Source organism: Bos mutus, chromosome 7 (assembly GCF_027580195.1).
Source record: "Bos mutus isolate GX-2022 chromosome 7, NWIPB_WYAK_1.1, whole genome shotgun sequence".
Classification (NCBI taxonomy): domain Eukaryota; kingdom Metazoa; phylum Chordata; class Mammalia; order Artiodactyla; family Bovidae; genus Bos; species Bos mutus.
This window is the reverse complement of record NC_091623.1, coordinates 44,164,624-44,236,712: the sequence shown is the minus strand read 5'-3', so window position 1 is coordinate 44,236,712 and position 72,089 is coordinate 44,164,624. Positions and strand designations below refer to the sequence as shown.

At 41.5% G+C, this 72,089-nt stretch overlaps 4 protein-coding genes across 4 annotated transcripts; 1 reads left to right on the top strand and 3 right to left on the bottom strand.

Moving 5' to 3' along the window:
* Positions 1-4,286: 4,286 nt before the first annotated feature.
* LOC102267167 (olfactory receptor 10H3) lies at positions 4,287-9,015 on the bottom strand. Its single transcript, XM_070374698.1, has 2 exons — positions 8,979-9,015; positions 4,287-5,248 (listed from the first exon to the last, which is right to left on the bottom strand). The coding sequence occupies exons 1-2, from the start codon at positions 9,013-9,015 to the stop codon at positions 4,287-4,289; spliced, it is 999 nt and encodes a 332-aa protein (XP_070230799.1).
* A 13,186-nt stretch (positions 9,016-22,201) lies between these two features.
* Positions 22,202-23,152, bottom strand: LOC102267438 (olfactory receptor 10H2-like). Its single transcript, XM_070374788.1, has one exon. It carries the CDS (start codon positions 23,150-23,152, stop codon positions 22,202-22,204), a length of 951 nt encoding a protein of 316 aa, XP_070230889.1.
* A 19,860-nt stretch (positions 23,153-43,012) lies between these two features.
* LOC102267718 (olfactory receptor 10H3) lies at positions 43,013-45,430 on the bottom strand. Its single transcript, XM_014480935.2, has 2 exons — positions 45,397-45,430; positions 43,013-43,974 (listed from the first exon to the last, which is right to left on the bottom strand). The coding sequence occupies exons 1-2, from the start codon at positions 45,428-45,430 to the stop codon at positions 43,013-43,015; spliced, it is 996 nt and encodes a 331-aa protein (XP_014336421.2).
* Positions 45,431-45,972: 542 nt separating this feature from the next.
* On the top strand, positions 45,973-66,228 carry LOC102267997 (olfactory receptor 1f45-like). Its single transcript, XM_070374697.1, has 4 exons — positions 45,973-46,024; positions 54,540-54,622; positions 54,932-54,979; positions 65,278-66,228. Exons 1-4 carry the CDS (start codon positions 45,973-45,975, stop codon positions 66,226-66,228), a joined length of 1,134 nt encoding a protein of 377 aa, XP_070230798.1.
* The last annotated feature ends 5,861 nt before the right edge of the window (positions 66,229-72,089 follow it).

Here is a 72,089-nt window from a genome sequence, read left to right as displayed (position 1 = left end):
CAATATAAACCATAGAGTTAATGGGAGGGAGTGTATGAGAACTACTTTGTTGATCAAGCTGTGAGTGGAGAAGGACTTCCTAAACAAAACTTCTAAAGCACAAACCTAAAGGTGACATGAAAGCATCAGCATTTTGAATTTTGGTTCCACAAAAGATATCCTGAATAAAGTTAAGAAGCAGATGGAAAATTGGTACAAGATCATCTGCACTGTCTAAAACAGGTAACACTCTCAAGAAGAATAAAGAAGAAGTAGGTACTTTGATATAGGTATGAGCAAAAGATATGAAAAGAGAAATCACAGGAGTTACTCAGGCAAATGAAAAGATGCTCGAAGAAGGGACTGGGGGGAATGAATGAAAGCAATGGAATTTCACTGTGTACATATTCACATGTACATATTCAATTTCCCAAATTGGAAAATGCCATGGTGATTGGGCAATGGGAAGAGGGAAATCCTCCTGCACTGCTGGTTGGAATGTAGAATGGTGAAAATTAAAATATAACATACTCTGTACACCAGCAAATTCATACCATATCATAACAAATTTGTTAAAATGCATAGAAGTTACAACACAAAGAGAGACTTCTAAGGTAAACTATGAACTTCAGTTAATAATAATTGATCGAAAATGGTTCATCAGTTGGGACAGGAGTGCCAGACTATTACATTTGCTCAGTATGTAACAGCATCCCAGGCATCAAGACACCAGGTATCTGTAGCATCCCTCCATTCCAAGATCATGACAACCAAGCTATCTCTGAACATGTCCAATGTCAACTGTAGGACAGAACCACCCCAGGTTAAGAACTGCTGACCTAGAAGCAGCAAAGCGAACCTAGGCTGGGTGAGAACCAACGATTCAGAATGGGTAAACAGAGAAGAGCCCCAGCAGCCTCTTGGGAATGAAAGCCTCTCTTTTGGACCTTCTCCCCAGCCCTGACTCTATCCCTAGGCTGGCCAGAGCTACCCACAACTGTCTGATTCTACTTTCCTACCCTCTCCCTTCTGATTGCCCTCAGCCTGGCCTGCCTCTTCCATGAAGCAGCCAGCAGGGAAGGGTTGATGATGCTCTCCTGTCTGATGCTCTCAGTGGTGCCCACAAGCAGGGGTGGAGTCACACCTCGGGCTCCTGGAAGTGATCCTGTGTCCTTTATCCCTGCTGTAGGTTTCCAGCAGGCTGCTCTCCAGGAAGCCAACCTAGAAGCTTTGTCCTCAGGGTCTGGGGAGTCGGAGAGGGACTTCAAGGGGCCTTTGGGAGCTTGTAGCATCTACTTCTTCCTCTCATTATCCACATAGACAAAGGTCATGAGTCTCTCCTCTCCCAGAGAGGCATGAGCCCCTGCTGAGGGCTGAGGAGCTCCAAATCTTGGGGGAAGACAGGGCTGGAGACAGATGTCCTCAGTCCACTGGGGTCAAGGTAGGGTCAGAGGGAAGACAGAAGCTGGAGGAGCCAAGAGTGAGATTGTAGGACTGTGTCTTCAGGAGAGGACAGCTGGTTGGCTTTTCAGAATAAAAAGCTCATTTGGAGCTGGGTCTTGGAGAGTCATTTGCCTTGTGTAACATACGTCTTCTGGCCAAATTGGCCAAAAGTTACCTCTTATCCCAATCAAATTCTACCCTATTCCCATAGTCCTGGTAGTTCAAAACAGAGAGTGTGATATCCACATAGGTCTCCCAATGATGTCATAAAACATAACTATATGGCAGAAAGCAAAGAAGAACTAAAGAATCTCTTGATGAAAGTGAAAGAGGAGAGTGAAAAAGTTGACTTAAAACTCAACATTCAGAAAACTAAGATCATGGCATCCAGTCCCATCACTTCATGGCAAATAGATGGGGAAACAATGGAAACAGTGAGAGACTTTACTTTCTTGGGCTCCAAAATCACTGCAAACGGTGACTGCAGCCATGAGACTAAAAGACGCTTGCTTCTTGGAAGGAAAGCTATGATCAGCCTAGACAGCAAATTAAAAAGCAGAGACATTACTTTACCAGCAAAGGTCCATTTAGTCAAAGCTATGGTTTTTCCAGTAGTCATGTATGGATGTGAGAGTTGGACTATAAAGAAAGGTGAGTGCTGAGGAATTGATGCTTTTCAACTGTAGTGTTGGAGAAGACTCCTGAGTGTCTCTTGGGCAGCAAGGAGATCCAACCAGTCTATCCTAAAGGAAATCAGTCCTGAATATCCATTGGAAGGACTGATGCTGAAGTTGAAACTCCAATACTTTGGCTACCTGATGCAAAGAACTGACTCACTAGAAAAGACCCTGATGATGCGCAAGATTGAAGGCAAGAGGAGAAGGGGACGACAGAGGATGAGATGGTTGGATGGCATCATTGACTCAATGAGTTTGAGTAAACTCTGAGAGTTTGTGATGGACAGGGAAGCCTGGCGTGCTGCAGCCCATGGGATCACAAAGAATCAGACACGACTGAGGGACTAAAGTAACTGACTGACTGATTTGGTCTTTTGGTGTTGTCTTTGGTTCCTGACCCTCTGATTAGAGTGTCTTTTGTACACCAATGACATGACTGGTGGCTCTGGGTTTATCCTTTTATAAAAGGTTTATCTTTTATAAAAGATTTTCCGCCTCAACCCAAATATTTGGCCTTATCTTTGAGTTAACAATTGACATCCCACATCAGGTTCCCTTTCTTGGTCCTCAGTGATATATATTCCCAAACACCAGTGAGGGACTCAGATAGACATAAAGTGCCTCATGATTCCCTCCATTCACATTTGTGTGACTTCCACCAATATTTCCCATCTGCATACTGAAGGTACCCATCTTTGGCCTCTGACCTCTCAATATAATCTTGAGACAGCATTCTATCTTTTAACACACTTCTCAAAGAGGTGCAAGTATAATACAGTAGTAAAAATTGATGTTTTACTGAAAATTATGTGTGGGAAAGGAATATCCCCTGGAGAAGAAAATGGTAACCTGCTCCAGTATTCTTGCCTGGAGAATCCCATGGGCAGAGGATAGAGGAGCCCGGCAGGCTACAATCCATGGGGTCACAAGAGTTGGACATAATTTAGCAACTGAACCAACACACGTGTGGGAAAAATAGAGATTTCTATAAAATGTTGGATAAAAACACCTTTAATATGTCCATGTTCTTAGCTAAGCACCCATCCCTCTTCCTTTTCTCTCCCCTCTGTCTCTCCCTTGCTCCCTCCAGCCTCTTTCCTTTCTTCCCTTTCTTCATATGCAGATTGCTCTATTAGCAACCTTCTTCTGTTCCTCTCATCTTGCCCAGATTTTGCCCCATATGCTTCAATCACGGAGAAGGCAATGGCAACCCACTCCAGTACTCTTGCCTGGAAAATTCTATGGACAGAGGGGCCTGGTGGGCTGCAGTCCATGGGGTCGTGAAGAGTTGGACACGACTGAGTGACTTCACTTTCACTTTTCACTTTCATGCATTGGAGAAGGAAACGGCAATCCACTCCAGTGTTCTTGCCTGGAGAATCCCAGGGACGGGGGAGCCTGGTGGGCTGCCGTCTCTGGGGTCGCACAGAGTCAGACACGACTGAAGCGACTTAGCAGCAGCAGCAGCATGCTTTAATCAATTGAATGATCAGATCTAATGAGCTAAATACTACTCGCCTGCTTTGTCTCTCCCTCTCTCTTTGTCTCTCCCTCACTCTCACTCTCACAGTTGCTCTCTACTTGGAATTTCTTCCATAGTTCACTCAGTTCAGCTCAACAGAAAGACTTCTTTTTCTGTCTATAACTCCAAAACCAAGTGAGAAACTGTAAACAGTAAGCCATGTTCTCTGACAATTACTTTATTTTCCATTGTACATGTGTAATAATTAACATATGTCAATAATAATAAAGCACTAGGCACAGTACTTTATGCATAATTATAAGGACTCAATTCTGATGGCATTTATGACTATCTTTAGGTTATTTTGTTTACTACTATCTTTGAAGACGGGGGAATAAAATCTCCTCCTTGCTGTCTATTCAAGAAGAATCACATATGTCAGGGTCCTCACTCATTCTTCTGGGGGTCCCCACCTGCCTATAGAAAGATAAGATATTCTTAGGCATAGATAATGGGATGAAGTTCCTCTCACTGCAAATAAGCTAAAGATTATGATGATAGAACTTATGGAAGAGAGGGAAATATCAGAGAAGAACAAACAGTATGCATGAAACTGAATTGGAGTATGGATACTCTACAGACCTGAATCATTGCAAGAGTTCTATGGAGACAGACATTATTAAGCCCAAGCCTTCTGTCACACTTCCATAACACTTAACTAGCCATCAGGAACTTAAGGGACAGAAGGTTCTGCGGAAGCTTCTCTGTATGGCGTTCTTCAGCTCCTTATTCCTGAGACTGAAAATGATGGGGCTAAGAAAGGGGGTGAAGACCGTATATGTGGTGGCCATGAGAGTGTTACTGTCCATGGAATGGGCGCCTTTGGGCTTGAGGTAGATGATGGAGGCAAAACCGTAGTGCACGACCACTATGGTGAGGTGGGAGACACAGGTGGAGAAGGTCTTGTGCCGGCCCTCAGTGGAGGGGATCCTCAGGATGGCAGCCACAATGAAGACATAGGAGAGGAAAATGAGGAATAAGCACCCCATCAGGGCTGTGACACAAAGCAGAATCACAGCCATGGAGACAGTGGCTGTCTCCTTTCCACAAGCCAACTTCAAGAGGGCAAACACGTGACAGAGAAAATGGTGAATCACATTAGACCCACAGAAGGTGAGGTGAAAAATTATCAATGTCAACATCATCCCCATGACTGAGCCACCAGCCCAGCACCAGGACACAAGACGGGCACAGTCACGGGTGCTCATGAGCACATTGTAGCGCAGGGGGTGGCAGATGGCCACGTAGCGGTCGTAGCCCATGATCATGAGCAGGAAGGAGTGGGTGAAGCCAAACGTGAAGGAGAAGAACATCTGGCTGGCACAGGCCACAAAGGTGATGGAGCGGTGGGTGGAGAGCATGTCCACCAACATTCGAGGGGTGACTGCAACAGTGAACAGGATCTCGGAGATGGAGAGGGCACACAGGAAGAGGTACATGGGGGTGTGGAGGCTGTGCTCCCTCCAGATGGTGCCCATGATGAGCAGGTTCCCCAGCAGCGTGAACAGGTACATCAGCAGGTACAGCAGGAAGAAAGTGGGCAGGAGCTGCTGAGGGAAGTTGGAGAAGCCGATGAGGATGAATTCAGACACCGTGCTGTAGTTCTGTCCAGACGAGGATGCTGCATCTGGGGAGATTAGAAGCAAGATGAAGGCCCAGTGGTTACAACAGAGGCTCTTCCATAGATTAATGGAGAATTGAAGAGTTCTATACTATATAACTTCCTGAGCTTCCCTGGTGGCTCAGATGGTAAAGAATCTAGCTGCAATGTGGAAGACCCAGTTTCCATCCCTGGTTGGGGAGATCCCCTGTAGAAGGGAATGGCAACCCACTCTAGTATTCTTGAATGCAGAATTCCACGGACAGGGGAGCCTGGCTACAGTCCATGGGGTCACAAAGGGTCGAACAGGACTGAGCCACTAACACTTTCACTTCATATTATGTAACTGTTTTTTAAACTTTTCTGGGTCTCAAAATCTTCATCAGTAAGATGGAGTAAATCATAGTAATTCCTGCCATTCATCTTTATGATAACTATAAAGCAAGACACAGATAAAGCAGACACAGACAATCAAGGTCATAGTCTCTTCAATATTGTGCCTATTCTAGAACACATATATTTGGATATTGAGGCTCTAAAAATTTTTTGAGAGACTTTGGCCTTTATTGAGTAGCCCTTTTATATTTATTTTAATTCTGTTTGATTGGTACTCACTTCAGCATCTTATTTTGAATTATGTATTACTTTCCTAAAGAAGCATAAGCAAAGGTTTGAAAAAAAGGAATAGGCTGCAACTAAAGAAAGATCCCACATGGCACAACTAAGACCTGGTGCAGTCAATACAATAAATAAATACTTTAAAAAAGAAAATAAAATGATGGACAAACGTATCCCAGCCAAATAAGCACCAAAGGAAAGCTGAAGCAGTAATCCTGGAAGCAGAAAAAATGAGAATTTAAGGAAAGACTAATTATAACATCTGTTACCCTATTCCATTGAAAGGAGCCAAGTTACCTAGAGAAATGATCTGTGCATGGATGGCAAGCCTAGGACACTGCTGCCACCGTGAAATGGAACTTCCACTGAGCAACGTGCTTATGTTCAATGATGCCAGAACAGTATGGATGGTCCTCAAAAAACTAAAAATAGAACTACCATATGATCTGGAAATTCCAATCCTGGGTGTGTAACTGGAGAAAACGAAAACACTAATTCAAAAAGTACATTCACCCCAATGATCACAGCAGCAGTATTTACAATAGCCAAGATATGGGAGCAACCTAACTGCCCATCAGCAGAAGAACAGATAAAGAAGATGTGGTATATAAATACAATGGATTATAATTCAGCCAATAAAATAATGAAAACTGTCATTTGCAGAAACCATGAACAGACCTAAAGAATATTTTTCTTAGTGAAATATATCAGATGGAGAAAGACAAACACTGTAAGATATCACTTATACGTGGGATCTAAAAAACAATACAAACAGACTCACAGATAAAGAAAAGAAGCTAGTGGTTACCAAAAGGGAAAGGGAAGGGGAGAGGAAGAAAACTAGGGGACTGGGATTAACATATACAAACTACTATACAATATAGATACAAGTTACTATATACAAAGATATATTGTATAATACAGGGAATTATAGTCATTATGTTGTAATAACTTAGAAACTTTGAATGGAATATAATCTGTAAAAATACTGAATTACTAAACTGTAAACCTGAAACTAATATAATGTTGTAAATTAACAAAACCTCAATAAGAAATAAAATGTTACAAAACATGCACACATCAAGGGAAAAAGAAGAATATTTTATGAAGTGCAGAAGAAAATTTTAGAGACCTGAATATCATTTAACATATGACAACGTACACTACAGTATTAGTAATAAATAGATGATGTCAGGGAAATAGATATAAAATACAAAGAGGTAAATCAATTTTGGATAGTTGGATAAAATAAGTTGGAAATTTTAAGAGTTCAGAAGTGCAATTTGGGAATTATAATGCAATTAATACATACAGACATAGGCTCCTGAATATACTTATGCCTCTCACCAGAAATTAAACATTTTCTTTCAAGAACATAGAGGACTTTAACGAAATTTGTTTGAAGGCCAAAAGAAACCTCCATCAACTTCAAAGTATAAATATTATATAGATTACAATGCATTATATTTGGAAATCAATGGAGAAGAAATAGCTTTTAAAATTCCATAAGCCAGGAAGCTCAATACAGTATTAAATATGCTTTTGTTTCAGTAGTAAATCATGAAATAAAGAAATATTTATAATTAAATAATTTAAACATCAAATATAAATATTTTAAGCTAAAATAGTATGAGGGAATGAGGGAAATTTACAGATCTACATATAATTATCAAGAAACTATCCAGAAAAAATTATGCTTCTGACAGCCAATATCAGGTGAATGAAAAAAAAGACTAATAAGATAGAAACAAAGAAAAGATGCCAATAAGAAAACTAAAATTAAAATTGGGAAATAACTTTAAAAATTATGGATATTTAAAAATTAATAAAAATAGAAATTATAAGTTAAGAAATTTAAAACAATACATGAAATTAACATATTCTCAGAAATATAAAATTCCAAACTGGTGCAAGAAAAAACAGACTCTGGATATTCAAAAAAGATATAAAGAAAAGGAAGTGGTTAAAGAACTTCTCTTTCTATAATCATCAGCCCCGCTTGGCTTACAAGTGAGAGCTTATAAATTTTTAAAGAGCAGTTGATGAAAACCTTATACATGTTCTTCAAGTTAACACAATGGAGTATTACTCAGCCATTAAAAAGAAAACATTTGAATTAGTTCTAATGAGATGGATGAAACTGGAGCCTATTATACAGAGTGAAGTAAGCTAGAAGGAAAAACACCAATACAGTATAATAACACATATATATGGAATTTAGAAAGATGGTAACAATAACCCTGTGTACAAGACAGCAAAAGAGACACTGATGTATAGAACAGTCTCATGGACTCTATGGGAGAGGGAGAGGGTGGGAAGATTTGGGAGAATGGCATTGAAACATGTAAAATATCATGTATGAAACGAGATGCCAGTCCAGGTTCGATGCACAATACTGGATGCTTGGGGCTGGTGCACTGGGACGACCCAGAGGGAAGGTATGGGGAGGGAGGAGGGAGGAGGGTTCAGGATGGGGAACACATGTATACCTGTGGTGGATTCATTTTGATATTTGGCAAAATTAATACAATTATGTAAAGTTTAAAAAATAAAAAATAAATAAAATTTTAAAAAAATGGGAAAAATAAAGTGTTCAATTCATTTCATCATTCAGGTTAATGCAAGCTTTATACTATTAATAAAACCAGGTGAGAATGTTTATAAGACAAGGCAAATTATGGACCCACTTCACCTATCCATGCAAGTGTAAAAATCCATTATAAGTCAAATAGAATGTGGTAGTAAATATAGTGAATTGTGATCAAGTGGTGTTGGTTTATCCCATGAATGACAAGATGGTACAGTGTCAGATAACCTATCATGTGATTCATTACATACATAAGCTGAAAATATTCATATCATTATTTAGATTAAGGAAGGAATATGTTTCTAAAATTCAACTCATTTAAAATTGTAGAAATTTTGATACAATTGTCATATAACATTGTATTAGTTTGAGGTTACAACGTAGCAGTTTGATATAACTGTACCTGCTTATGACTTTTAAAAAACATTTTTTGCAACATGAAGTCAAAGGGGACTTTCTTAACTAGATAAGTATAAAACTAGCAAACAGTATACCAGCTGGGGACATTGACATGCATTATTTTAGGACCAGGAACAAGCCAAGGTTACTCACTGTCTCTGCTGGTCTTTAATATGGAACTTAAAGTCATGAGCGGTGCTACAAGGAAAGAAAAAGAAAAAAGATATATAAGGATAGCAAGTGAAGAGACATGACCATCTATCCAGAAATGATAAAAGAATCAAGATGAAATATTTAAGAACAATATGAGAGGGCAATGATGCAGAGAAAAAGATCGATTTCCAAAAATCACATTTTTTCTCCCACTGTTACTCCAGTAATAATCATTCAAAGCATAGAATTTAGGTGAAAGTAAGAAAACGCTTCCGATAAGGCACTTAACTATAAAGAAATAGCTCTCAAGCATTCCTGTCTTCAATCCCTTTGTGTTCAAAAATTATTGAGGCCCCTTAAAGGATTTTTGTTTGGGTGGGTATAATAACTATCACTTTTACCATATTAAAAATTAACAACTGAGAATATTTAAAAAATTGAGCTAGTGTGGGAAGGGAGGTGGGAGGGGGTTCAGAATGGTGGAACACATGGCAGATTCACATTGATGCATGGCAAAAACCACCACAATACCATACTGTAAAGTAATTATCCTCCAATTAAGATAAATTAATTTTTCAAAGTATGTTTATAATAATAATAATAATAATAAAACCGTTTCACGTTCATATTAGTAACAACATATTTATTATATGAGAGTGATTATATTTTCTTTTTTTTTTTTTTGACATTAGAAACCTTTTATTGAGACAAGGCCAACAGAGGGCTGGACATATTACAGGGTCAAGGAAGACTGAGGAAACTAATCTGATTTCTTTTTCTTCTGTGGAAGAGTGGGCAGCCCAAATAATGAACAGAAGCCACTCTGAGATTACTATTTATACTTAAGGCAATTTAAAAAATGAGATCTCAGCCAAAAAGCCTATACCCAGCATAAAAAAAAAAATTACATCTTTTGGATGGATGGACTAAAAAGGCTAAATTGTCTACTCAAAATCTGTACAGCAGGAACCTGTTTTCAGCAGGTAAGCCTATTTACAAGTAAGATCCTCTTACTCTTGTAACATTGTCCTGTTTTAAGAAAATATATAATACCCATCCTCTGCAGAGTTAGTCCGTAAGGCCTCTGTGACTCCACAGAAGTATAAAACTGTCTCTACTACAGAACTATTTATACAGCAGTGTAAATACATATAAACACACTTGCCCCTCGCCCCATCCTACAAACAGGTTATAAATATCTTGAATGAGAAGTTATGGCTCATTCATTTTTATATCTTCAGTGACAATTAATAGGCACTCTCTCTCACTCTTTCTTTATACATGTGTATATAATTATTTTCTTGCATGAATACTAAATGAAAATGATTTTATACCATGACTGTTTACATTTCAAACATTCCCACCATTATGCATCTCTAAAATAAGAACACCCAAAGTTACCAAGTTTACTGTGGTTTCCACAAAACATTTAGTGAGAACAATGGCCTTGTTTTACATTTTTACAGATATGCCTGATATCTGCCTTGATAGGAGACAACTTGATGCTCATGTCTGCTTCTTTATTCAGATTGTGGCAATATACTGTTTTAATTGAAATATCTATTGAAAACGCATTCTCACATGTAACTGGAAAATAAGGACCTGATGGACTACAAAAAAGATCTTTGGAACCCCAGGAATCCTTATGTCATTTTGAGAACCTGTCTAATAAAGCATCTAGAAATTAATGAAAAACATACAATACACCCAAAACAAAAAGTTTTAACCACTAATAAAAGTGTAGGAGATGATAAGAATATTTGAAAACAGTCAATACTCTCAGATGAGTTGAACTAATTTTGTGATGATGTCAATTCTACCCAAATTATATTATCAGTGCCATTGCACTTAAAATTCCAGTGAACTGACTGTGAATTTGATAAAAACTAACCTAAAATTCCCTTTGTAAAAAAAGTGGACTTCCCTGGTGGTCCAGTGGTTAAGTATCTGCCTGTCAATACAGAGGACGCTGATTCAATCCCTGGTCCGGGAAGATCCCACATGCCGCAGGGCAACTGAGCCTGTGCGCCTCAACTGCTGAAGCCTGAGTGCTCTAGAGCCCGTGCTTGGGGACAAGAGGAGCCACAGGAACGGGAGGCCCACGTGCCGCAACTGCAGAGTAGCCCCAGCTCACCGCAGTGGGAGAAAGCCTGTGCACACAGAGGAAGACCCAGTGTAGGCAAAAAAAAGTAAAAAACCATACTAATAAAAATGGAGTAAAGAGAAGACATATGCCCTCTTATGTCATGAGACGCCCTGTAGATTCAAAATCATTTTTTAAAGTGTAAACCTTGAACAGACACAGATACTGATTAGATTGATTGAATATCTCAGAAGATATCCCTTTATTATTCACATCCTGATAGATGATAAAGGTGGCAGCACAAATCAAAGGGAAAAGATAGATTGTTTTCTAGTTTGTGGCACAAAAACTCTTCATGTTATGAAGCAAAGTAAATTTGAATTTCTGCCCAAGACTACATGTGAAGGTAAATCCATAAGATATAAATATAAAACATAAACTATAAGGTTATTAGAAGTGAAAGAAAAGAATATAGTTGAGTTTCTAAAACATAAACATTAAGGTGATTTTTAAAAGTGATATGAAAATACCAACATTAAGAAGTATTAAAGGATACCCTAGATAAAGTTATTAGACTTTATTTATTAGAATTCCACCAGAAATTCCCTGGTGGCTCAGCAGGAAAGAATCTGCCTGCCAAAGCAGAAGACCCTGGTTCAATCCCTGGGTTGGGAAAATCCCCTGCAGAAGGAAATGGCAACCTGCTCCAGTATTCCTGTCTGGGAAATCCCATGGACAGAGGAACTTGGTGGGCTACCGTCCATGGGGTTGCAAAGAGTCAGAGATGACTTAGCAACTAAACAACAAAACAAAAAAACTGACAAGAAAAGACTATTTAGAAAAATGAAAATGTAGGAATACAGAGATGGGGGAAAGATACGGGCAGAGAAACCACAGAGGAAGTTACCCACACAAATGAAAAAGCTCAGTAAAAAGGGAAAGGGAAGGAGGAAGAGAGAGAGAGAAGAAAGAAGATAGCAATGGAATTTTCCAATATGCCTATTCAATTTTCAAAAGTAGAAAATGCCATGTTGATTGGACTTTGATTGGACTATAGGGAGAAAGAATTTTTTCAACCATGCTGGTGAGAATGTAGAATGATGACAATTCAGAATGTACATATTCTGTATGCTAGCAAATTTAGTCCTAAGCATACCTTCTCATACCTTCTTATAGGCAAGCATATAAAGATGTTCCTCGTAGCATTGCTTTAGTGTGGGCAATGGATAAGTCTGCTTATCCATAACTGGGGTAAGAACATGTAAGATGGGGTGGATGAAAGCATTGAAACCCCAGCAGACGTTAGAGGTACATATAGCAATGTCAATGAATTTTTAAAATAATATTGAGTGAAAAAAAAAAAAAAAAAACCATGATGAACCCTCTACCATAATTCCATTTGGGCATATTAAAAATATAGTGCATGAAACAATTCATGAAGCTGGAACAGTGGATACATGTCATTACACATTTATCAAAACCCATAGAACATACCACACAAAGAATGAAACTTAATGTAAACTTGAACTTTGGTTAATTATAATGTATTATACTGGTTCATAAATTGTAAAAAAATGTACCACACAATTGCAAGATGTAGAAATGGAGAAAAATCTGTGCTTGGAGAGGAGGCAAATGGGAACCTGCTATATGATCTGATCATCTTTTCTATAAACTTAAAATTCCTCTAATAAAATAAAGCCCATTAATTTAAAAATTGATTTAAAGAGATATGCATATAGAAAGCAATACAAAAGTGCAAAAATACACACATATACACAAATCGAAGAGTATGTATGAAATATTTTTAAATGATTGGCAAAACAAAAAGGAAATGGGGTGAAAGGGAATATATAATACAGGAAAGATCTTATGCAAACAAATGCTATTCAAATGCTGAAAACTAAAGTATCATTGACTTAAAGCTCTGCACCTAAATTCCATCCAAACATTTTAAATATATATTTTTATGAATAATTTGAGCTATGTTGCTACCCAGAGATCCTGAACTCCTTGGTTCTGGGACAGGGACCCCCTGCTTCCCCCTCATTATTGCAGCTGCTAGTCGTCATATTAGAATATTGTCTGTAAGTATTCCCCACAGCAGGGATCAGCCTAGAATTTGGAGGACACAGAATCTCTAGGATATTAAGGAACTTAGCTGGAGTGAGGATACTCTATGGAGTGAGGAAGATGTATTTATGACAAAAAAAAAAAAAAAAACACAACAGTCTTCTGACCACCTAAGCACCCCACCCAGAAACTAAGACATGGGTGTCACCTGCCTTCTGTGCTTTATCCCTTAATTCACTCAGCATTCTCCTTTCTAACTGAACAGTTCTGGGTTTCTCCCACTCCTCTCCATCCTTATGGTTCCATCTTCTCTCTCCTGGACCACAGCAGGCTCCTCCTACATCCCCTCCTCTGCTCTCACTCCACTCTGGCTTCCAGAAAGAATTTTCTGAAACATACACAAGGTATGCAGTCATCAGACCCAGGGTTCGAATCTCAGCTCCCACTGTGTGTCTTTGAGAAGAAACTTGACATCTCTGAGCCTCCTTGCCCCAAATGAAAATGATGGGTACCCAGAGAACAGCCTTCAGTGGGTATGCGATAATTCGCATAAAGGGCTCAGGTTACCTAATAGATGTAGTTATTGACTTTGAGACTGTGCGCCTTCTTCTGAGTTGGCTTATTGTCATTCTGCACCAGATAGCACCCATTGGCCCCATTCTAAATTCACAGTCTCTGAACCCAGTGGAAAACTTGTGTGTGTTAGTTGCTCAGTCGTGTCTGACTCTTTGCAACCCCATGGACTGAAGTCCGCCAGGCTCCTCTGTCCATGGACTTCTCTAGGCAAGAATATTGGAGTAGGTTGCCATTTCCTTCCCCAGGGGATCTTCCCAACCCAGGGATTGAACCCTGGTCTCCTGCACTGCAGGCAGATTCTTTACCATCTAAGTCACCAGGGAAGTCCACCTGTGGAGTACTCAGTATCTGCATTAACCATACAATGCAATTCCACCCAAGAGACTGATTCAACCTCCGTTTTCTCCTCCAGCCCCCGCAACATGGTTATAGTCGACCTTCCTACCTCCTGCTTGGTGAAACAGCTATGATTCTTGAGGCTGGGCTCTCCCAATTCCTCTGACAGGTGAACAGAATTCTGTTTCCTCTCTGGTCTTACAGAGAATGGCTTACATATCACACACATCACAGGAATGCACCTAGCTCACACCTGTCTCCCTCAGAGCCTCTCCCTCAGGTTCGCAGGGGCCAGCCCAGGACACAACAACAGAGACAAGATATGTCTACAGTGACATTTCTCAACCTCAGCACTGGTGATATTTGGGAGCAGATCATGCTTTGGCTGTCCTTTTCATTGCACAATATTTAGCAGCATCCCTGGCCTCACCCACCAGATACCAGGAGCATTCCCTCCCCACTGTAAGTTATGACAATCAAAACTGCTCCAGATATATCCAAATATCCACAATGAGAGAGAATGGCCCTGGGCTAAGAACTACTGACCTAAAAGCTACAAAGGGCACCCAGGCTAAATGAAAATCAGGGACCCAGAGTGGACAAACTGAGAAGACCACCAGAAACATTCCAAAACTAAGATCCTCTTGTATTATCCATCTCTCCAGCACTGACCTCATCTTCAGGCTGAACAGCGCTACCCACAATTGAATTATCCTTCCCTCCTACCCTTTCCCTGCTGGTCCTCCTCTGCTGGAGTTGCCTCTTCCAAGAAACACCCAGCAAGGAAGGGTAGAAGAAGTTCTGCTTGTTGCTGTCAGCGGCATCCACAGGCAGGTGTGGGGTCAGACCTAAGGGTTCCTGCACCTGATACAGTGTGCTTTATCCCTGCTGAAGGCTGCCAAGCAGGCTGTCCCCAAGAGCCTTGCATGAAACCAGTCTGAATGGGCAGTCCTCGGGGTCTGAGGGGCTGGGAGGGACCTCAGGAGGCCTTCTGGGATCTGCCATCTATCTCCTCCTTCAACTATCCACACACAACAGACTCCTTGCTGTCTCTCTCTGCCCAGGGAGGTTGCATCCCCTCCTGAGGGCTGAGGAGCTCCCAGTATTGAGGGATGCAGGGCTGGGTACATATGCTCTCAATCTCTTGGCATCAAGGTAGGGTAAGAGCAAAGTCAGGAGCTGGAGGAGCCAAGAGTGAGAGTCCAGGGCTGTGCCCTTGGATAAGGGCAGTTGGAACATATCCCAAAATAAGGATGGTTTGGACCTGAATCGTGGAGAGTGATTTCTCTGAGGTAGTGCATGTGCTCAATTTCTTCTAGCCAAACTAGAAAGCCTCCCCTCTCTTCTGCATCAAGGTGTCCCCTACCCCTGTTCTTTGGTGATCCAGGCCAGAAAATCTAACAATCACACATGCCTCCAGGAGGTGCAGTGGTAAACAATCCACCTGCTCATGCAGGAGGTGCAGAAGACATGAGTTCAATCACTGGGTCAGGCAGATCCCTTGAAGAAGGAAATGGCAACCCACTCCAGTATTTTTGTCTGGGAAATCTCATGGATAGAGGAGCCTGGAGGGCTACAGTCCATGGGGTTGCAAAGAGTCAGACACGACTGGAGCAACTGAGTGCATGCACACACACACACACACACACACACACACAAATACACACACACACACTGTAATAAAATATAAATATGTGATCTTTGCTCCTTGTCCGTGATTCTTAACACTTAGTCCTGACACAATTTGTGTCTCAGGAGTGATAAGAGTATCTTTATTATGCTGATGAGATGACCAGTAGCAGGGGGCCCCTAAGTAGCTTCAGGAAGGGGGATGCTTTCAGAAAAGACCAAGGTATGATTAAAGTATTGGAACTTGCCACCCTACTCCCTAGACCTTCAGGGCTGGAGATTGAGTTAATCACCAATGGCCAATGATCTAACTAATCATAACTCTGGGATGAAAACTCCATTAAAAATTCCTTAAACAACAGAATGGGAGAGCTTCCAGTCTGGTGAACACCTGGAGGTGCTGGTAGAGTGGTGCATCCAGAGAGGGCTTGAAAGTTCCTCACTTCTCCCATAAAGAAAGAAAGTGAAGTTGCTCAGTCATTTCGGACTCTTGAAACCCTGCCAGGCTCCTCCATCCATGGGATTTTCCAGGCAAGAATACTGGAGTGGGTTGTCCACTTCCTTCTCCAGGGGATCTTCCCAACCTGGGGATTGAACCCTGGTATCCTGAATTGGAGGCAGACTCTTTACTGTCTGAGCCACCAGGGAATCTCTCCCACTTGGCTGTTCCTGGGTTTATTGTGTGTATGTATATGTGTGCACGCACACTCAGTCACATCCGATTATTTGACCTCTCTGTGTTGTCTTTGATCACATAAAAGCTTCCACATTGAACCATAAGAAACTGGGTGCAGAGACCACTCTGTTCTTGGTCATTACTGGTCATTTTCATATAAAACAAGCACTGGATAAACTTTTGTTGATTTTGTGTGTGTGTGCTCAGTCATGTCTGACTCTTTGCAACCCCATTGACTGTAGCCCACCAGGTTCCTCTGTCCATGGAATTTCCTAGGCAAGAATACTAGAGTGGGTTGCCATTTCCTGCCCCCGGGGAGGTTCTCAACCCAGGGATTGAACGTGCTTCTCTTGCATCTCTTGTATTGGGAGGTGGACTCTTTACCACTGTGCCACCTGGGAATTCCTTGTTGACTATAGGGATGACTAAATAAGGGTAAATGCTGTGAGGACATAGAGAGATAAGATAATCAAAGTGAGTTCATAGAAGAGGCATGATTTAACCTGGAGCACTTTGAAGGACAAAGAAGAGTTTCATAAGCAAAGTTGTGATGGCATTCAAGGCAAAGGGAGCAGTCGGAGGAAAGGTGTGCTGAGCACAGATGGGGAGGGAGGAACTTGGCTTGAAGGATCTCTTAGAATAATTTCTGTGAGGCCCAAAATGAGGCCAGTAAGAGGCTTGACAGGTAGTAGATTAAGGCGGAGTTCAATACAGACTGAGGCAGTCCTGCCATCACTCTCACGTGAGTTCCATGGATGCCCAGAACACCCTGGATCTAGATATTTGGGGAAACACCACATGGTTCACCTGTGTACGTTGGTGGCAAGTTTCCTCAGCTCAGCAGAAGTCCAGAGAGAAGCTGAGGGAGAGCCAGTCATTCTGTCAGCAAAAAATTGCTGGGTTCCATGAACTCACTCTTTACTGATGCCTCTGGGACACAAAGGCCAGAGAAGAAAGAGACCTAGATTTCAGGCTCAGAGATGGAGTGGACAGGGACCAGGGGAGGGCCTCTGTTTCTCCTCACAGATCCACATGTCCAAATGGCCATTCTGCAGGAAGCATGGTAGGGACCATGATGGAGCATCTTGATGCAGTCTTTAGATTCTTGGATGCTGTTTGTCCCCAATGTTCACACTTCTGTGGAAAGACAAAGGTATCCTGATGCAGAAACATTCATTTCTTGGCTCCAGGATTGTGTGTGTTTGTGTGAAGTTGCTCAGTCGTGTCCGACTCTTTGCGACCCCGTGGACTGTAGCCCGCCAGGCTCCTCTGTCCATGGGATTCTCCAGGCAAGAATACTGGGGTGGGTTGCCATTTCCTTCTCCAGGGGATCTTCCCAACCCAGGGATCGAACCTGGCTCTCCTGCATTGCAGGCAGACGCTCTATTCTCTGAGCCAAGTTGGGGGGGAGGGGAGGCAAAACTGGAATCCAATCTCTTCAACACCTAGGGTTCCAAAGGGAATTCTCCAATCACATCTCAGGAAAGTTAACCTCACTAGATTCACAGAATGAAAGAGGAAGCATTCAGGTTTAGTTCCCATAGTAAGTCTGTGCCACCCTGACCATTGCCAGGGCACCACCTCTGTATCCCCAGTCCATGGTTAGCTCTCTCTCTATGAGGGAGAGTCTCCTTAATTGTCTGCAACAGCCTGTGATTAGATTCTGGAACCAGCGTCGTGAAGTTGAACAAGTAACTTGTTTTTCTCTGAGCTTCAGTTTTCCGTTTGATGGGAGACTGGTTTCGGAGGACAGAAGGTCAAGCCCCTGTAGAATATATACATAGTAGTGATGGGTCTGTCAAGTCCAACACACACTTTGGAGAGGAGTGGTAACCTAAGACAGCCTCCTGCAGGAGCTGAGTGGTCTGGCTGTAGACGCACACACCTGCATTTCAACCCAGATTCGGCTGTGTGATCTTGGCACCTTATCAAATTTACCTAGCCTCAGTTTCCTCGGGTGGAGCATAGAGGTGAAAACACAACTACACCTCATAATTGTTGTGAGTATTCAATGAACTAATGTGCAAACAGGGCCTGACACAGGAAGCAGTCGTGGAAGGGGTTCTAAGAGTATGATCATAGAACACTGAATGCAAGGCTAAGAATTTTGGTATATTTCATAGAGACATGTTTCTGGCCTTCAACATATATATTAAGGACCGGGCTCTGTAATCAATACAAGGACCACAGAGATGGATTGGGTCTCATTCCTTTTCTGAAGGTACTCCAGTTTATCAGAGAAGCACAGGCATGAGAATATAACTACAAGAAGAGGTATATATATGTGATGCTGGAAATTTTGTAACTGTGTCAAGCATACCAAGATTCCTTTTATAGGCTACAGACATTCCCAGAAGGAAAGAAGAGAGAAAAAAGGGTCAAAAAAGTATCTGATGAAATTATGGTGGAAAACTTCCCAAAGCCGAAGAAAGAAGCGGAATCCCACACATAGAAAGCACAGAGAATCCCAAACAAGATGAATGCAAAGAGAAACACATTAAGACATGCCATAATGAAAATGGCAAATGTTAATGATACAGAGAGAATTCTAAAGGCAGCAAGAGAAAAACAAAGAGTCGCATAAAATAGCTATAATCAACAAGACTGATAACAAGTGTTGACAAGGATGTGGAGAAATTGAACCCTGCTACATTGCTGGTGGAAACTTAAGATGGTTCAGCCACTTTGGAAGTTTCTAAAAAATTTAGAAGTTTCTAAAAAAACCAATACAATATTGTAAAGTTAAAAATAAATAAATAAATAAAGTTTCTAAATACAGTGTTATAATTTGACCCAGAAACTCAATTCCTTCATACATACAACACAAAAATGAAACCATATATTCAAGAAAAAACTTGTATGCAAATGTTTATAGCAGCACTGCTAAAATACTAAAGGGTAGAAACACTGAAATGTTGATCAAATGATGAATAGATGGATAGGTGAAATGTAGTCTATTTGTAGAGTGGAATACTATTTAGCAATATAAAGGGATCAAGTTCTGATACATTCTACAATATTGAAGAACCTTATGCAGGTCAGGAAGCAACAGCTAGAACTGGATGGGACAACAGACTGGTTTCAAATAGGAAAAGGCGTATGTCAAGGCTGTATATTGTCACCCCACTTATTTAACTTATAGGCAGAGTCCATCATGAGAAATTCTGGGCTGGATGAAGCACAAGCTGGAATGAAGATTGCCAGGAGAAATATCAATAACCTCAGATATGCAGATGACACTACCCTTATGGAAGAAAGTAAAGAAGAACTAAAGAGCCTCTTGATGGGTGAAAGAGGAGAGTGAAAAAGTTGGCTTAAAGCTCAACTTTCAGAAAATTAAGATCATGGCATACAGTTCCATCACTGCATGGCAAATAGATGGGGAAACAGTGGCTGACTTTATTTTTGGGGGGCTCCAAAATCACTGCAGATGGTGACTGTAGCCATGAAATTAAAACATGCTTACTCCTTGGAAGGAAAGTTATGACCAACCTAGACAGCATGTTAAAAAACAGAGACATTACTTGTCAACAAAGGTCCGTCTAGTCAAGGCTATGGTTTTTCCAGTAGTCATGTATGAATGTGAGAGTTAGACTATAAAGAAAGCTGAGCACTGAAGAATTGATGTTTTTGAACTGTGGTATTGGAAAAGACTCTTGAGAGTCCCTTGGAATGCAAGAAGATCCAACCAGTCCATCCTAAAGGAGTTGAGTCCTGAGTGTTCATTGGTAGGACTGATGTTGAAGCTGAAACTCTAATACTTTGGCCACCTGATGTGAAGAGCTGACTCATTTGAAAAGACCCTGATGCTGGGAAAGACTGAAGGCAGGAGGAGAAGAAGATGACAGAGGATGAGATGGTTGGATGGCATCACCGACATGAGTTTGGGTAAACTCCGGGAGTTGGTGATGGACAGGGAGACCTGGCATACTGCAGTCCATGGGGTCACAAAGAGTTGGACACAACTGAGTGACGGAACTGAACTGAATGAACTGAACATGTGTGCTAAGTGAAAGAATCCACTCAAAAAGATCACATAATATATCAATAACCTCAGATATGCAGATAACACCACCCTTATGGCAGAAAGTGAAGAGGAACTAAAAACCTTGTTGATGACAGTGAAAGAGGAGAGTGAAAAAGTTGGCTTAAAGCTCAACTTTCAGAAAACTAAGATCATGGCATCCGGTCCCATCACTTCATGGGAAATAGATGGGGAAACAGTGGAAACAGTGTCAGACTTTATTTTTTGGGGCTACAAAATCACTGCAGATGGTCACTGCAGCCATGAAATTAAAGGACGTTTACTCCTTGGAAGGAAAGTTATGACCAACCTAGATAGCATATTCAAAAGCAAAGACATTACTTTGCCAACAAAGGTCCGTCTAGTCAAGGCTATGGTTTTTCCAGTAGTCATGTATGCATGTGAGAGTTGGTCTGTGAAGAAAGCTGAGCACTGAAGAATTGATACTTTTGAACTGTGGTGTTGGAGAAGACTCTTGAGAGTCCCTTGGACTGCAAGGAGATCCAACCAGTCCATTCTAAAGGAGATCTGTCCTGGGTGTTCATTGGAAGGAATGATGCTAAAGCTGAAACTCCAATACTTTGGCCACCTCATGTGAAGAGTTGACTCATTGGAAAAGACCCTGATGCTGGGAGGGATTAGGGGCAGGAGAAGAAGGCGATGACAGAGGATGAGATGGCATCACCGACTCGATGGACCTGAGTTTGAGTGAACTCCGGGAGTTGGTGATGGACAGGGAGGCCTGGTGTGCTGCAATTCATGGGGTCATGAAGAGCTGGACATGACTGAGCGACTGAACTGAACTGAACTGAATGTATGATTCCATTTATGCAAAATACCCAGAATAGGCAAAGTGGGAGAGAAAAAAATAAGTGATTTCCTGTTCAGTCACTAAGTCATGTCCAACTCTTTGCTATCCCATGGACTGCAACATGCCAAACTGCCCTGTCCTTTACTATCTCTCAGAGTTTTCTCAAACTCTTGTCCATGGGATTCCCTGGTGGCTCAGTCAGTAAAAATCCACCTTCAATGTGAGAGACTTGGGTTCAATCCCTTGGTTGGGAAGACCCCCTGGAGGAGGGTATGGCAACACACTCTAGTATTACTGCCTGGAGAATGCGCATGGACAGAGGAGCCTGGTGGGATACAGTCCATGGAGTCACAAAGAGTTGGACATGACTGAGTGACTAAACACCTGTCCACTGAGTCAGTGATGCCATCAACCATCTCATCCTCTGTCACCCCCTTCTCCTCCTGCCTCAACCTTTCCCAGCATCAAGGTCTTTTCAAGTGAGTCAGTTCTTCACATCAGGTGACCAAAGTATTGGAGCTTCAGCTTCAGCATCTGTCCTTCCAATGAATATTTAGAGTTGATTTCCTTTAGAATTGACTGGTTTTATCTCCCAGAGTTAGGGGCAAGTGCATTGGGAGGAAAAAGGAAGTTACTGATGAAAACTCACAGTGTATGGGTTTCTTGAGTGACAAAAATATTTTTAATTGATTGTGGTGACTACTGTTTATGCATATAATGAAGAGCAACTGAACTGTGTACATGGTTGAATTATATAGTACATAAATTATATCTCAATAAAACTATTTGATTAAAAATAAAACTAATATCAGACACACAGACCAAGGGAGGAAAAATAAGTTAATATTTTTTGAGCACTTACTATGTGATGAGTGCTGTCATTCACACACACACACACACACACACACACACACACACACACACACACACACACCAATCATACAAGGTAGTCATTATTAACCTCAACCTACTGCTGGTCATCCTGCCATATCCTGACCACCTCCACCCTGGCCACTCAGATGCTGGAGGGGTAGAGTTTGCTGAGGAAGGTCTTCTTTATGGCGATCTTCAGCTCCTTGTTCCTGAGACTAAAGATGATCGGGCTGAGGAAGGGAGTGAGGACCGTGTAGGTGATGGCCATCAGAGTATTGCCTTCCTCAGAGTAGAGACCCTTGGGCTTGAGGTAGATGACAGAGGCGAAGCTATAGTGCACAACGACCACAGTCAGATGAGACGCACATGTGGAGAAGGCTTTGTGCCGGCCCTCGGTGGAAGGGATCCTCAAGATGGTGGACACGATGAAGGTGTAAGAGAGCAGGATGAGGAGAAAGCAACCCAGCAGAGCCGTGATACACACAACACCAACCCCCAGGGCTACTCCCGGTACATTATTTCCACAGGCTAACTGCAGTAGTGGAGGCACGTGACATAAGAAATGGTGAACCTCACTGAGACCACAGAAGGGGAGGTGGAAAATGGCAGATGTCACCAGCAGTCCAATGAATAAGCCTCCAACCCAGGACCAGGCCACCAGGCAGGCGCAGCCTCGGGGGCTCATGAGCACGTTGTAGCGCAGTGGGTGGCAGATGGCCACGTAGCGGTCGTAGCCCATGACTGTGAGCAGGAAGGAGTGGGTGAAGCCGGGCGTGAAGGAGAAGAACATCTGGCTGGCACAGGCCGTGAAGGAGATGGAGCGGTCGGTGGAGAGCAGGTCGGCCAGCATGCGCGGGATGATGGCGAAGGTGTAGAGGACCTCAGAGATGGAGAGGGCGCACAGCAAGAGGTACATGGGGGTGTGGAGGCTGCGCTCGCTCCAGATGGTGGCCATGATGAGCAGGTTCCCCAGCAGCGTGAACAGGTACATCAGCAGGAACAGAAGGAAGAAGACGGGCAGGAGATGCTGAGGGAAGGTGGAGAAGCCGATGAGGATGAATTCAGACACGGAGGTGTAGTTTAGCCCCAACATGGCAGCATACCTGCTTGAGGAGAGAGTGAAGACCCAGTGGGAAGGAATTTAGAGGCTCTAATGAGCCCTACCTGGGAGGACTTCCTGGAGAGGTTCCTTCACCTCTCCAAGCCATGGTTAATCCATCTGCAAAATGGTGTTCATAATAATGGGTTGAGGTTTAAATAAGATCATGCATCTTAAGTGCTGTAGCACATATACTGACACATAGGAAGAAGTCAATAAAACATAATATGGATAATAACAATTATTGTGACTACTATTATTACTATTGTCAACTCCATGTAGGACCCCTCACCCCCCCCCACCCCACCCGTGCTCCCCCAACCAGTCTTTTCTTAAGCTTTTCTGTCTCTGAGCTTGCTGGTCACTATGTACTTCTCCCCATCTCCATGAGACCAACTCCCTCCTAAACTTTAAGATCAATCTATTCCTTAATTGCTACCTTCAGTTAGAAGTCAACTCTGCTACCACATGGAAGGACTTAGGTTCTATTTTTATTTCTCAGCACCACTCTTTGCAGCTCACCTGGAAATGAAGTAATATTCCTTATTCCACAGGGCTACTTTTTTGCTTCGATGAGGTGATGCACCTTTAACTCTTAGCTACTACTTTTGTTGCATTAGTTCCTCACAAGGATGTGATACTGACTGGAATCACCATAAAGTCCTGTTCTCTGACCCCAACTGGACCCTCTATCTCTGGTCACTTCCCAGTGCTAGTCTCTGAAGCTCCTCACCTCTCTTCAACTCTTATGCCACTCTCCTATCAACAACCTGCTTGTTGTTGAAGTAAAAATGATGCTTCATGGAGAAGCCAAGATGCTCAGTGGTAGGTTCTCTCATCTCCCTCCCTGAGTGGCAGCAGATTCATATCTGTTCCAGCTCCTTGTGAGGTCAGCTCTCCTTCCAGGAACCTGCTCCACCAGCAATCCTTTTCTCTCTCCCTCTGGTTCTCTCTCGCTCTCATTTGTCACAAAAGAACTTGATGCAAAATACAACAATTTTTAGCTGGGCATACACACTGAGGAAACCAGAATTGAAAGAGACACGTGTACCCCAATGTTCATTGCAGCACTGTTTATAATAGCCAGGACATGGAAGCAACCTAGATGTCCATCAGCAGACAAATGGATAAGAAAGCTGTGGTACATATACACAATGGAGTATTACTCAGCCATTAAAAAGAATACATTTGAATCCATTCTAATGAGATGGATGAAACTGGAGCCTATTATACAGGGTGAAGTAAACCAGAAAGAAAAACACCAATACAGTATACTAATGCATATATATGGAATTTAGAAAGATGGTAATGATAACCCTGTATGTGAGACAGCAAAAGAGACACAGATGTATAGAAGAGGCTTTTGGACTCTGTGGGAGAGGGCAAGGGTGGGATGATATGGGAGAACGGCATTGAAACATGTGAATTATCACATGTGAAATGAATCGCCAGTCCAGGTTCAATGCATGATACAGGGTGCTCCGGGCTGGTGCACTGGGATGACCCAGAGGGATGGGATGGGGGGGTTCAGGATGGGGAACACATGTACACCTATGGTGGGTTCATGTCAGTGTATGGCAAAACCAATACAATATTGTAAAGTAAAAAAAAAAAAAGATTCAGAATGAGTAATGAAAATATGGTATACCATTTGACATACAAAAAAACAAACTACTGATACATGCTACAACATGGATGAACCTCAAACCTATACTAAGTGGAGGTAGCCTGCCACAAAGGACCATCTATTGTATGACTCCATTTATTTGCAATACCTTGGATAGGTAACCCTGTCAAATTAGGAAGCAGATTAGTAATGGGAATAGGCTGGAATGGAGAATGACTGTTAATGGGTTCAAGATTTCCTTTAAGGATGGTGAAATGTCTTGGACCTAAATGGAAGTGATAATTCCACAATATTGTGAATGTCCTAAATGCCACTGAACTGTGCTGTTTAAAATGGCGAGGCTGTGAATAAGTTGGAATACTTGTGAACCGTTGATGGGATTGTAAACAGCTCTGGAAAACCATCTGGATATTCCTCAAAATATTAAAAATAGAACTACCATATCATATAGTAATCCTACTTCTGGATATGTCTGTAAAAGCATTGAGAGTAGGATCTCAGGAAGATATTTGCACATCCCTGTTCATAGCAGCATTTGTCAAAATAACCATGAGCTGGAAGCAACCCAAATACCTATCACTGGATGAATAGTAAACAAAATGCAGTCTACCCATATAACATCATGTCATTCAACTTTGAAAGGAAGTTAATCCCGTGTCATGCTGCAACATAAATGAACCTCAGGAACATTATGCTAAGTAGGATCAGTCAGTCCTCCCCAAAGCAAAGATCTTTCATAATTCCATTTCTTGAAGTATCTAAAATAGTCAAATTCACAGAAATGGAAAGTACAATGAATTTGGCCAAGGGCTGGGGGGAAGGGGAGATGGACAGTTACTGGTTAATGGGTATAGAGTTTCCCTTTTGCACAATGAATAGAGTTTTGGAGGTCTATATACAGCATTATAAATAGGCTTAACATTACCAAAAAAAGTTGTGTTTGACTCTTTGTGACCCATAGACTGTAGCCCTCCAGGCTCCTCTATCCATAGATTTCTCCAGGCAAGAATACAGGAGCAGATTGCCAGGCTCTCCTCCAGGGGATCCTCCCAGGACTGAGCCCTGGTCTCCTGTATTGCAGGCAGGTTCTTTACCATCTGAACCACCAGGGAAGCCCAACACTACCAAACTGCTTATCTAAAAATGGTTCAGATAATAAATTTTATATTATATGCTTTACACACACAAAAGAGTAGTGCTGACCCATGCTACAACATGGAGGAAACTTGAAAACGGTATGCTATATGAAAAAAGGCAGATACAAAAGAATGCCTGATCCTATTAACATGAAATGCCTAAAATAAGCAAATCTATAGAGACAAAGAGCAGATTACTGGTTTCTAGGGGCTAAGGGCAATGAAGGAGTCTGGCTGCTAATGAGAGCAAGGTTTCCTTTTGGGATGATGAAAATATTTTGCAACTAGATACAGATAATAGCTGCACATTGTGAATGTACTAAATGCCACTGAAATGTACACTTTAAGATGATTAATTCTATAGTATGTGAATTTTGCTTCAATTTTTTTAAAAGCAAAATGATCCCCTCATTCAGCCCTCTTAAACCTCTGCACTGTCTTTCCCCTGGTTCACAGCCCAGCTGGTCCCCAGAAATGGAGAAGGAGGCTCTCAGAGTTCCCAGGGCCCACCCTGAGCCAAGGGAGGAAGAATGCACCTTCTCTGGTTCAGCCTCCCTGCTCCTGCTGTGCACAGCCTCTGACCTTGACCCAAGCAGAAGGGGAGGCACTTCAGGACAGTTCTTCTGAGGGGTGGGCACCTTCCTGTCCCTACAGACTGGGACCCAGGTACCCCTTGTTTCTCTCACACACACCTACACATGGGTGTCCCCACATCTCCACATCCCTGCATCCCACCACTGTCTCCCCCACCACATACAGTATTTTATGTTCTTACTTCCACCAGATACGCACGTGGCAGTCCACTGCACTCAGACCTGTGCACTCAAACAGATGCAGAGACCCCACCCTCGAGGCTGGATGCACGCCTGCCGAGTCCTGGCCTCCAGCACACCTGGATGTGCACCCAGACCTATACACTGTCACAGCACGATACTGCAGAAACTCGAGGAAGATGACCGATGCCTGTGCTGCTGTCTGGCAACTTTCACTCTGTGGTCTGCCTGACAACTACATTGTGCACACAAATGTGCATGAGTGTGTGTGCCCACTGGAGCCTGGGTGCAGGATTCAGGAGTAAGGAGCTTTTGCTCAGGCACTGCTTGCCCTGAACTTTGTTCCATTGGGTTCCTGATCTGCATTCCACACCCAACACTCCTATTATCCATGGCCAGTCCCCCTATCTCATGCTTGCATCACCTTCTCCAGGAAAACATCCAGGACTCACACTCCCCGCTCCTGGCAGCCACCAGGAGCACTCTACAGAGGTAGCAGAGAAGGCCCTGGCCCCCTCACTCACACAGGGAGCTCAGAAGGGAGTGGGTGAGGTGGGAGGCTTCTCCCTCACTTTATCCCTTTCTTCTCCAGAGGCACATTTCAAAAGCATCCCAGGGGAGCCTGGTGTAGGATGCAGGGGGGGCTCCCTCAGGGCCCAGAGTCAGGTGGGATGGGGCCTTTGGGGGACTTCTGGGCACACCAGGCACCCCTGGGATCAACCCACAGAGGTATATGCAGCCTGCAAACCTTCCCTGACAGCCCTCTGTGCTCTGCTGGGAGCTGGGCTATTTTGTAGCACCAAAGGGAATATTAGGTTGGGAGATAGAGGTGACAAGACAGCCCCTAACTAGACCAAGGAACGAATAGAGAAGAAGTAGATGCCCCTCCCCTAATCTCTCAACCCCAGGGGCTCCTTCCCTTCCTGGAAGGGTCCACTGTGGGCCTTGGAGCTCAAAAGGCTATGACCATCCACACCCCATAAAGATACCCCTGGGCCATCCCAGAAGACATCACAAGGTTCCCAGACCAGACCTGTCCCCACTTTGGTCAGGAAGCCCTGGCTCCCAGCTACAGGAAGTGTCCTAGTAGACGCTGATGCTCTGACCTCTGTGGGAAGGAGAGGGGCTAGGTCAGACATGGAATCTCTAAAGCATGAACCTGGTCTGGACCCAAGCCCTTGAAACTGAAGGACTGGAGAGGGAAGGAGTGTCAGGCCCTGACATCCACAAACAACTGGGCTTCCAGGTTGTTGGGCTAAAATGCAGCTCAGTGTCTGCTCTCTTTCCATTTTCCACACTTTCATCTCCAAGACCCCAGCCTGGTTGGTACGAGCACATAGAACCTGGAGGATAGGTATTGGTGTAACCCTGTAACTAATAACCCTGTATTAGTGTCCTAGGGCTGATAAAGCAATTTACCACACAATGGGTGGACTTAAAGCAGCAGAAATTTATTCTCTCATGGTACTGGAAGGCCAAAGTCAAAAATCAAGATTTGGTACAGAGCCCATATTTGATCTCCCTGAGTCATACAGCAAATTCCCATTGATTATCTGTTTTATATACGGGAGGGGGTGGAAGGTGGGAGGGAGGTAAAGGAGGGAGGGGACACATGTATACCTATGGCTGACTCATGTTGATGTATGGCAGAGGCCAACACAATATTGTGAAGCAATTTTCCTTCAATTAAAGATAAGTAACTTTTGGGGGAAAAAAGCATAAAGAATGACAAAAAGAAGAATTGGTTCTTCTGGAATCTCTGAAGGAGAATCTGTTCTATGCCTCGCTCCTGGTGGGCTGCTGGTAACCCTTGACTGCATTGATGCAATCTCTGGCTACTTCTTCAGATGGATTTCTCCTTGTATGGCTGTATATCTTTTCATGTTTTTTTTTTTTTCTAATTTTATTTTATTTTTAAACTTTACATAATTGTATTAGTTTTGCCAAATATCAAAATGAATCCGCCACAGGTATACATGTGTTCCCCATCCCGAACCCTCCTCCCTCCTCCCTCCCCATACCATCCCTCTGGGCCGTCCCAGTGCACCAGCCCCAAGCATCCAGCATCGTGCATCGAACCTGGACTGGCAACTCGTTTCCTACATGATATTTTACATGTTTCAATGCCACTCTCCCAAATCTTCCCACCCTCTCCCTCTCCCACAGAGTCCATAAGACTGTTCTATACATCAGTGTCTCTTTTGCTGTCTCGTACACCGGGTTATTGTAGGAGAGAAGTCATTAGTGTCCACCCAAATGCAAGGATGATTTCATTTTGAGATCCTTAACTAATTACAACTGAAAAGACCCTATTTCTGAAAGAAGTCTAATTCTGAGGCTCCAAGTGGACATGGACTTCTGAAGGACACTATTTTAACTCACTATAGCATCCTTCTTGTTATAATTTTCTGCTTCAGCTGTTACCTCTACATCCACTTCTTACACAACAGAAGAGAGATCCTGCTAAACAGGCTGATTACTTCCTTCTCCTGCTTAAAGCCAGCCATGGCTCCCTAGTGCCCAGATGCTTCACTGTGTCCTACAGGGCCCTGTGCAATCTGGTTCTTGTTAGCATCTCCAGTTTCCAATCTCAGCTCCCATCCCCTCCTCCAATGCAACACTGTGAAATGGAATATCTCCTGTCATATCAATAAATGAGGATATAACAGCCATCAGCAATTTTGGGCCTCCAAATGTGAAGAGGGATCCCAAAAGGGAACACAACACGTGTTATCCAGCAGATGCTGGAGGATGGGGTAGGGGGATTCAAGAAATCAAAAAGACAGGATGCTGGTCCCAAATAGCTGAGATGCACAATAATCCCAGACTCTTGCATCTTCACATACGTAGAAGAGTGCTAAATTCTTTAACTTGATATCTGGTTTTCCTTACTTAACAACAATCTTTGACGTTCCAACTGCCTGCCCTCTTTGCTGCAAACTTGCATGTAGCCTGACTCCCTCTCCTGCCTCTTCAGAGCAGTTTCTCGGGGCTACTGAGATGCTTTATTCTGGGCTTGGATTCCTAACTATTGTCACTGAATAAAACACTCTGTTTTTGGGTTGTGACTGATTTTTAAGTCGACCACTCCCATTTTTATATCTCCAGCCTAAAATAAGACAGGAACATTTTCTGACTCCCATCTTCCCCTGGAGTACTGTAGCAAAGTTGTCATCATCGCCTGGTTATGAGTCAGGGTCTCCCACTAGACTGAATTCCCAAGGGCAAGAGTGGTGCCTTACTGATTTCCATGCTATGTTCCCAGCACATAGTGAACAGTCAATAAATATTGAAGAAAATAGTGAATAGAGGAACTTTCATGGTGCCCTTGAGACTTTATCATGCAGGCAGAGGAGTGAGGAGGTGGCATCTGAACTGAACTTTGAAGGATGGACAAGAGTCATTGGGTACATGGTGTCAGAGAGGGAATCCAAGGCAGAGGAACCAGCTTGAGCAAAGGCATGGAGAAGAGTCCAGAGTAGGGTTAGGATAGGTTGGGAATTCAAACTGGGGTTGAATTATGAAGGGTCTTGATAGCACCTCAGAACCACCCCTCTATCCCTCAGAGTGTGAGTGGGCTGGAAGAAGAGGCCAGGAAGAGGGGCTGGGGCAGCCAGATGGCACAGGCAGATGACAGCCTGGACTGAGGGTCTAGCCAAGACTGTCTACTGAGTTCCATCCTCTTGGGACAGCAGAAGACCCAGAATTTAAGGAATTTCTTGGCACAGTCCACTTCTAGAAAGTGAGAGGGACAGAATGAAGGGACAATATAGGTGATTAAATAGTTAACCCCACTAGGATAGTAAGGGCTTCCTTGGTGGCTCAGATGGTAAAGCATCTGCCTGCAATGTGGGAGACCCGGGTTCAATCTGTGGGTTGGGAAGGTCCCCTGGAGAAGGAAATGGCAACCCACTCCAGTATTCTTGCCTGGAAAACCCCATGGATAGAGGAGCCTGGAGGGCTACAGTCCATGGAGTCACAAAGAATACACAACTGAGTGACTAACACAGCAAAGGGGATTATAAGTAGAAAAATATGGGAAACTTCTGTAAGTTAGTGATTATTCAAGAAAGCAGGCTTGTTTAGCAACAGAAGCATGGTACATGCCCCCAAACAATAAAACAATGGTGGCATGAAACCCACAGTGAGCTCAATAAGTTAATGACCCCCAAAACAGGCTCTGTGCACTCAAAAAAACATCATTTATGGGAAGGTGACCTTTTCAAAATGAAAATCCCTCATTGTACTGAGGCCAGAAAATATTTTTCCAAAGTGCGATGACATTCCTGGTCTGACCATGTAGGGAGGGATAAGTAAACTTCCCTGCCCTATGTAGGGTGGGAACTGATGATGGAAACATGACGTCAACTCAAGAAAGACAAAGAAAGTCTTCTCTGCACCCCCCCCCAACTTTTCCTTTGATTATAAAGCTGTAGCCCACTAAGTTCTCAGGGCACACAGCATGTCTTGCCTGCCCATTTGTAAGTCTCACAAGTGTCCTATTCTAATATATCATGTCTTATATCACTTTGCTCTTGCTGAATTCTTCTCTGCACTGACATGTAAAGAACTGTGGTACCAGAGTTCTTCGGAGCCCCCCTGAAATGATACCAATCAAGTTCAAAAGAACATCAGAGGGACAAGTGTTCAGCCAAGAAATGGAGTCAAGACATAGGCAAAAGATCTAAATGGCTGTTTCCGCATGGCCAGAGGTCAGGAAATGTGACTGGAGTCATAGAATGCAGTCAGTAATAAGCCTAGAAACAGAATACAGGAAACCAAGGTCACAATTAAGCTGTATCTTAGTGTCTTCACTGGAGGCAGTGCTGTGACCAGGACACAGGTCTTAGACTCTCTGGGTCTCATGCTCTCTATTGTAAAATGGGGCTGAATTATACAATGCATGTAAGGAGACTGGCACAGGGTAGGTGAGTGGTGGGGGCAAAATCCCCTCCATCTACCTCCATTTCAAGTTTGTGTGTATGTGTGCATGTGAACTGTGGATGCTGTTCTTTCATTTGCGTCACAAATATTTGTTGAGCAATGACGATGTTCCTTAACAGTGTGTGGCCACTAGAGAAACAATGACAAGAAGCCAAATTCCCTTTGAACCACGGCCTTGTAGCTTTGCTCAGATTTTCTCCCAGGCAGGACCCATGCATCTCTTGATCTCTCCACTGGGTTTGTCCCAGGGTATGACCAGTAAACATCGATAGTGACCCAAGTTGTTTCATTCCCCAAACGTTTCTCATCCCCTGCTTTGTGCTAGTCAGGGCAACCCATGAGAATGTGGATCAGATTCAAGAAGAATGTTCTCCGTCCACTTTCCTCCACTGTACCAAGCCCTTGAGTTAATGGGTGTGCTGGTAGTTTCCCATATGTATTCAACCTGATCCCTAATATATAAATCTGACAGATACCCTTTCATGTTTATGCTACCGTGTTCAAGCTCTGTTTGCTCATGACTCAATGAATCTGAGCGACAAGGGGTGGAGGCAAGGAATACGACTGTATTCAGAAACCCACCAAAAGCTGGTTCTTTAAAAGGATAAATAAAATTGACAAACCATTAGCCAGACTCATCAAGAAACAAAGGGAGAAAAATCAAATCAATAAAATTAGAAACAAAAATGGAGAGATCACAACAGACAACACAGAAATACAAAGGATCATAAGAGACTACTATCAACAATTATATACCAATAAAATGGACAACATGGAAGAAATGGACAAATTCTTAGAAAAGTACAACTTTCCCAAACTCGACCAGGAAGAAATAGAAAATTTTAACAGACCCATCACAAGCACGGAAATTGAAACTCTAATCAAAAATCTTCCAGCAAACGAAAACCCAGGTCCAGACGGCTTCACAGCTGAATTCTACCAAAAATTTAGAGAAGAGCTAACACCGATCCTGCTCAAACTCTTCCAGAAAATTGCAGAGGAAGGTAAACTTCCAAACTCATTCTATGAGGCCACCATCACCCAGGTACCAAAACCTGACAAAGATGCCACAAAAAAAGAAAACTACAGGCCAATATCACTGATGAACATAGATGCAAAAATCCTTAACAAAATTCTAGCAATCAGAATCCAACAACACATTAAAAAGATCATACACCATGACCAAGTGGGCTTTATCCCAGGGATGCAAGGATTCTTCAATATCCAAAAATCTATCAATGTAATACACCACATTAACAAATTGAAAAATAAAAACCATATGATTATCTCAATAGATGCAGAGAAAGCCTTTGACAAAGTTCAACATCCATTTATGATAAAAACTCTCCAGAAAGCAGGAATAGAAGGAACATACCTCAACATAATAAAAGCTATATATGACAAACCGACAGCAAACATTATCCTCAATGGTGAAAAATTGAAAGCATTTCCTCTAAAGACAGGAACAAGACAAGGGTGCCCACTTTCACCATTACTATTCAACATAGTTTTGGAAGTTTTGGCCACAGCAATCAGAGCAGAAAAAGAAATAAAAGGAATCCAAATTGGAAAAGAAGAAGTAAAACTCTCACTGTTTGCAGATGACATGATCTTCTACATAGAAAACCCTAAAGACTCCACCAGAAAATTACTAGAACTAATCAATGACTATAGTAAAATTGCAGGATATAAAATCAACACATAGAAATCCCTTGCATTCCTATACACTAATAATGAGAAAACTGAAAGAGAAATTAAGGAAACAATTCCATTCACCATTGCAACGGAAAGAATAAAATACTTAGGAATATATCTACCTAAAGAAACTAAAGACCTATACATAGAAAACTATAAAACACTAGTGAAAGAAATCAAAGAGGACACTAATAGATGGAGAAATATACCATGTTCATGGATTGGAAGAATCAATATAGTGAAAATGAGTATACTACCCAAAGCAATTTATAGATTCAATGCAATCCCTATCAAGCTACCAACAGTATTCTTCACAGAGCTAGAACAAATAATTTCACAATTTGTATGGAAATACAAAAAACCTCGAATAGCCAAAGCGATCTTGAGAAAGAAGAATGGAACTGGAGGAATCAACCCACCTGACTTCAGGCTCTACTACAAAGCCACAGTTATCAAGACAGTATGGTACTGGCACAAAGACAGAAATATAGATCAGTGGAACAAAATAGAAAGCCCAGAGATAAATCCACGCACATATGGACACCTTATCTTTGACAAAGGAGGCAAGAATATACAATGGATTAAGGACAATCTCTTTAACAAGTGTTGCTGGGAAATCTGGTCAACCACTTGTAAAAGAATGAAACTAGAACACTTTCTAACACCATACACAAAAATAAACTCAAAATGGATTAAAGATCTAAATGTAAGACTAGAAACTATAAAACTCTTAGAGGAGAACATAGGCAAAACACTCTCTGACATACATCATAGCAGGATCCTCTATGACCCACTTCTGAGAATATTGGAAATAAAAGCAAAAATAAACAAATGGGACCTAATTAACCTTAAAAGCTTCTGCACATCAAAGGAAACTATTAGCAAGGTGAAAAGGCAGCCTTCAGAATGGGATAAAATAATAGCAAATGAAGCAACGGACAAACAACTAATCTCAAAAATATACAAGCAACTCCTACAGCTCAACTCCAGAAAAATAAATGACCCAATCAAAAAATGGGCCAAAGAACTAAATAGACATTTCTCCAAAGAAGATATACAGATGGCTAACAAACACATGAAAAGATGCTCAACATCACTCATTATCAGAGAAATGCAAATCAAAACCACTATGAGGTACCATCTCACACCAGTCAGAATGGCTGCAATCCAAAAGTCTTTATTACAAATAATAAATGCTGGAGAGGGTGTGGAGAAAAGGGAACCCTCTTACACTGTTGGTGGGAATGCAAACTAGTACAGCCACTCTGGAGAACAGTGTGGAGATTCCTTAAAAAACTGGAAATAGAACTGCCTTATGATCCAGCAATCCCACTGCTGGGCATACACACTGAGGAAACTGGAAGGAAAAGAGACACGTGTACCCCAGTGTTCATCGCAGCACTGTTTATAATAGCCAGGACATGGAAGCAACCTAGATGTCCATCAGCAGATGAATGGATAAGAAAGCTGTGGTACATATACACAATGGAGTATTACTCAGCCATTAAAAAGGATACATTTGAGTCAGTTCTAATGAGGTGGATGAAACTGGAACCTATTATACAGAGTGAAGTAAGCCAGAAAGAAAAACACCAATACAGTATACTAATGCATATATATGGAATTTAGAAAGATGGTAACAATAACCCTGTGTACGAGACAGCAAAAGAGACACTGATGTATAGAACAGTCTTATGGACTCTGTGGGAGAGGGAGAGGGTGGGAAGATTTGAGAGAATGGCATTGAGACATGTAAAATATCATGTATGAAATGAGTTGCCAGTCCAGGTTCGATGCACGATACTGGATGCTTGGGGCTAGTGCACTGGGATGACCCAGAGGGAGGGTATGGGGAGGGAGGAGGGAGGAGGGTTCAGGATGGGGAACACATGTATACCTGTGGTGGATTCATTTTGATATTTGGCAAAACTAATACAATTTGTAAAATTTAAAAATAAAATAAAATTAAAAAAAAAACAGAACAGAAGCAATATTTTAACAAATTCAAAAAAAAAAAAAAAAAGGAAACCCAACAGAGGAAGAAGATAGCAAACCAGTGTCTCAGAATATCCATCTTATGGGGTCTGGATGTCAAATTCTTTTACAGAAAAAAGATGGGGGAAAGTGAGGAAATTAAGTAAAAATGCCACTAGTCTTGTAAATATCTCCTAGAATGGCAAGCTTCAGGGAGGGGATTTGTTAATTTATTTCTTCCTGCCATCCACCAGAGGACAGGGTTCTGAAAAAAGGCACTGTAACTTAACAGTCAGGCAGAGAGGCAGGATTCTCTGAAGCAGGTCATTTTGTGTGATTATAATAATACAAGCAACCAAAAGCAAGTCAAAGAAACATTTCCAACCGGGAGTCAGTATTGGCCCTTCCCTGCAACATTTATAACAACTTGGTTCTCAGTGGATTTTTTTGGGGGGGATCTTTTTATCTTGAGATTCACATCTCCATTGTATTCATGTTGCAGTATCTAAATGACTTAGGCACTTGCCTGTCTCCATCCCTCATCCAGAGTCTCTTAGAAATGGAATCTGAGTCCCACTGACTTTTTATGTCTAGCACATGCTAGGTATACCATAAATATTTACAGGATAAAATTCCCACCAAGGATCGGGCCATTAAATGGAGTTGAACTCTTCTTCAATTTCTAGGTGATTGGCTTGCTCAGGAGGTGTCCTCTTTTCTGAGGCTGTGCAGTGGTAAATAGAAGAAGAATACTTGATTCTTCTTCTTGAATACCTGAATCAAATACTTGATCTGCTCTTTTACAACTAGGAGAAGTCAGAGCCAACCACCCTTGCAGAATAGTTTGATAAGCATGACCAGCCTCAGTACCTAAAGACTGTGCATGAGATAACTCTTATCTCCAGCTCAGAGGAAGCCCGGCTCCAGCACCCATGTATTCAATAGATGTGTATGGAGCATCTGAGCCCATCTCTGGGGAGACCACAGTGACCAGGACAGGGATACCTGCTCTCATGGACCTTACAAGGGAGAGAAGAAGTAGATGGTGAGTAACTTACAAAAGAAGTTACAAGTAGGAGGAAGAGAAAGCAGAGTGCCATGAAAGCTCAATAACTGAATTCATAGAGAATGTTGCAGACTAGGGGGAGACCTCATGGAGAAGGTAGCATTTCAATAAGACTTTCTGGTCAAAAGGGAGAGGAAAAGGGGCACTAGACAAAAGGAACAGCATGTGCAAAGGACCTAAGGTGGGAAGACAATTGCCTGTTTGAGGAACCGAGGAAGGCCAATATGACAGGGCACTTGGGCAGCAAGGAGAGGCTGTGGCTCATGGTGACTACTGGCAGGGGTCTGAATAATAGTGTTGCAGGGAAAAGCCAGTTCTGACTCCATGTTGGAAATGTTTCTTTGACTTGATTTTTGGTGCTTTTGTTATTATAATTATACACAATGGCCTGCCTCAAAAGCCTTGTCCCTCTGCCTTAAACTAAAAGTTCTTTTGTTCAGAGCCCTGTCCACCTGTGGATGGAAGAAATTAACACATCCCCTTGCCTGAAACTTTCTGTTCTAGGAGATATTTGCAAGATTAATGGTCTTTTTACTTTGTTTCCTCACCTCCCCACATCTCTGATCCATAAAACAATCTGACATCCAGACTCCATAAGATGGTTATTTTGAGACATTGGTCTGCCACCTTCTGAGTCTGCTATTTTCCAAACAAAGCTGTATTCCTTGTCTCAACACCTCGGCTCTGATTCACTGGCCTGTCGTGCGACAAGCAGGGTGAGCTTGGATTCAGTAACAATAGGACCTTACTCCATAGCCCCACAGCCACAAGATGACACTCACTGGCACAGGGACACTAGCTATGACACATACACAAGAGGAGGCAGGTTTCTGTGATGCCAGCCACGCCTGAAAATGAGTTTCAGAGAAGCTAGAGGATAGCCATTTACACTTCAGAAGGATTTTGTAGCTCACAGATTCCATAGAGTTGTAATGAGAGAGCTGTTTGCTTGTTTAGAAACAAGCACCTACTATTTGTCAGGTTTTAGAAACACAATGGCAAGCAAGTCCAGAGTGGTCCTACCCCTTTGGGGTTGCCAACAGGACAAAGAAAGAGGGGAGGTATTGAACATGTAATTTATATCACATAGGAATGTGAGCATTATGATTGAAGAAGTAGAAGCTTCAGCTCCCAGGAGTACGCAACACTTAGCTGCTTTGTGTGCCTTGGGTTTTCAGCCTGAGGAACCAAGGTGCATGACGTAGCATTTGGCTGCTTGGAGGTCTGGCAATCCTGTGCCTTGGGGAAAAAGAAGGCCACCTCCAATTCCCACTTATATCTCTTGCTGCCAATTAAATTTGGGGCTTGAAAGTAAGTGGGAAAAAGTAGGCCTGGGACCATTCCTCCAGAGTGGGGTGGACCTGTGGCTTTGTCTGTACCTTATCCTTGAGCTATGCATCTAACCTCATCTGCCTTAGCTTTGTGCCTGAAAGTTTAAAAAAATTTCAGAAATGAAGTGGGGATGGGAATTATGTGTCAACTTTTAATGAGTCCCCAGGGATCACAGAATATCCCTTGGCTCATTTGCTAATGAAACTTGGAATTGGCTCACAGGGAATGTTATGTCAGTGGAGTTTCACAGGCAGTTCAGGGCAAGTGTTGTTCATCTCTCTACGTCCTCCAAGAAGGATGAGCAGGGACCTTCACTGATGAGAACACTGGGGTACAGCTGGAAGTGGCAGGTTCAGATGAGATATACTAACTGTCTGTGAGAAATGGAGTATTTCCTACCATATCAGTAACAAGAATGTCATAGTCATCAGCAATTCTGGCCCTCAAAATGTGAATTCCTGAGCCCTAAGGACAACCAGAAAGGAGAACAATACCTGTGCAACCTGGCAGCCACAAGGCTGCAGCCACTCCCTATGGTGAACACTGAGGAACTCAGGATGTAAAAAAACACAGAACACTGGCCCCAGATAGCTGAAATGCATAGGAAAAAATGATTTCAATGAGCCTGGACTCTTGCATCTTCCCATAAATAGAAAAGTGCTAGATTCCTTGACTTGAGATACTTAGTTTTCCTTTATTAGCAATAATCTTTTGATGTTCAGACTACCTGTCCCTTGTTGCAAACCTCTGTATAACCTGACTCCTCTGCTTGCCTCCTTGGAGCAGCTCTCTCAGGGTTCTTGAGATTCTGTCTCCCAGGTTTGAAGTTCTAAAAATTCCCATCAAATAAAACATAACTCTCAACTTTTAGGTTGTGACTATTTTTTTAGTTGACATCTGCTAAGAAGACCATACTACATCATTTCAGCTCAGTTTTTAGGAATTTTTCAATTTGTGTTCTTAAACAGAGAGAAGCTGACTGTAGATGTTGTTTAGTTGCTCAGTTTTGTCCAACTCTTTGTGACCTCATGGACTGCAGCACACCAGGCTTCCCTGCCCTTCACCATCTCCCAGAGCTTGCTCAAACTCACGTCCATTGAGTCGGTGATATCATCCAACCATCTCATCCTCTGTCATCCCCTTCTCCTCCTGTCTTCAGTCTTTCCCAGCATCAGGGTCTTTTCCAGTGAGTTGGCTTTTCACATCAAGTGGCCAAAGTATTGGAGTTTCAGCTTCAACATCAGTTCTTCCAATGAATATTCAGGTTGACTTCCTTTAGGATAGACTAGTTTGGTCTCCTTGCAGTCCAAGGGACTCTCAAAAGTCTTCTCCAACACCACAGCTCAAAAGCACTAATTCTTTGGTGCTCAGCCTTTTTTATGGTCCAACTCTCATATTTGTACATGACTGCTGGAAAAACCATAGCTTTGACTATATGGACCTTTGTCAACAAAGTGATGTCTCTTCTTTTTAATGTGCTGTCTAGGTTGGTCATATCTTTTCTTCCAAGGAGCAAACATCTTTTAACTTCATGCCTGCAGTCACCATCTGCAGGGAATTTGGAGCTCAAGAAAATAAAGTCTGTCACTGTTTCCATTGATTCCCCATCTATTTGCCATTAAGTGATGGGACCAAATGCCATGATCTTAGTTTTTTGAATGTTGAGTTTTAAGCCAACTTTTTCACTCTTCTCTTTCACCTTCATCAAGAGGCTCTTCAGTTCCTCTTCACTTTCTGCCATTAGGGTGGTGTCATCTGCATACCTGAGGTTGTTGATATTTCTCCCAGCAATTTTGATTATAGCTTGTGCTTCATCCAGCCCAGGATTTCGCATGATATACTCTGCATATACGGAGAAGGCAATGGCACCCCACTCCAGTACTCTTTCCTGGAAACTCCCATGGACGGAGGAGCCTGGTAGGCTGTAGTCCATGGGGTCCCGAAGAGTTGGACACGACTGAGCGACTTCACTTTCACTTTTCACTTTCATGCATTGGAGAAGGAAATGGCAACCCACTCCAGTGTTCTTGCCTGGAGAATCCCAGGGATGGGGGAGCCTGATGGGCTGCCGTCTGTGGGGTCGCACAGAGTTGGACACAGCTGAAGCGACTTAGCAGCAGCAGCAGCAGCACTCTGCATATAAGTTAAATAAGCAGGGTGAAAATATACAGCCTTTCCCAATTTGGAACCAGTCCATTGTTCCATGTCTGGTTCTAATTGTTGCTTCTTGACTTGCATACAGGTTTCTCAGGAGGCAGGTCAGGTGGTCTGGTATTCCCATCTCTTTATGAATTTTCCATAGTTTGTTGTGATCCACACAATCAAAGGCTTTAGCATAGTCAATGAAGCTGGTGAGAACTGTTCTCTCCACATTCTTAAAGGTATATTGAAAACCAAGGCCTGGATAACTTAGTGCTTCTTTGAATGACTCATATCAGAAGACTCACATTCAAACCCTGGTCCATCCAATTTCTTGCTGTGAGACTTTAGTGAAGTGAATTGACTTCTCTGAGTCACCTTCTGCCAGTGGGGAGGCTAATATTAATAGCACTTCATCTTAAACACCATCTTCAGCTAAAGAAAAAGGGGCTCTTGGGGGTAGTAATTTGAGACTTCAATGGGGAGAAAAGCAATTCATATAAAAATGGAAAAGCTTTCTATCTTGGAGGTGGCACAGCTGCTTGGATCACATGGGAATGCAAATTGATACAATCACTATGGAGAACAGTATGGAGATTTACTTAAAAACTAGAAATAAAACTACCACACGACCCAGCAATCCCACTCCTAGACATATACCCTGAGGAAACCATAATTGAAAAAGACACATGTACCCCAATGTTCACCACAACACTATTTACAATAGCTAGGGGATGGAAGCAACCTAGATGACCATCAGTGATGCATGGGTAAAGAAGTTGTGGTACATATACACATTGGAATATTACTCAGCCACAAAAAAGAACTCATTCAACTCAGTTGTAATAAGGTGGATGAAACTAGAGCCTATTATATAGACTGAAGTAAGACAGAAAAAGAAAGACAAATACCCTATGTTAATGTGTGTATATGGAATCTAGAAAAATGGTACTGCCTTATTTGCAGGGCAGCAATGGAAACACAGACATAAAGAACAGACTTGTGGACATGGTGAAGTGGGTGTAAGGAGAGGGTGGCATGAATTGAGTGAGTAACTTTGAAACATACACAGTACTGTATGCAGAATTAGATAGCCAGTGGAAATTGTGCTGTATAATGTGCTGTATGATACAGGGAGCTCAAATACGGTACTCTGATAACCTGGAGGGGTGGGATGGGGTGGGAGGTGGGAAGGAGGCTCAAGAAGGAGGGGACACACATATACTGATGGCTGACTCATGTTGATACATAGAAGAAACCAACACAATACCGTAAAGCAATTATCCTCCAACTAAAAGTAAGTAATTTTTTTAAAAGATGGAAAAGAAAACATTGGGTAAGCAAAACAAAACAAAATAAAAACAAACAAACAAAAAACAGCCCTGCAATGAACACTGTAGTACATATGTCTTTTTCAGTTATGGTTTTCTCAGCATTTATGTCTAGTAGTGGGATTGTGGGGTCATATGATAGTGTTACCCCTAGTTTTTTAAGGAATCCCCATACTCTCTTCCATAGTGGTTGTATCAAGTTACATTCCCACCAACGGTGCAAGAGAGTTCCATTTTCTCCACACCCTCTCCGGTATTTATTTTTTGTGGATTTTTTTTTTATTATGGCCATTCTGACAGGTGTGAGGTGATATCTCATTGTAGTTTTGACTTGCATTTCTCTACTAATGAGGGATGTTGAACATTTTTTCATGTGTTTATTCACCAGCTGTATGTCTTCTTTGGGGAAATGTCTGTTTAGGTCTTTTTCCCACTTTTTGATTGGGCTGTTTGTTTTTCTGGTATTGTTGTATGAGCTGCTCGAATATTTTAGAGATAAATTCTTTGTTTAGTTCACTATTATTTTCACCTTGCTTATAGTTTCCTTCTTTGTGCAAAAACTTTTAAGTATAATTAGCTCCCATTTTTTTAATTTTTGTTTTTATCTCCATTTTCTAGGAGGTCGGTCATAGAGGATTTTGCTGTGATTTATGTCACAGTGTTCTGCCTATGTTTTTATCTAAGAGTTTTATGGTTTCTGGCTTACATTTAGGTCTTTAATCCATTTTGAGTTTATCTTTGTGTATGGTATTAGGAAATATTCTAATTTCATTCTTTTACATGTAGCTGTCCAGTTTTCCCAGCACCACTTATTGAAGAGACTGCCTTTTCCCCATTGTATATTCTTGCCTCCTTTGTCAAAGATAAGATGCCCAGAGGTATGTGGGTTTATCTCTGGGCTTTCTATCTTATTCCATTGGTCTATATTTCACACTATCATTTCTTGACTGCCTCTCCATTGTCTTGCATCCCCCAAATTCCCTGATTTAACAACTACTTAAATGTGCCCTTTGGAACTCAGGGTAGGTCATAGAGGTTGGAGCCTATTTCCTACAAACAAGAAATGGCAGGGTGGGTGGATACATAAAGGCCTCTGTGCCCAGGAGCCCCACAGGGTCCTGCTTAGTTTCATTGCCAGCCTCTTCCTTCCTCCTCTCTTTTCCAGATTTTTCCCATGTATTTTATAGTTTTTAATCCAATTGAGTAATCAGATCTATTCCTAGTGCTCTACTCTCTCTCTGTCCTTTCCATTTTAGAATCTTTCACTTCATTCAGCTCAAAATAAAAACTTCCCTTAGACTCCATTACTCCAAAATGGAGTGAGAAACTACAAATAGCAAATCATTTTCTGAGAGACACTGTTTTCTTCTGTACATTTGTTATAATTAAAGGATAATAGTAATAGTACTCTAGACACAGCACATAGAAAAGACTCAGTTCTGGTGGGTTATTAATTTTAGGTTATTTATTATTATTCTTTAGGTTGTTGATTCTTATTTTGGGGAGGGGGTGAAGGGACAAAATCTTCTCTTGGTAGTCCATTCAAGAAGAATCATGTGCATTAGGGACCTGACACATCCTTGTGGTTCTGCTCACCTGCCTATAAGTAGGTAGCATATTCCTAGGCATAGATAATGGGATACAGTTCATCACATTGGATATAAACAAGATATTATGATGGATTGAGGCTATAAGAGGGGGAAAACTGGAGAAAGTCAAATAGCTACCATGCATCATACTCCTAGGGAGTGTGGGTATTTTCATATACCTGTATCATCACAAGGGTTCTATGAAGAAAGGCATCATTGTCTCCAACCCTTCTACCCTATATTGGTGGCTAGGAGTTTAGGGGACAGAAAGTTCTGCGGAAGCTTCTCTTTATGGCATTCTTTAGCTCCTTATTCCTAAGACTGAAAATAATTGGACTAAGAAAGGGGGTGAAGACTGTATAAGTGGTGGTCATCAGAATGTTACTGTCCATAGAATGAAGACCCTTGGGCTTGAGGTAGATGATGGAGGCAAAACCGTAGTGCACGACCACTATGGTGAGGTGGGAGACACAGGTGGAGAAGGTCTTGTGCCGGCCCTCAGTGGATGGGATCCTCAGGATGGCAGCCACGATGAAGACATAGGAGAGGACGATAAGGAATAAACACCCAATCAGGGCTGTGACACAGACCAGGATCACAGCCAGGGTGAGAGAGGCTGTGTCCCTCCCACAGGCCAACTTCAAGAGGGAAAAAATATGGCAGAAAAAATGATGAATCTCATTGGACCCACAGAAGGTGAGATGAAAAACTATCAGTGTCACCATCATCCCCACAACTGAGCCTCCAGCCCAGCACCAGGACACAAGACGGGCACAGTCACAGGTGCTCATGAGCACATTGTAGCGCAGGGGGTGGCAGATGGCCACGTAGCGGTCATAGCCCATGATCATGAGCAGGAAGGAGTGGGTGTAGCCAAACGTAAAGGAGAAAAACATCTGGCTGGCACAGGCCACAAAGGTGATGGAGCGGTGTGTGGAGAGCATGTCCACCAGCATTTCAGGGGTAATGGTAACAGTGAACAGAATCTCAGAGATGGAGAGGGCACACAGGAAGAGGTACATGGGGGTGTGGAGGCTGTGCTCCCTCCAGATGGTGCCCATGATGAGCAGGTTCCCCAGCAGTGTGAACAGGTACATCAGCAGGTACAGCAGGAAGAAGGTGGGCAGGAGCTGCTGAGGGAAGTTGGAGAAGCCAATGAGGATGAATTCAGACACCGTGCTGTAATTCTGACCAGATGAGGATGCTGCATCTGGGGAGATCAGAAAGAGAATGAAGGCACAGTGGTTAAAACAGAGGCACTGCTGCTGCTGCTGCAGCTAAGTCACTTCAGTCGTGTCAGACTCTGTGCGACCCCATAGATGGCAGCCCACCAGGCTCCCCCGTCCCTGGGATTCTCCAGGCAAGAACACTGGAGTGGGTTGCCATTTCCTTCTCCAATGCATGAAAGTGAAAAGTGAAAGTGAAGTCGCTCAGTTGTGTCCGACCCTCAGCGACCCCATGGACTGCAGCCCACCAGGCTCCTTTGTCCATGGGATTTGCCAGGCAAGACTACTGGAGTGGGCTGCCACTGCCTTCTCCAAAACAGAGGCACTAGCATACATTAAAGGCTAATTGAAGAGCTCTATGCTATACAGATGGAGAAGGAAATGGCAGCCCACTCCAGAATTCTTGCCTGGAGAATCCCATGGACAGAGGAGCTTGCCAGGCTACAGTCTATGCGGTCACAAGAGTAGGACACAACTGAGTGACTAAGCACATACTATACAGAGAAGTTGGACTTAACTAGTGGCTCAGACAGTAAAGTATCTGCCTGCAATGCAGGAGACCAGAATTCGATCCCTGGGTTGGAAAGGTCCCCTGGAGTAAAGCAATCCACCCCAGTATTTTTGCCTGGAGAATTCCATGGACAGAGGAGTCTGGCAAGCTACAGTCCGTGAAGTCACAAAGAGTTGGACAAGACTGAGCAGCTAACATTTTCACTTCACTTCTTTTTTCATGCTGTACAGGAAGTCCCTAACACATGAATCTTCAAGTTTTAAACTTTCAAAGATATGAACTTGTGTTCAAATGTCCACTCATATAAGTTAGTTCACATATTTGGTGAGACCTGCTATACTTTTCAAGGTACTGTGCTCTAAGATTAAAAATGTTTTCTTTATTTTTTGTGTTTATTTATTTTCTATGTATTTTTTTGTTTGAAAAGTATTATAAGCTGGTAATGGTATAGTATTATATAGACAATTGTGTTAATTGGGTACCTAAGCTAACCTTGTTGGACTTGAAAGAAAATTACACTTATGAACGCATTCTGGTAATGGAACTCATTTGTATGTAGGGGGCTTACCGTATATCCATTTGCTTAACTTCTCTGGGTCACACAGTCTCCATCGGTAAGTTGGAATAAATCATTATAGCTTTTGCCTTTCAGCATTGTGATAAACACCAGTGAATTAAGTGCTTAAGACATAGTTTTGGTTCCTGGGTGTTTATTAACAGCGATGAAAAGAAATAGAATATCCAGGTTTGTAATCAAGACAGACATAGATGATCAGGGTCATAGTTTCCTGAATACTGTGCCTGTTCTAGATTGGATTTTGGATTTATCAAAATAATTTTTCCTCTGAGAGATTTTTCTTTTAATTGAGTAACCCATTTGTCTTTATTTGAGTACTGTCTTCTTTTAGTACTGAATTCATTCCTGCCATCGTATCCTGTGTGCGTGTATATGCATGCATGTTAAGGTGCTTCCAACCCTTTGTGACCCTACAGACCATAGCCCACCAGGCTCCTCTGTCCATGGGATTCTCCAGGCAAGAATACTGGAGTGGATTGCCATTTCCTACTTCACTGGGAAGCCTATATATGCAATCTGAAGAGAAACCAGATTATTGTATATAAATAAATATATATACACCTAATGAAATTGAAGGGAACATTTGAAAATAAAAGGATAGGTGAATATATGCCAGGCAAATGTTCACCAAAGGAAAATGAAGAAGCAATGCTGAAAGCAGAAAAAATAGAATTTAATGAAATAATAATCATAAAATCTCTGATACCATATGCCAGTAAAAGGAACCAGGTTCCCTGGAGAAGTGGTCTGTGCATGGATGCAAACCTAGATCTCTTCAACAGTGTAATGGAACTTTCACTGAATAGTGTGTTAGTGCTAAAGGATACTGGAACCAGACTGAAAATGTGCCCATTGGCATAGCTGAGCATCAGAAAGAGTGATCATGTGCAGACGATGGAGGAACAGCTAAAGGATGCCAAGAAGAAGCAATTAGGAAATCCAGAAGGTGAAAAGTTTCAAAGAACAATTAGTTGAATCTCATCAGCAAGCCAGGGTCATGAAAAGAGTGAAGAGAAATTCAAGGGACATAACAATCACATCCAACATAGAGTTCTAGATTTGATGTGGATTTAGATAAGCTAGTTGTAAGGTGTTATTAAGGATATAGAGAAGATTTTGATTTGTTATGGGTGAATGATGAGGTATTAATAATATGAAGAGATCATTCTTAATTTAGTTATTAACTTTAAGTATGAGCTTGTTATTTTGGCTATGAAGGAAAATATTAGTAGCTTAAATATGTACTGAAATTTAAAAATTACACACATGTGCACACCAAGGAAGAAAGAAGAATATTTTGTGAAGATTATTAGAACACTGTAGCAACCTAATAGATATAAATAACCTATATAACTGACTCAATGGACATGAATTTGAGCAAACTCTGGGAGACAGTGAAGGACAGGACAGCTTGGCATGCTGCAGTCCATGGAGTCACAAAGAGTCAGACACGACTTAGCAACTGAACAACAGCAATGTACCCCTAGATAATTAATAAAGAAATAATGAACACAACTTTCAGTGAAATAGATATGAGGCAGAAATATATAAATTGAAACTAGATAAGTAGATTTTAAAACTGAGGTTGCAAGTTTTGATAGGGTTCAGAAATGTAATTTGGGAATTATTAATTATTATGCAATAATAATATTCAGACATTAGCTCCTGAATATACTTGGGCTCTTCACCAAGCAGAGACTAAACATAATTTTCAACCATATAGAGAATTTTAACAAAACTTAGCCTTCTATTTGGACATAGAGCAAATCTCCATACACTTCAAAGTATAAATATTATATAGATTGTAGTGCATTAAAATTGGAAATCAGTAGAGAAGAAATGCCTTTCCAAATTCTATAAGTTAGGAACTCAATATAATATTAAATAATATTTTTTCTGTAGCAAGTCATAAGATGAATGAAGAAATATTTGTAATTAACCATCAAATGTCAAATTTATAAGCTAAAACAGTACTGTCATGGGAAACATATTGCTTTAAGCATACATATACATATATGTCATAAGACTTTATTCAGAAAACAAATCATCCTTAACACAGCCCAAATCAAGCAATTGGAAAAGATTAATAAGATAGAAACAAGGAGAAAATTGCCAATGAGAAAACACAAAACTAAAATTGGAAAATAACTACAGAAATAAATGACATTTCTAAATCAATGAAAATAATAAGAAAACTATGTTAAGAAATTCAAAACAATAAATGAATAAATTCTCAGAAACATGTACAATTTCAGACCTGGTTCAAGAAATAGACACTCTGGATATTCAAATAAGCTTTAAAGAAATTGAAATGGTTAAAGACCTTCTCTTTCTATAATCATTAACCCCAGTGGGTTTATAAGTGAATGCTCATAAATTTTTAAAGAACAGTTGATGAATACTTTATATATAATCTTCAAAATATAAATAAATAACAGAAAAATAGTTGAAATCTACCATGCTCATTTCCTCATGTTAATGTAATCTTGATTCTAAAACCAGGTCAAGAATGTTTATAATTATAGACTCAGTTTACCTGTTTATGTAGATTTGAAAATCCATTATATGATATTACAAGTCAAATGAAATAGTGTAGTAAAAATCATATATAGTATGATCAAGTGGTATTGGTTTATCCCATGAATGACAGGATGCACAGCATCAGATAACCTATCATGTGGTTCATCACATAAACTAAAAAATTATATAAGTATTTTTATCAAGTAAAGAACATATTTTCTAAAATTCAACAATCATGATTTTTTATTTAATTGACATATAAGATATCAGTTTCAGGTGCACAACATAATGATTCATTATATATCTATTTATGACTTTTAAAAAATCCTTTGCAACATGAAATCAAAAGGAACTTTCTTAGCTAGATAAAGAGAATATACTACAAAACTAAAAAGTAATATACTAAGTGGGGAAGTTTATGTGTATTATTTTAGGATCAGAAGCAAGTCAAAGTTACTTACTGTCTCTGCTGTTCTTTACCATGGAACTGAAAGTCATGAATGATGCTACAAGGAAAGAAAAGAAATATATATATATATATATATATATATATATATAAGGATTGGAAGAGAAGAGACTTGAGCATCTAGAAATATAAAAGAGTTGAGACATAATATGTTAGTGCAGTAAGAAAGTGCAGTGCTGCAGAAGGCGAGATCAGCTTCCAAAAATCATAGTCTTTTTCAAGGTATTACACCAGTAACAATCATTCAAAATATGCAACTTAAGTTAAAATCAAGATAATACTCCCAGAGTAACACGCATTATAAACAAACAGCTCTCAAGCATTTTGGTCTTAGGATCCCTTTACTAAAACTCCAAAATTATTGAGGCTCCTAAAGGGTTTTTGTTTAGGTGGACTGTAGCTATCAATTTTTACCATATTAAAAATTAAAGCAGAGAATCTTTAAAGTATTTAGTTAGCACATTTTAAAGAATAATAGTAAACCTACTTCAAGTTAATAATGGTAACATTTATATGAGAGTAATTCCATTTTCAAAAACATTTAGTGAGAAGAATAGGCTTGTTTTAGATTTTTGAAAATATGCGTAATGACTGCCTTATAAGAGCTTGATGTTCATGTCTGCTTCTTCATTTAGTCTGTGGTAAATACATTATTTTAACTGAAGCATATGATGAAAACACATTCACACACCTGTAATTGGAAAGGGGCTTCCCAGGTGGCTCAGGTGGTAAAGAATTCACCTGCCAATGCAGGAGATGTAGGTTCGATCTCTGGGTCAGGAAGATCCCTTGGAGTAGGCAGTGGTAGCTCACTCTAGTATTGTTGCCTGGGAAATCCCATGGACAAAGGAACCTGGTGGGCTATGGTCCATGGGACCATAAAGAGTCAGACACAACAGCACTCACACAATGCAATTGGAAAAGTAGGGGGGTCCATTTTCTGGACCCCCAGAAAATGTCTTTGGGACCCTCATCGGTCCTTGTATCACACTTTGAAAACCTCTGTTATAAAATACCTAGGAGTTAACAAAAAATATTCAGTAACTCCAAAGACAAAAAATCTAACCACTAATAAAAATCTGAATATATGAAAATAGACTATATTCTCAAATGAGCTAATATTGTAGTGAAGCCAGCTCTCCTCCAAATTATGAGTGCAACTGTAGTTACAATTCCGGTGTATCGACTGTGAATTTGATAAAAACCAAGCAAAAATCCATTATGAAAATAAAGTCAGTACAAAACTCCGCTAATGCTATAAAAATGAACTAAGCAGAAGAGATATGCCTTCCTAGATTGTGAGACATGCTTTAGTCATTGTCATTTTATAAAGTGTGAAATCTAGAACAGACATAGACACTCATGAAATGGTTTGGCTATCTCAGAAAATATCCTTTCATTATTCAACATCTAATATATTATTAGGGTGGCAGCATGAATCTAAGGGAAAAGATGGATTGTTTACTCCTTTGTGGTGGGAAAACTATATTTTATGAAGCAAAGTAAATTTGAATTTATGCCTAAGACCACATGCAAAGATGAAAACCATTTGGATTCAGGACCTAAATATTAAATATAAGCCATAACATTAAAAGGAAAAAGTAGAAGAGAATTAACTTTGTTGATTTTTAAAACCAGAAATGTTCAGGTGATTTATAAAACATCTGAAACATTGACATTAAGTATTTTTGTTCCATGGGGGATATTTTAGATAAAATGATCTGGCAGATAAAAAGTTAGGGAAAAAATAAATTCCATTCTGTACTAAGGAATACTATCTAGAAGAAGAAACAAGTAGGAACTTTGATACAGATATGAGCAAAGGATATGAGCAGATAAATCACAGAAGTTACCAATGAAAATGAAAAGATGCTCAAAAAAGGGAGGGGTGTCAAGGTGGTTAATGGAAACCAGCAATGGAATTTTATTGCATACGGCAGCATTTAATTCCCCAAATTAGAAAATTCCATGTCAACTGGACTATGGGGCAAAAGAAGCCTCCTATGCCACTGGTGAGAATGTAGAATGGTGAAAATTCAGAATGTACAAGCTCTGTACACCAGCAAATTTGATCCTAAGTCTATCTCTACTTCTTAAACTTATTTACAGGGAAGGATGCAAGAGGCTGGGCTTCTCTGGTAGTTCAACTGGTAAAGAATCCACATGCAACACAGGAGATCCCAGTTAGATTCCTTGGCTGGGAAGATCCTCTGGAGAAGGGATAGGCTACCTACTCCAGTATTTTGGGGTTTCCCTGGTGGCTCAGACAGTAAAGAATCTGCCTGCAATGTGGGAGACCTGGATTCGATTCCTGGGTTGGGAAGATCCCCTGGAGAAGAGAATGTCTATCCACTCCAGTCTTCTTGCCTGGAGAATTCCATGGACAGAAGAGCCTGGTGGGCTACAATTCACCAGGTCGCAAAGAGTCGGACGCCTCTGAGCAACTAACACACACAAATGTGAGAAGATGTTCCTGGTAGCATTGCTGTAGTAGGGGAATTGGAAACGTTTGTTGGTCATAACCGGGGAGACTCCAGGTAAAACGGATTGGATGCCCAAACAGATGTTAGATGTGTGCCTAACAGTGTAAATGAAATTTTACAATAAGATGGAGTGAATCAGGCAAAAAACAGGATGACCTCTCCAGCATAATTCCTTTTGGGCACACTGAAAATGTAGAACGTGAAACTATTCTGTGAAACTGGCACAGTGGATACACGTTATCACACACTGGCAAAACCCATAGAGTGTACCACGCAGAGAGTGAAGCTTAGGGTAAACTTGGACATTGGTTAATTATATTGTATCTATATTGGTTCAACAGTTGTGACAAATGGACAACATTAATGCAACACATAAATAATAGAGGAAGCTGTGTTCAGGAAAAGGAGGTAAGTGGGAACTTGCTATACTATCTGATCAGCTTTTCTGTAAACCTTAAACTTCTCTAATAAGCCTCATTCATTTAAAAAATAGATAAAAATCCATTTAAAATTGCATATAGAGAACAATACATAACTTGAAAGAACACATACAAATCTAAGAGTACACATGTAGTATTTTGAAATGATTGTCAAAACAAGAAGGAAATGGGGTGGAAAAAAATGGAATGTATTCATGAAATATGAGAAGGATCTTGGGCAAACCCATGATGATCAAAGCTGCAAACTGGAAATACCATTGACTCAAACCTCAACAGCTGAAGTCCATAATGAAGTTTTTAACATATATTTTAATGAATAATTTGAGTTATGTTGCTGCCCAGAGCTCCTAAACTCCTTGACTCTGAGACAAGTCTCTGCCTCATTGCATACCCTAGTTGTTTCATTAAGGCATTGTCTCAAGAACCCCCCACAGTAAGGGTTAGCCTGGAAATGGGAGGACACAGAATCGCCAGGACAGTGAGGACCTTAGCTGGAGTGAAGATGCTCAATGGAGTGAGGAAGATGCATTTATGGCCCCAAAATTTTTCTGGCCATCCATGCACTCCACCAAAAAACCAAGACATTGATGTCAACCCCCAGGAAGTTGATCCAACCTCTACTCTTTTCTCCAGTTCCTGCCTCACTCCTGCAGTCTGCAGTGTCAACTGCCTTCCATGCTTCATCCCTCCATTCACTCAACATTCTCCTTCCCCAAGAAGTGCTCAGTTTCTTCCACTCCTCTACATACATGTGGCTCCATCCCCTCTCTCCTGAATCACCCTCCACACTCCTCCTCTGTCCCCTCCTCTGCCCCGACTCCATTCTGATTTCCAGAGAGAATTTTCTGAAACATGTACAAGGTAAGCAGTCCTCAGACCCAGGGTCCAAATCCCCGCTCCCACCTTGTATCTTTGAGAAAGAACTTTAGAGCTCTGAGCCTCCTCTCTGAAAAATCAAAGTTCCTAGAGAACTGCCTTCAGTGGGTCCGTGAGGATTCACATGAAGGGCTCAGAGTTTACCTCTGAGTAAAAATAAATGATATTTGGCAAAACTAATACAATTATGTAAAGTTTAAAAATAAAATAAAATTATAAAAAAATACTTAAATGTAGTTATCACAGACTTTGAGATGGTGCTTCTTCTTCTGATTGGTTTTCTGCCATCCTGTATCACATGTCACCAGTTGGCCCCGTTCTAAACTCATGGTCTCTGACCTCAGTGGAGTACTTAGCCCCCTAGTAGCCACACAACACTGTTCCCCCCTACCCCCAGGAGGCTGATCCAACCTCCACTCTCTTCTCCAGCCCCTGCCTCACCCCTACAGTCTGCCTTCCTACCTCCGGCTCGGTGGAATGGCCGTGATCCTTGAGATTGGTCTCTCCCAACTCCTCTGACAGGTGAACAGAATTCTGTTTCCTCTGGTCTCACAGAGAATGGTTCACACACAGGTGTTGAACAAACATCACACCATCACTGAGTGCATCCAGTTCATACTTATGCCTCCCCCAGAGCCTCCCCTTAAGATTAGCATCAGCTCAAGACACAGCAGCTGAGACAAACATGCCTAAAGCACAATTTCTCAAGCTCCCACTACTCATGATATTTGGGGCCAGATCATTTCTTGGCTGTCCTTCTCCTTGTACAATGCTTAGCAGCATCCCTAGTCAGAACCTAACAGATGCCAGGAGCATCCCTCCCCCACAATGAGTCATAACAATAAAAAATTATCAAGACATATCAATTTCTCATCTACATGCTTTCTTCTCTGCAATCACCCTCTGTGTTTTTTCAGCTTTTTGACTCTATTGAGGTTTTCAATGGGTAAGTCGAAGATCTCTCTTGGTAAATGTCACATTGCACTTGAAAATATGTGGCTTATTTTCTAAAATCTTTTGATATTTATTTCTAACATAATTCCACAGTGATAAGAGAACAGACTCTATGATTTCAGTACCTTTAGACCATGAAATTTTTGCACCTTGTTTTATGTTTCTGGATATGTTCCAGTGTCTCCTAGATTATAGTCTATGAGAACTTGAATAGAATTTGTATCCTACTGTTGTGTGAAAATTGTATGCATCTTAATTATGTTGAGTTGGTTCATGGTGCTTTTCAGGTCTACTAAATCCTTCTACTTTTCTATACATCCACTCTATTAATTTTTGAGAGTTTGATATTGAAACTCCAACTAAAAATCTTAATTTATCTACTTAAAAAAGTAATTGTAATAGATAGCATAACTAAAGAATCCACCTGCAATTCAGGAGACCCAGGTTGGATCCCTAGGTCAGGAAGATCCCCTGGAGAAAGGAATGGCAACCCACTCCAGTAATCTTGTCTGGAGAATCCCATGGACAGAGGAGCCTAGCAGGCTAGAGTCCATGGTGTCACAGAGAGTCAGACATGACTGAGTGACTAACACTGCTTCCTGCAACTTTGTTCTGTGTTCCAAGTCTCCTGTACTTGTGTTATCATACTTTCATAATTAAAAATAAATAAATGAAATTTTAAAAATTATCAAGATATATCCCAATATCCAGTGTCAGGCAGAATCACCCTGGGGTGAGAACTGCTGACCTAGAAGCTGCAAAGGGTACCTAGGCTAAGCAAAAGCTAGGGACCCAGATGGGCAAACAGGAATGATTCCCAGGAGCCTCCCAAAGCTACAGTCCTCTATTACTACTCTTCTCTCTGGCCCTGACCTCATTCCCAGGCTGAGCAGTGCTACCAACAGCTGTAGGATTCTGCTTTCCTACTCTCTCCCTCCTCTGCTTGAGGGAGGTCCTTCTTTGCTTGAGTTGCCTCTTCCAAGAAACGACCAGCAGGGAAGGGGAGAAGAAGCTCTCCTGCTTGTTGCTGTCAGCAGCATCCACAGGCAGGTGCGGGGACAGATATAAGTTCTCCTGGAACTCATACACTGTGCTTTATCCCTGCTGCAGGCTCCAGGAGACTCTTCCCAAGAGCCCCAACCAACCTGGATGTGCAGTCTTCAAGGTCAGGAGATGCTGGAGGAATCTCAGGGGGCCTTCTGGGATCTGCAGTCTCTGCTTCCTCCTCCACCTACCCATTCAAAGTGAAGTCTCCTGGTTGCCTCTCTCTGACCCCTGAGACCTCAGCCCTTACTGAGGGTAGAGAAGCTCCCAGTCTTGGGGGAGACAGAGCTGGATATAGATGCCTTCAACCTCTTGGGGTCAAGGTACTGTCAGAGGTAGAGCAGGAACACAGAATGGGAATCCTGGGCTGTTGCCTTGGGTAAGAGCAGTTGGAAGGCTTCCCAGAATAAGAGTAATTTGGAGCTGAGTCTTGGAGAGTGGTTTTCTCTTGGGGTCAGAGTGTAAAGAATATGCCTGCAATGAGGGAGACCCAGGTTCAATCTCTGGGTTGGGAAGATCCCCTAGAGGAGGAAATGACAACCTACTCCAGTATTCTTCCTTTGGAAATTCCATGGACAGAGGAACCTGACTGACTACAGTCCACAGGGTCGCAAAGAGTTGATATGACTGAGCAACTAATACCTTACTCTTGGGCAATATAGGTGTGCTGTCTTCTAGCCAAACTGGAAAACCTCACCTTCTTCCTGATCAAGTTCTACACTATCCCCATTGCCCTGCTGATCCAAGCCAGGAAGCCTGATGTTAGCATAAACCACCCTGGGATAAAATATAATAATTTGATCCTTCAGTTTTTGCCCATGGTTACTGACAGTCAGCTTAGGAGTGATAGTATCTTTTTTATGCTGATTGCTGATGAAATGATAAGGGCTTACAGACTGCTGGTAGCTACAGGATGCATCTGGTCTCCAGGATACTGAGGCAAGATATAAAAATTGGAACATTCAGCGCCACTCCCTAGATCTCTAGGGAGAGAAGAGGGGATGTAGATTGATTTCAGCATTAATGCCAGTGATTTAATCAATCAGGGCTCCATGCTGATCCCTTTACAGAAAATTCCCAAATGGGGCTTTCAGGCTGATGAGCATATGGAGCCGCTGGTAAGTGGGGTGCATCCAGGGAGGGCAAGGAAGCTCCTTATTCCTTCCCTCATAATTTTCCCTTCATTTCTCTTCCATTTGTCTGTTCCTGAGTTGTATCTTTTATAATAAACTGGTAACAGGAATTTAAAGCACTTTTCTGAATTCTATGAGTTATTTTAGCAACATGTAGGATGTGAAAGGGGAGGGATGGATCGTGGAAACATCCATCTTTCTAGTCAGTGAAGACTGGCAGCCAAAGTGGGAGCAGTCTTGTGGGACTGAGCCCTTCACCTGTGAGTTCTGGCACCAGCTGCAGGTTGTGAGTGTCCTAACTGAATTGTAGGACACTACTAGTGTACAGAGAGTGGGAGAATTGACCTCCCTTCCTGTAGAAAAAAGCCACACATGTAATGTCATAAACGCTCAGCAGCATAGTCTTCCCAGCCTTGTAATCAGCCTCAGTTCTGGCCACTCATCTCATCCTGGATACCCTCACCTATCTCCCCGCTGCTCCTCCTCTCCCATCACTCCCTGCATCTCCTCATACCAATCTCTGCCCTCAGCAGCCTACTCTCCTCACAGCAGCCAGAAAGGGCTCTCTGCATACAAGAATCTGACCATGCTGCTTGTGTCTGAAACCAACTCCTTGGTACAACCATCTTGGAAAACTGATTGGCGGTATCTATTCAAGCTGAACATAGATCTCTGCTATGACTCATATGACCCCACTATGGTTTTCCCTGGTGGCAGAGTGGTAAAGAACATGCCTGCCAATGCAAGAGATGTGGGTTCAATCTATGAGTCAGGAAGATCCCCTGGAGAAGGAAATGGCAACCCACTCCAGTAATCTTGCCTGGGAGATCCTGTGGACAGAGGGGCCTGGTGGGCTACAGTCTATGGGGTCGCAAAAGAGTCTGACACAACTTAGTGACTAAACAACAACAACAACATGATTCATTAATTACACGTTTAGGTACAGACCCAATGGAACACAAATGTATTATCCATTAAAGGACATGTACAAGATGTTCATAGGAATACCATTCATAGGAATCCCAAAGTGGAAACAACTTTTCCAGGTTTGTGGTGATAAAAAAAAAAATATATATATATATATGGTCAGCGGTATGATGAGGGAATCCTAGGGGACTGTGAGAGCTAAGTGCAGGTCAAAGACTGGCCTGTGGCTTTGAAGCCTTCTAGAGGGGGTTACTCATTGGAAGGACTGATGCTGAAGAGCTGAAGCTCCAATACTTTGGCCACCTGCTATAAACAGCTGACTCATTGGAAAAGACCCTGATGCTGGGAAGGATTGAGGGCAAAAGGGGAAGAGGGTGGCAGAAGATGAGATGGTTGGCTAGCATCACTGATTCAATGGACATGAATTTGGGCAAACTCCAGGAGATGGTGAGGGACAGGGAGGCCTGGAGTGCTATGGTCCATGGGTCACAAACAGTCGGACATAACTTAGTAACTGAACAATGACAACAGAGGGGTCCATGCTTAAAGCAAGACCTGAAGGGCAAGGAGGTGCGATCCAGAAAGATAGGCAGGTGAAAGAGGGGCTTCTAAGAAAACACAACAAGTGTAAAAGTTCAGGGTGACAGATGCATAGTGCATTTGGGGACAATGTTATGTCTGGTGAACCCTGGAGAGCTGAAGGTGGCTAGGGGCTTGTTTGAATCAATGCCTAAGCTCATTAACAACAAAAAGTACTAACAACCCTAATGTTTATGAGTATGTTTACCTCATACAGTATCTTTCAGTTATTTAATCTATGTATTATAGAAATATTTAAAGTACCCTATTGCCAATGGAACAAACCCTTCAGGTGGCCTTCATGATCTTGCATGCCCTTGACCTTTCCTTCTGTATGCCTACACATCCCAGAAAGCCCCTACTATCATTTTCCTTCTCCAGGGGAATCTCCCTGACCTGGGGATCAAACTTGTGTCTCCTGCACTGGCATGCAGATTTTTTACCACTGAGCTATCTGGAAGCCAAGTTATGTGTATAGCATATCAATTGTGCTGCCAGTATGCTGGTATTGAATAATATCTTAATTTATATTTACTTTCATAAAGTAAGCTGAGTACCTCAATGTTGTTTCCACTTTGGGAAAACACCTGTAAAGCAGTGACTCCCCATTCTGTCCCACTTTAGGCTCTTTGAAACCACCAATTTGTTTTCTGTCCTTCTGATTTCACCTGTCCCATACACTTCACATAAGTGGATTTGCACAGTATGTGCCCTTTTGTGTCTGGCTTCTTTTACTATTCATCCATGTTGCATCATGTATCAGGACATTATGGCTTTTTTGCTTTTTTTGGGGGGGTGGCTGAATTATGCTACATTATATGAACATACTATATATTGTTTATCCACCAATCCATTAATGGACATTTGTTGTTAACCCTTTGAGATTTCCTTATTTTTTTTTTTTTTTTTGGTATAAATTCATGTATGCATTTAGGAGAATGCTTGTAATATTTTATCCATTACTTCTAGTGTTCTGTAGGAGTCCTGTCAGATTTTCTAGACTTTAATATTCAATGCTTTAAACATCTTTATGAATCTGCCTTTTTCTGTTCAGAAAAAATCTTTGACAATTCACAATGTCTCCAGTTATGTCTGTGCTGTTGTTTAGTCACTAAGTTGTGTCTGACTCTTTTGCAACCCCATGAACTGTAGCCCACCAGGCTCCTCTGTCCATGGGATTTCCCAGGCAAGGATACTGGAGTGGGTTGCCATTTCCTTCTCCAGGGGAATCTCCCTGACCTGGGGATCAAACTTGTGTCTCCTGCACTGGCATGCAGATTTTTTACCACTGAGCTATCTGGGAAGCCAAGTTATGTGTATAGCATATCAATTGTGCTGCCAGTATGCTGGTATTGAATAATATCTTAATTTATATTTACTTTCATAAAGTAAGCTGAGTATCTCAATGTTGTTTGAATTAATGCCTAAGCTCATTAACAACAAAAAGTACTATCATTTTCAAGTGTTTTTCTTTCCAAAATAATTCTTCTAAATGAAGCAGTTGAACTCAGACTAAATCAACTGTGCAGGTTCACAGAGCCCAAACAACTGGAGTAACACTTATTATTATTATTTTTATCTTACAATATTGTATTGGTTTTGGCATACCCAGGCTGTCTGAGTAGTAAAGCAATTTAAATGTCTCCTGATGGATAGGTGGATAAATAAAATGTGGTCCATATATACAGTGGAATATTATTCAGCCTTAAAGAAGAAATAAACTCTTCCATATGAGACAATGTGAATGAACCTTGAGGACATTATGCTAAGTGAAAGAAGGAAGTCACAGAAAAACAAATACTCTATAATTCCCCTTACATGGGGCTTCCCAGGTGGCACAGTGGATGCTGTAATGTGCCACAAAGGTCCCCTTTAGGATCCAGGAAATCATTTGCCCAGCTGTGAGAAAAGCTGGCTGCAGAAGGCTCACAGTTGAGTCACTTCTAGAAAACAGAATTTCCCCCAGCTGAAGGAACTGCTTTAACCAGGTAATGTCCTCTCCAGCACTGTGGTGGTGATGGTTTAGTTGCTAAGTCATGTCTGACTCTTGCAACCCCATGGACTGAAGCCCACCAGGCTCCTCTGTCCATGGGATTCTCCAGGCAAGATATTGGAGTGAGCACCCATTTCCTTCTCCAGGGGATCTTCCTGACTCAGGGATCAAATTCAGGTCTCCTACAGTGCAGGCAGATTATTTACTAACAGCCAGCCAATACCCAATGTCTGGATGTGAGGGAGTGGGGCCGGTGGTACAGGGGCTCAGCCCCCTTGCCTCAAAGGGAAAACTTTGAAGGGATTAGCTTGCAGATCATACCAGCCTCTGACTAATCTTGGTTGCCTCATCTCTTACAGATATTCCGAGAGCCTCCTCCATAAACTGCCTGAACATCTCCCTCTCAGAGACTTTTTCTGAGGAACCCGGGCTAAGACAGCATACAAAGGGGTTTCCTGTTTGTTTTTAAATCATCATATCAGTTAATTCACACTATTTCATAGTAATAAATATTATCTAATAAACTGCTTTGAAAAGTAAAAAAATAAAAACAAAAATGAACAACATCATTAGTCATCAGGGAAATACAAATCAAAACCACAGTGAGGTATCACTTCACTCTCACTGGAATGACTAAATTTTTTTTTTAAGTTTTAGAATCTGATTTTAAGTTTTTTTTTTAAACTAAATTTATTTATTTTAATTGGAGGTTAATTACTTTACAATATTCTACTGGTTTTGCCATACATCAACATGAATCTGCCACGGGTATACACGTGTTCCCCATCCTGAACCCCGCTCCCAACTCCCTCCCCGTACCATCCCTCTGGGTCATCCCAGTGCACCAGCCCCAAGCATCCTGTATCCTGCATTGAACCTGGACTCACGATTCGTTTCTTATATGATATTATACATGTTTCAATGCCATTCTCCCAAATCATCCCACACTCTCCCTTTCCCACAGAGTCCAAAAGACTGTTCTATACATCTGTGTCTCTTTTGCTGTCTCGTACACAGGGTTATTGTTACCATCTTTCTAAATCCCGTATATATGCGTTAGTATACTGTGTTGGTGTTTTTCCTTCTGGCTTACTTCACTCTATATAATAGGCTCCAGTTTCATCCACCTCATTAGAACTGATTCAAATGTATTCTTTTTAATGGCTGAGTAATATTCCATTGTGTATATGTACTACTGCTTTCTTATCCATTCATCTGATGATGGACATCTAGGTTGCTTCCATGTCCTGGCTATTATAAACAGTGCTGCAATGAACATCGGGGTACATGTGTCTCTTTCAATTCTGGTTTCCTCAGTGTGTATGCCCAGAAGTGGGATTTCTGGGTCATAAGGCAGTTCTATTTCCAGTTTTTTAAGGAATCTCCACACTGTTCTCCAGAGTGGCTGTACTAGTTTACATTCCCACAAACAGTGTAAGAGAGTTCCCTTTTCTCCACACCTTCTCCAGCATTTATTGCTTGTAGACTTTTGGATTGCAGCCATTCTGACTGGTGTGAAATGGTACCTCATAGTGGTTTTGATTTGCATTTCTCTGATAATGAGTGATGTTGAGCATCTTTTCATGTGTTTGTTAGCCACCTGTATGTCTTCTTTGGAGAAATGTCTATTTAATTCTTTGGCCCACTTTTTGATTGGGTCATTTATTTTTGTGGAATTGAGCTTCAGGAGTTGCTTGTATATTTTTGAGATTAGTTGTTTGTCAGTTGCTTCATTTGCTATTATTTTCTCCCATTCTGAAGGCTGTCTTTTCACCTTGCTTATAGTTTCCTTTGTTGTGCAGAAGCTTTTGAGTTTAATTAGGTCCCATTTGTTTATTTTTGCTTTTATTTCCATTACTCTGGGAGGTGGGTCATAGAGGATCCTGCTGTGATTTATGTCGGAGAGTGTTTTGCCTATGTTCTCCTCTAAGAGTTTTATAGTTTCTAGTTTTATGTTTAGATCTTTAATCCATTTTGAGTTTATTTTTGTGTATGGTGTTAGAAAGTGTTCTAGTTTCATTCTTTTGCAAGTGGTTGGCCAGTTTTTCCAGCATCACTTGTTAAAGAGATTGTCTTTTCTCCATTGTATATTCTTGCCTCCTTTGTCAAAGATAAGGTGTCCATAGGTGCGTGGATTTATCTCTGGGCTTTCTATCTTATTCCATTGATCTATATTTCTGTCTTTGTGCCAGTACCATACTGTCTTGATGACTGTGGCTTTGTAGTAGAGACTGAAGTCAGGCAGGTTGATTCCTCCAGTTCCATTCTTCTTTCTCAAGATTGCTTTGGCTATTTGAGGTTTTTTGTATTTCTATACAAATTGTAAAATTATTTTTCTAGCTCTGTGAAAAATACCATTGGTAGCTTGATAGGGATTGCATTGAATCTATAGATTGCTTTGGGTAGTATATTCATGTTCACTATATTGATTCTTCTGATCCATGAACATGGTATATTTCCTAACTCTACACCTAAAGCAACTAGAAAAGGAAGAAATGAAGAACCCCAGAAGGAAAGAAATCTTAAAAATTAGGGCAGAAATAAATGCAAAAGAAACAAAAGAGACCATAGCAAAAATCAACAAAGCCAAAAGCTGGTTCTTTGAAAGGATAAATAAAATTGACAAACCATTAGCCAGACTCATCAAGAAACAAAGGGAGAAAAATCAAATCAATAAAATTGAAATGAAAATGGAGAGATCACAACAGACAACACAGAAATACAAAGGATCATAAGAGACTACTATCAGCAATTATATGCCAATAAAATGGACAACGTGGAAGAAATGAAATGACTAAATTTTTTTAAACAACAGAAAATAGCAAGTGTTGAAAGCTATGTGGAGAAACTGGAACTGCTAAATTCAGGCCCTTGGGCTCTTTAATCAGTGGAAGTTGCTAGAAGGCCAGATGAGAAATTCAAGTAAGACTTTACTGGGGCTCATGCTGCAGCAGAAGGGAGCAAAAACAAGAAACAGGTGCCCTTGCTAGGTTCTCAGTTTCGTCAGGCGGAAGCGGGGGCAGGGTGCAAGCGGGTTTCTTAAATCGGATGCTGGGATCAGTGGGTTAGACCGGAGGCATAGCTTAGGTGGCTGCCCATCCCCTTGGTAGTGCTGTCATGTAAAGTACCCTTCTTGTGCTCTTGGCATCTCAGAAATGGCTTGCTGGTTTGTTGTCTTTTTGTATCTTATTGTTCATGTTGCTCAGACTACACTTGTTTATTCACGGTTATTTTTAGTCCCTTATGGTTTCTTTGTATTCTGTTGCTCAAGGAGACATTTGACCAGATGCAAGGACTCCTGTAGGGCTGCCCAGGTGGGTCAGTAGTAAAGAATCCTGCAACTCATGAGACCTGGGTTAGATCCCTGGGTCGGGAAGATCCCCCTGGAGAAGGAAAGGGCAACCTGCTCCAGTATTTTTGCCTGGGAAATCCCATGGATAGAGGAGCCTGGTGAGCTAGAGTCTATGGGGTCGTAAAGAGTCAGACATGACTTGGTGACTAAACAACAACAAAAACAACAAAGCACTCCTGTAAAGGGTCCCAGGTCCCACTCTATCTCAGAACCACTATACATTGCTGGTGGGAATGTAAAACGGTGCCACCACTATGGAAAGCAGTTCAGAAGTTCCTCAAAGGATACATACAATTACTATATGACCCAGAAATTCCACTTATGGATAGGGGGACGACAGAGGATGAGATGGCTGGATGGCATCACCGACTCAATGGACATGAGTTTGGGTAAACTCCGGGAGTTGGTGATGGACAGGGAGGCCTGGCGTGCTGCAATTCACAGGGTCACAAAGAGTCAGACGTGACTGAGAGACTGCACTGCACTGAACTGAACCCCAAAGAATTAAAAATAGGGACTCAAACATTTATCCATGAATGTTCACAGCAGTGCTATTTGTAATGGCCAAAAGATGGAAAACAACTCAACTGTCTATCAGCAGATGAATGGATAAACAAACTAGGTGTATAAATACAATGTAATATTCTTCAGCCATTCAAAGGAATGAATATCTCTTTATGTGTGCTGAGAGACATTTGCATTCATTAGTTTGTCCCTGGAGTCAGACTACCTAGATTTGAATGCTAAATCTGCCACTTCAGGCTGGGTGAACAATGGACAAGTGAGAGTTTCTGCTTCCTTCCTCATTGGGCTTTTGTAAGAAGCATAGGATGTTGCATGCTCTGCACAGCTCCAGCCACATTACAAATCCTTAACACATCATAACTGTTTTCAAGGGGCTTCCCAGGTGGCACTAGTGGTAAAGAATCTGCTTGCTGATGCAGAAAATGCAATAGACAGTGGGTATGATCCCTGGGTTGGGAAGATCCCTTGAGGAAGAAATGGCAACTCACTCCAGTATTCTTGCCTAAAAAATTCCATGCACAAGAAGAGCCTGGTGGGCTACAGTCCATGGGGTCACAAAGAGACATGACTGAATGCCTGAGAACACACACAACTGTTTTCAGGAATAACATATCTAAAATCTTCTTCACTGGAAAAACTGACTTCCATGCTAACCATCTGGCAGCCAAAAGAGACAGATGTGAAGAATGGCAATGCTCCTGGGACAAAAGCTCTTTCCCTCAGGGGTCCTAGACTCAAAGGCTTCACTGGGGAAGATGAACTAATTGTAGTCACTCTAACAAGGTTCTCCGGGGATCATACCTGAAGGCCAGAGATTCTGATATTAATCTGTTAGTGTGATTCTGCTGTGTGTTCTCTGAGAAAGCCTACTCTTCATCCACAGTTGCAAGACAAAGTAGAGGCTGCAGGAATCCCAAATCCCTGGAAACAGGACTCTTGATGGGTTGAGAGGTCCCGGAATCTGATAGAGGTATAGTAGTTATTGGTTAATAAGGCATCAGGAAGACAAGCCACAATCGAGCTGATCTCAGGGAAGATCCTCCCCCACCAAACTTGCCTTCAGAGGTTAGGGGTACTCTCTGATCAGTTTCATCCACAAGGACTTAGGTTACCTGGTATCAGTGACTCATAGATGGGTAGGGGTATTGTGAGTTGGTCAAGAGAGTGGATATTTGGATCAGAGCATGAGCTGGATCCCAGATCCATGCAGGAGTCAGGTTTGGAGCCTCAGCTGTTGGCTCATGATGTGGCTGAAGGTTAAATGGGATGATAATTGTTAAGAGGTTAGCTCATTGTGGATTGCATAGAATAAAGGTCACTGTGCCACTCTAAGGACTTCCCCAGTGGCTCAGCAGTGCAAAAGACACAAGCAGATTCAATCCCTGGGTCAAGAAGATCCCCTGGAGGAGGGCATGGCAGCCCACTCCAGTATTCCTGCTGGGAAAATCTCATGAACAGAGGATCCTGGAGGGTTATGGTCCATGGGGTCAGAAAGAGCTGGACACGACTAAAGTGACTGAGCATACATGCACGCTCACACAGACCACTCTAACTTAGTCAACTTGTATAGATGCTGAGGGGAGGAGAGAGTCTGTCATGCTTTAACCATGGGTATCAGTGATCCCTAACTGGGGGAAATTTCTACTCTGCTCAAGAGGTGTTATTCAAGATATTTTTGCTCCTTACAACTGGAGATAGGAGGAATGCTATTGGCATTCAGTGGGTCAAAGCCAGGTGTTCAACGTCATACAATAATATATAAGACAGTCTGCACCACAAACAAAAATATGATTCAGCATCAAATGTCAGTAGTGCCAGGATGAGAACCACTAGGCTCCACCCCAAAGAGGAGAGGAACAGGGAAGGGATCCCTGAAGAAGTGGAGGCAACTTAAGTGAGGTGAAGCTGGAGGCTAGAAGCTTCCAAGCAGGAGACAGCAGGTGCAAAGGACCAAAGGGTTAAGCGCTCAGTTGTGTCTGACTCTTTTGTGACCCTATGGACTGTATAGCCCCCCAGGTCCCTCTGTCCATGGAATTCTCCAGGCAAAAATATTGAAGCAGGTAGCCATTCCCTTCTCCAGGGGATCTTCCTGACCTAGGGATTGAACCCAGGTCTCCCACATTGCAGGCAGATTTTTTACCATCTGGGTCAAGGCACAGAAATTTATGTACCTTGGCTAAATCACACAGCCAGTAAGTGGCAGAACTGGAACTGAAACCCAGGTGTGTTTTCAGAGTTTGTCTTTAATCACTTTTACTATTTATTTTAAATACCAAACCCTAAAAAGTGCCTAGGCTGTTTATTTTCATTTTATGTCTTCTATCCCTATCTTAATTAAGGAATAATTGACAAAAATTGTGTATAACTAAGATGTAAGACTTGAAGCTTTGATACATGTATACACTCTGAAATAATTGCCACAATCAAGCTAATTAATGTAAGACTCTTTATTTTGATAATATCACTGAGTTCCCACAAATAAAAATGTTTGTCCATATAACACATCAGCTATGGATTTAATCCCCTTATCCTATTTTTCTCACTTAATCCTTGTAACAATCCTAAGGAATTAGAAAAATTAGTCCCATATAACAGATGGGGAGTCGGACACGACTGAGCAAATTCACTTTCGCTTTTCACTTTCATGCATTGGAGAAGGAAATGGCAACCCACTCCAGTGTTCTTGCCTGGAGAATCCCAGGGACAGGGGAGCCTGGTGGGCTGCCGTTTATGGGGTCGCACAGAGTTGGACACGACTGAAGCGACTTAGCAGCAGTAGCAGCAGCAACAGATGGGGAAACTAGGCTCAGCGTGGTTAAGTGAGATGCATCTTCAGGGATGGGTTTGAAAGAGCAGTGAGGTAATCTGTTTTCTTCCCACTGTTGATGTCCCTATTTCTGGCTTTAGCACTGCCTGGACATGGACAATCAGACCCAAGTCTCTGAATTCATCCTCCTCGGCCTCTCCCAGCAGCCCCTGCAGAGGCAGGTGTTTTTCAGCCTGTCCTGCATTCTGTATTTGAGTGGGTGCCTGGGGAATCTTCTCACCATCCTGGCCATCATCTTGGACCCTCACCTCCACAGCCCCATGTATTTCTTCCTCAGCAACTTGTCTCTTCTTGACATCTGCTTTACCTCCACCACCATCCCCAAGATGCTGGTGAACCATCTGTGTGGGCTCACCACCATCTCCTTCTCAGCTTGCCTGGCCCAGATGTATTTCTTCATCACCTTTGGGGCAGCTGACAGCATGCTTCTCTCAGCCATTGCTTATGACCGCTACCTGGCCATCTGCAGCCCACTGCACTACATGACAATCATGAGTGTCCTTCGGTGTACTTTGCTGGTGGTGATACCCTGGATCTCAGCCAACCTCATCTCCATGGTCCACACTATCCTGATGTCCCACTTGTCCTTTTGCACCAATAGGATCCCACACTTCTTCTGTGATATCAATGCCTTGATCAAGCTCTCCTGCTCTGACACCCAAGTCAATGAGATGCTGGTCTTGGTCCTTGGGGGCCCAGTGGTTCTCATCTCTTTTGTGTGCATCATGGCCTCCTATACACCCATTGCTGTGACTGTGTGGAAGGTGCCTTCTGTCCAGGGCAGATGGAAAGCATTCTCCACATGTGGCTCTCACCTTTGTGTTGTCTGTCTCTTCTATGGGACTATCATTGGGGTCTACTTCAACCCTGCATCCACACACACCACCCAGAGGGACATGGCAGCCACAGTGATGTACACCATGGTCACCCCCATGCTGAACCCCTTCATCTATGGCCTGAGGAACCGAGATCTGAAGGGTGCCCTCCAGAAACTTCTTCTCAGCAAGAACCCCTTTGCCCAGCCTCTTTAAAGACTCTTTTTAGACCTAATTGCTTTTGAAATAAACTAAATATGGAAGCAGTGACAGATTTTATTTTCTTGGCCTCCAAAATCACTGCAGAGAGTGAGTGCAGCTATGAAATTAAAACATGCTTCCTCCTTGGAAGGAAAGCTATGACAAACCCAGACAGTGAAAAAGCAGACATCACTTCCCGTAGTCATGTACAGATGCGAAAGTTGGACCATAAATAAGGCTGGGAACCAAGGAATTGATGCTTTTGAATTGTGGTGCTGGAAGAGACTCTTGAGAGTCCCTTGGACAGCAACAAGATCAAACCAGTCACTCCTAAAGGGAATCGACCCTGAATATTCATTGGAAAGATTGATGCTGAAGCTGAAACTGAAGCTCCAATATTTTGACCACCTGATGCAAAGAGCTAACTCATTGGAAAAGACCCTGATGCTGGGAAAGGTTGAAGGCAAAAGGAGAAAGGGACAGCAGAGGATGAGATGTTTGGATAGCATCACTAACTCAGTGGTCATGAATTTGAGCAAACTCCAGGAGATAGTGGAGGACAGATGAGCCTGGAGTGCGGCAGTGTTGCAAAGAGTTGGACACAACTTAGTGACTGAGCAGCAATGCTTCCCAATATTAGAATGTTTCTCTTTTAAGGATAGAGACAATATATTTTTATTCATGTAAATACTTTATTGACATATAAAGTACTTACATTGACATATATTGACATATAACATTGTATAAATTTAAGGTGTATAAAGCTTTACTTTGACACATTTATATATAGCGATATGACTTCCATTGCAGTGAAATTCCCCACCTCTATCACGTTAAACAATTTTCCTTTCTCTTAACTGGTTGGGATAAATCAGTTTTAGTTTTTCAGCAAGTTTTATGATTGTAGTACAATATTGCTGTCTATACTATTCACTATATTCTCTATGACTTATTTACTATTCATTGCAATTTTGTACCCCTAAAAACACCCTAAAAAGGAGTCTTACTACTCCACTCCTCTATTTCCTGGTAACTACCATTCTGGTCTTTACATGTTTGATTATTTTTTTAGCTTCCAGATGTAAGTGATATATGTTTTGCACGTGGTACTTGTCTTTCTCTTTTTTACTTATCTCACTTCAGTTCAGTCTTTCAGTCATGTCCAACTCTTTGAGAACCCATGGACTGCAGCAACCCAGGCTTCCCTGTCCATCACCAACTCCCAGAGCTTTCTAAAACCTGTGTCCATCAAATCAGTGATGCCATCCAACCATCTCATCCTCTGATGCTCCTTTCTCCTTTTGCCTTCAATCTTTCCCAGCATCAGGGTCTTTTCCTACGAGCCAGCTCTTTGCATCAGGTGGCCAAGGTATTGGAGCTTCAGCTTCAGCATCAGTCCTTCCAATGAACACTCAGGACTGATCTCCTTTAAGATGGACTGGTTGTATCTCCTTGCACTCCAAGGGACTCTCAAGAGTCTTCTCCAACACCACAGATCAAAAGCATCAATTCTTTGGCACTCAGCTTTCTTTACGGTCCAACTCACATCTGTACATGACTACTGGAAAAACCATAGCTTTTACTATATGGACCTTTGTTGGCAAAGTAATGACTCTGCTTTTTAATATATTGTCTAGGTTTGTCATAGCTTTTCTTCCAAGGAGCAAGCTGCATTCACCATCTGCAATGACTTTTGAGCTCAAGAAAATGAAGTCTGTCACTATTTCCATTGTTTCCCCACCGATTTGCCATGAAGTGATGGGACCAGATCTTAGTTCTTTGAATGCTGAGTTTTAAGCCAACTTTTTCACTCTTCTCTTTCACCTTAATTAAGAGGCTCTTCAGTTCCTCTTCACTTTCTGCCATTAAGGTGGTGTCATTTGCATATCTGAGGTTATTGATATTACTCCCAGCAGTCTTGATTCCAGCTTGTGCTTCATCCAGCCCAGAATTTTGCAAGATGTACTCTGCATATAAGTTAAACAAGCAGGATGACAATATACAGCCTTGACATACTCCTTTCCCAATTTGGAACCAGTCCACTGTTCCATGTCTGCTTCTAACTGTTGCTTCTTGACCTGCATACAGATTTCTGCGGAGGCAGGTCAGGTGGTCTGGTATTCCCATCTCTTTAAGAATTTCCCACAGTTTGTTGTGATCCACACAGCCAAAAGCTTTAGCAGAGTCAATAAAGCAGAAGTAGACGTTTTTCTAGAATTCTCTTGTTTTTTCTATGGTCCAACAGATATTGGCAATTTGATCTGTGGTTTCCTCTGCCTATTATAAATCCAGCTTGAACATCTGGAAGTTCTCAGTTCATGTACTATTGAAGCCTAGCTTGGGTAATTTTGAGCATTACTTCACTAGCACGTGAGATGAGGGCAATTGTGCAGTAGTTTGAACATTCTTTGGCATTGCCTTTCTCTGGGATTAGAATGAAAATTGACATTTTCAGTCCTGTAGCCACTGTTGAGTTTTCCAAATTTGCTGGCATGTTGAGTGCAGCACTTTCACAGCATCATCTTTTAGGATTTGAAAGAGCTCAGCTGGAATTCCATTACCTCCACTGGCTATGTTCATAGTGATGCTTCCTAAGGCCCACTTGACTTCACACTCCAGGATGCCTAGCGATAGGTGAGTGATCACACCATTGTGATTATCTGGGTCATTAAGATCTTTTTTTGTATATGTGTGTGTGTGCTCAGTCATTTCAGTCATGTCTAACTCTTTGCAACCCTGTGGACTATAGCTTGCCAGGATCCTCTGTCCATGGGATTCTCTAGGTAAGAATACTGGAATGAGTTGCCATGCTCTCCTCCAAGGGATAATGATGTACATTAACTATAATTCAATTTAAAAATTAGTTATTATCCATAGCCCCAGATAGTCGTTCCCTTACCCAGTTTGCCCTTCCCCTTATTTCCCCTTTGGTAATATCTACTTTTTTCCATATGTACATTTTTGTTTTTGTTAGGTTTTGTTTGTTCACTTATTTGGGGTTTTTTTTTGGGTTATTTGTTTATTAGTTTTCTAAATTCCATGTATGAATGAAATTGTATGTTATTTGTCTTTCTCCAGCTGACTTATTTCACTTAGCATAATACCCTCAGTATCCATCCATGATGTCATAGTTGGCAAGATTTCATCTTTTACCAGCTTCCCCAGTGGCTCAGTGGTAAAGAATCTGCCTGCCAATGTAGGCAATACAGGAGATAAGAGTTCAGTCCCTGAGTTTGGAAGATCCTCTGGAGAAGGAAATGGCAACCACTCCAATATTCTTGCCTGATTATCTTCCATAATACCCTCAACATCCATCCATGAAGTCATAAATGGCAGGATTTCACCTTTTAAGGATTATATATATGTATACATACACATATATATATACATGTTGGAGGTATTATGCTAAGTGAAATAAGTCAGAAGGAGAAAAACAAATACCATACATTTCACTCATACATGAAATATAAAAAATAATAAACAAAAATGCCAAATAAATGGACAAACCAAATCAAACAAAAACAAACACATAGATATGGAAAACAGAGTAGATGTTGTCAGATGGGAAATAGTGAGAAGGGAAAATTGGATAAAGGGGTCAACTGTATGTTGATGGATAACAACTACTTTTTAAATTGAATTATAGTTGATGTGAAACATTATATTAATGTAAGTTACAGGTGTACAATATAGTAATTTACAATTTTTAAATGTTATACCTATCTTGAGAAAGAAGAATGGAACTGGAGGAATCAACCTACCTGACTTCAGACTCTATTACAAAGCCACAGTTACCAAGACAGTATGGTACTGGCACAAAGACAGAAATATTGATCAATGGAACAAAATAGAAAGCCCAGAAATAAATCCACGCACATATGGACACCTTATCTTTGACAAAGGAGGCAAGAATATACAATGGATTAAAGACAATCTCTTTAACAAATGGTGCTGGGAAAACTGGTCAACCACTTGTAAAAGAATGAAACTAGAACACTTTCTAACACCTTACACAAAAATAAACTCAAAATGGATTAAAGATCTAAACGTAAGACCAGAAACTATAAAACTCCTAGAGGAGAACATAGGCAAAACACTCTCCGACATACATCACAGAAGGATGTTCTATGACCCACCTCCCAAAATATTGGAAATAAAAGCAAAAATAAACAAATGGGACCTAATTAACCTTAAAAGCTTCTGCACAACAAAGGAAACTATTAGCAAGGTGAAAAGACAGCCTTCAGAATGGGAGAAAATAATAGCAAATGAAGCAATGGACAAACAACTAATCTCAAAAATATACAAGCAACTCCTACAGCTCAATTCCAGAAAAATAAATGACCCAATCAAAAAATGGGCCAAAGAACTAAATAGACATTTCTCCAAAGAAGACATACAGATGGCTAACAAACACATGAAAAGATGCTCAACATCACTCATTATCAGAGAAATGCAAATCAAAACCACTATGAGGTACCATTTCACGCCATTCAGAATGGCTGTGATCCAAAAGTCTACAAGCAATAAATGCTGGAGAGGGTGTGGAGAAAAGGGAACTCTCTTACACTGTTGATGGGAATGCAAACTAGTACAGCCACTATGGAGAACAGTGTGGAGATTCCTTAAAAAACTGGAAATAGAACTGCCTTATGATCCAGAAATCCCACAGCTGGGCATACACACTGAGGAAACCAGAAGGGAAAGAGACACGTGTACCCCAATGTTCATCGCAGCACTGTTTATAATAGCCAGGACATGGAAGCAACCTAGATGCCCATCAGCAGATGAATGGATAAGAAAGCAGTGGTACATATACACAATGGAGTATTACTCAGCCATTAAAAAGAATACATTTGAATCAGTTCTAATGAGATGGATAAAACTGGAACCTATTATACAGAGTGAAGTAAGCCAGAAAGAAAAACACCAATACAGTATACTAACACATATATATGGAATTTAGAAAGATGGTAACAATAACCCTGTGTATGAGACAACAAAGGAGACACCGATGTATAGATCAGTCTTATGGACTCTGTGGGAGAGGGAGAGGGTGGGGAGATTTGGGAGAATAGCATTGAAACAGGTATAATATCATGTATGAAAAAAAAAATAAATGTTATACCCATTTATTCTCATTATAAAATGTTGACTATATTCCCTATGCTGTACAGCATACCCTTATGTTTATTTTATATGTAACAGTTTGTACCTCTTCTTTCCCTGCTCCTGAATTGTTCCTCCCCAAGGAGGCACATGAGTTAAGTATTCACATAACCAGTAGTTTGTTCTCTACATCTAAGTTGGAGAAACTAAATTTTTGGTGATGAGTACACTGTCAAGGGTCTACTCTACAGAACAGACATGCAATTTTGTACAAATGAAACTTAAAAAGGTGACATAAACATTGTAACAAAACAACACACACACACAAACCAAGCAACGAATTCTTCACGGCTAAATAGCTTGGCCAAGTTATTTAACCTTTCTATGCCTTTGTTTCTTAAACTTGGAAAACTGGGAGACCATGAATACCTAACTCATGCAATTATTGTGAGAATTAATGATTCACATATACACCTGGTTATATATTAATAATTATAATCTAAGAAGGTTATCAGGATCAGAGTGAGTAGTTTCTTTTTGTTGTTTGTTTGTTTTTTAATTTAAATTTATTTATTTTAATTAGAGGCTAATTACTTTACAATATTGTATTGGTTTTGCCATACATCAACATGAATCCGCCACAGGTGTACACGTGTTCAATCCTGAACCCCCCTCCCACCTCCCTCCCCATATTATCCCTCTGGGTCATCCCAGTGCACCAGCCCCAAGCATCCTGTATCCTGCATCGAACCCGGCCTGGTGATTCA

Excerpts from the sequence above, each read along its gene's own strand:
- LOC102267167 (XM_070374698.1), bottom strand. The coding sequence starts at position 9,015 with ATGACTTTAAGTTCCATATTAAAGACCAGCAGAGACA. Across the intron at positions 5,249-8,978 it reads ATTAAAGACCAGCAGAGACA|ATGCAGCATCCTCGTCTGGA; the intron begins GTGAGTAACCTT and ends TAATCTCCCCAG.
- LOC102267438 (XM_070374788.1), bottom strand. The coding sequence starts at position 23,152 with ATGTTGGGGCTAAACTACACCTCCGTGTCTGAATTCATCCTCATCGGC.
- LOC102267718 (XM_014480935.2), bottom strand. The coding sequence starts at position 45,430 with ATGGCAGGAATGAATTCAGTACTAAAAGAAGACA. Across the intron at positions 43,975-45,396 it reads TTCAGTACTAAAAGAAGACA|ATGCAGCATCCTCATCTGGT; the intron begins GTACTCAAATAA and ends TGATCTCCCCAG.
- LOC102267997 (XM_070374697.1), top strand. The coding sequence starts at position 45,973 with ATGGAGGAACAGCTAAAGGATGCCAAGAAGAAGCAATTAGGAAATCCA. Across the intron at positions 46,025-54,539 it reads GCAATTAGGAAATCCAGAAG|CCAAACTGGAAAACCTCACC; the intron begins GTGAAAAGTTTC and ends GCTGTCTTCTAG. Across the intron at positions 54,980-65,277 it reads ATGAGCATATGGAGCCGCTG|CACTGCCTGGACATGGACAA; the intron begins GTAAGTGGGGTG and ends TTCTGGCTTTAG.